The sequence below is a fragment of the Olea europaea genome, chromosome 6 (assembly GCF_002742605.1).
Source record: "Olea europaea var. sylvestris chromosome 6, O_europaea_v1, whole genome shotgun sequence".
NCBI lineage: Eukaryota > Viridiplantae > Streptophyta > Magnoliopsida > Lamiales > Oleaceae > Olea > Olea europaea.
The window spans coordinates 29181394-29253292 of NC_036242.1; the positions used below are offsets into that span (position 1 = coordinate 29181394).

Here is a 71899-nt window from a genome sequence, read left to right on the forward strand (position 1 = left end):
CCAATTGACTATTAAAAACCCTAATTTCACAAATTCAACGAATCGATGAACAAAATGCCAATTCAATGTTCCTAAATTATCCAATACACTCTCTCGATATATATTGAATCTACTCTTACACACCACCAGCCTATATTTCTATGGATGATGCAATGTACAAGAATGCATGACTTTTTATGAACATTTTCATGAATTGCATAAGGCATAGAGGTAAGTTTCCATCCCCTATCGGACCCTATGTCAATTTATATTCTATCGAATTTATTCCCCTTCTTTCGAATGCAAAGAATAAATCATCTACAATCACATAATAATTGGCCAAATAATTATGGAAGCATTAAAATCATATAAATCAAACATTTGTCCAATCGAAACTAATGTTGAATTTATGAAATAACGGAAATTTAAATCATCAAAAGGTTCATCAAATTCCTAATGAACAAAAACCCTAGCCTATAATCATCATTGCAAAATCAAGAAATTGAAAAACGAAATTAAAAGATAATAAGAATACACCCGTATGGAATTTCTTCAATCTGTGTGTATAATCTTCAATCCCGTCTCGAGCCCGTGTGAAATTGAATCCAAAATAAAGTTTCTTGCCTCCAATTTTGGTCTCTCCCTTCTCCTTGGTCGTTCCTGCCCTTCATATGATGATTTTGGGTATTTATATCGCGTCCAAATTAAGTAGGAAAGGAGTTTCAACCAAAACGAAAAACTACGCCCGAGGTTTCAAAAATGAACTATGCGACCGCATAGAAGGAATCTATGCGGTCGCATAGTTCAAATTATTGTGGCTCCTTGAATCCCTAAAGCCTTCTATGCGACCGCATAGAAGGTTACACTATGCGGTCGCATAGAAGTAACCATCTATGTGGTTTGTTCAATTTAGTCCCTGAACTTCTTTGTTGCTTCTCTTGACTTCTTTCTTCGATTTCTTCATCTTTTCAACAAATTTTATCTTCCAATTGATGATTGAAACCATCAATTCTCATGCCCCTCATTCGGCACATCTTTTGAGTATTTGCGCTTTAGTCCTCCAACTTTCAATTGTCTTCATTTCAGTCCCTCTTCAATACTTTCTTCTTCCATTTGTTTTGCTTTGTCATTGAGCTCATACTTTTCAATATTTGCACCTTTGGTCCTCGAACTATCAAATTGTTGCGTTTTGGTCCTTCTTCGGCTCTTTTCTCCTGAATTCCACAATTTCACTCGAATTACCTACAATGCATGAATTTAACTGGATTAAGTCACAATTCAACCATTTTATCCATGTTTAAGTCATGTTTGTGAACCAAATAAGTGTGTAAAAACACACTTATCAGCAACCATTCCAGCTATTGATTCTTTTTCAGCCGATACGTACACTTTCATTGGCCGTCCTTGGATTGGTGGCACCAACACTGGTGGACTTGATAAATATGTCTTTAGGCTTTCGAAAGCCTTTTGATGTTCTTCTTTCTAGACGAATTCGTCCTGATTTTTCAATTTTAAGAGCGGCGAAAAGACTTTAGTTCGCCCTGCACAGTTAGAAATAAAGCGTCTTAAAAAGTTTACTTGGCCTAGAAACCTTTGTAATTCTTTTTTGTTGCTAGGTGGTTTGGCCTCTAAAATGACTTTCGCTTTATTTTTATCAAATTCAATCCCTCTTTTGTGTACCAAAAAATCAAGAAAGTTCCCTGCATTAACGCCAAATGCACATTTCAAGGGATTCAACTTTAACTTATATTGCTTCATTCGCTCAAACGAACATCTTAACTGTTCGAAATGGTCCTCTTCTTTAATGGACTTGACTACTATGTCATCTACATACACTTCAACAAACTTGCCTATCATATCATGAAAGATTAAATTCATTGCACTTTGATAAGTTGCCCCTGCATTTTTTAGGCTGAAAGGCATAACCACCCATTCAAAACATCATAGAGACCCAGGGCATCTAAAGGCAGTTTTGTGTATGTCTTCGTCAGCTATATAAATTTGATTGTATCCTGAATACCCATCCATGAAAGAATACATGACATGTCCGGCAGTTGAGTCTACTAAAGAATCCACCGTGGGCATTGGATACTCATCTTTGGGTGTAGCTATGTTTAAATTCCTAAAGTCTATACACACCCTTAGTTTACCATTCTTTTTTAGTACTGGCACGATATTGGACAACCATTCGACATATCTGGCTATTCTAATAAAACCTGCTTTCAATAATCGCTCAATCTCTTTCTTGATTTCAGGGAGTACATTAGGAGCAAAACGTCTAGGAGGCTGCCTATGAGGTTTAATATTAGGCTTACTTGGTAACATATGTTCCACCAAGTCTCTATCTAAACCAGGCATTTGTTCATATTCCCAAGCAAAACAATCTTTATACTCCTTTAGCAAAGCGATTAATTTATTACTAACCTCTTGATCTAGCATCTGGCTGATGAATGTTGGATGATCTTCTCCTTTATTGCTAATGTTTACTTTGATCAGAGGGTCTTGTGCTTGAGCATATCTAGGTTTGACGATCCGCATTACTTCTTCGTCCAATTTCCTTGTAAGTACTTCTTCTTCTAAACAGTCCACCTTATTGACTTCTTGGCCAATGCTTTGTTCTAATTCGAATACTGCCAACTTGTCATTCAGCGCTTTTAGGGCTGTCTCTTCTTTCGCCTTGTTATTGCATTCCTTATTGAAAGTCATCAGTCTGGCTTTGAATGCCTGAATGTCGGCCATTTGCTTTTGTAACTTAGAATCCATTCAAGACTTCTTGATTATTCTTTTGCCAATTACTGGCTCTTCTAGGCCACTATATTTGGCCTTATTGGTTTGAACATTTCAGTGAGTGCGTCCACTGAGAATAGTTCTTCGCTTTGCGCGACAACTTGAGTTTCTTTCCCATCTTGTACTACCCTGACAGGTCCATAGTTTCCTTCGTACATGAACTTTTCCACCGAGTTTGCTTCTGCGACAAAAGGCCTATGATCGGCCTGTACCACCTCTGCTTCGCTTTTGTTATTCCAAAAGGTCAGGCATTGATGGAGCGATTAGGGTATACAGCGACTTCCATGTATTCAATCTCTTTCTAGTAGCACATTGTAACTAGTAGGACCATCTATTACAAAGAAGACAATGGTCTTAGTAGTTGTCCCTATAGTTATGTCCAATGGCATAACTCTCTTAGCTGAAGTTGCTCCTCCATTGAAGCTCGTGAGGATGACTTCTGTAGGAATCATGTCACCCTCTGTCTTTGCGAACTTCCTCATCATCCTAGATGGAATGGTGTTTATAGCTGCTCCATTGTCGACAAGCACTTTTGCCACTGGGATGCCGTTAACTAGAGCTTTAACGTACAATGGCCTCAAGTGTTTAGTCAATTTCATGGCCGGCCGTTTAAAAATAACCTTTTCAGCAGCCTCTATTTCTACTTCCTGCTTGTTTTCTATCGAATTATCCCCCTGTGATAAGTCGACGTGCAGTATATCGCGCTGATCCTCTGTCTCCTAAACTCCCTTCTTACTTTTTTCTAATGCTTCCTCATCAGTTACCCAACCTGTGGGAGGGGGCATTATTCTTGGAGGTGACCCATACTTTTCAGAGCGAGGCACTCTCTTCTTCCTTTTGGGTGTCCCGTACAGTACGTAGAAATCGAAAGGACGCCCAGATGGTTCTCCCAACAAGTCTACTTCGCGAACTCCCTCTCGATATAGTTGCTTCAATAGAGTATTGCGCGATACTCCTCTCTTTCTTCCTTCTGCTTCTAGGTCGATTTCTTCTTCAATGTCGTCATCCCGTCATCCTCTTCATTGTTGTAGGCCTCTCTAGAAGTCTGGCCTTCTTCACATTCCAGCACGCAAGCTTCTCATTCGTTGTCCTCCCTCTCTTCTCCTTTTTCTTTATTCTTGAATTCATTGGCCAATAAGTAATTATTGGCCACAACAGGAGGCAACGTACCGAATTGGATAGTAAGGGGCTGATCTGGATCTTCTCCATCCCTTCTGTCTCGCTCAAACTTTGATCTCCCAGAAGAAGTTTTTGGCAGTTCCTTCATTGATTCATCTGTATCGGTCTCTTCACTATCTTTGAGGACATTTTGATTGGCTACCTTGAGTAGTTTAGGCGCTTTAGGATGTGGCACTCCCTATTGCTGCCTCATCATCCGTCCATAGTTTCGTTGGAAACGCCTTTGTTGGGTTCTAGTCATCTCATCGAAGGGTATTGCCCTTCCTGCATTATACTAGAATGAATGCCATACATTTGGCCAGCGAGGTTGCGACCTGAATGTTCTTCTATTATCTGCTGGCCTGAACTGCCTCTCAAAAGGCGGTCCTCTATAGAATGATGTACCTCGCCCTCTATCAGGCTGAGTGTTTGGGAAGAAGGTAGGGCGATGGGGATGTTGCCATATCCCTGATTTCTCCGTATTACCATTCATTTCTCTTTTACATCTTGCACACAGGACGTCTTCGTCCTTTTTTGGTTCTTTCCCCTTGATTCGTTCAAAGATACTGGGATGTGGTCTAGGATCCTCTTCTCCATCATCTACGACCAACTTGAATTTTGGCAACTTGTTTTTGAATCCAGACGTCCCCATGTTCACTCTAAGTGGCTGTGGAAAAGGATTTTCATCCACTGCCATCTTCTTCTTATCGTCGAACGTAATTCGTCCTGATTCAATAGCATCCTGCAATACATGGCGAAAAACCAAGCAATTGTTAGTCAAATGTGACCATGCATTATGCCACTTACAATATTTTTTACCCTTAATTTGTTCAGGGTTTGGCAATTTGTACTTATCGCTCAACTTTATCTGCTTATCCCTATATAATTTATCAAATATAAGGCCAGCTTTCGTTACATCGAACGAGAACGTTCTAGCCTTTATGTTTCCATCTTTTATGAGCTCATCTTTGCCCGATGGTCTAGGCTTGGCCATTATGGGACAAGTATACGTATCTCCTTTGACCAATTCGGCCAATCACATTTCGGCCTGATCGTATGACTCGTCACTGATGGTATGAACATCAAAACTTGGGTCTTTGTAATAAGTCCCTTTACTAGAATTTTTCATCTGTTCTTCCTCTCTTATCAGTCGTTCATACCTAATCACATTCGCACTCAACTGGAAAAGGTCAGGAAATTCCTTGTCCTGGAATTTCTTTTTTAAATCAAAGCTCAAGCAGCCCTGAGCGATTTTGACAAATTCTTTTTCGGGTAGAGGTACAAAACACTTGCTTCTTGCTGTCTTGAACCTTTGGAGAAAACTTTCTGCCCATTCGTTTGGCATTTGACGTAGATTCGCCAAATCAGCCAAAGTAACTTCAGACTCAGTTTTATAAAACAGAACATGAAATAACTGTTCCAATTGTTGCCATGTTTGAACAGAGTTCGCTGGCAAGTTGATGAACCAGGAGAAAGCTACTCCTGTTAACGAACTAGGGAAAAGCCTCATTTTATGGTAATCGGTTACACCACCACTTTGCAATGTGAATCGCCCTATGTGTTCTAATGTAGACACTTCTCCTAAACCGGTAAACAGTGAGAATTCTGGCACTTTGTACCCTCTAGGCCATGGATGTGCTTGGTCTACCCAATCAGGATATGGCTTCGTGTACGTCGGCCTAATGACGGGACGCATCCCAAAAGCCATCTGATCGTGTACGATTTCCATAATTTGATTCCTCAACACGACGTTGGAATCATATGAAATTCCTACAGGTTGGTTAACCGGTTGATTTGCATGAGGCCTGATGTTTGGTCCTTGATTGGCAACAAAGTTACCATGATTAGGGCCATTACCATTAGCTTGAACATCTATTCCCTCATTAACACGTGGGGTATTCTGTCCGTTGTTTAGGACATTATCTCTTATGTTTGGATTACCCCCCACGTTAGGCGTACCACTACCATTGTTCTGATTTGGCACTGCAGTACCCCCTTGATTTGAAGTAGAGGGACCAGAAAGTGGTTCTACCCTTTGATTCGGATTTAGGACTGAGGGATTATGTTCCACAATTGTCCTAGTTTGAAAGTGATTTGCAAGAGGTATAACCGGTTGACATATTTGGCCTACTAACTTATTCATTGTTTCGTTCAAAGTGTTTAGTTGTTTGGCCATGTTGTCATAGTGTGCATTCCCATTTTGGGTAAATCTTTCCATATTATGAATACTTCGAAGATTAACCTGTTCAACAACGTCTTGTGTGAGTTCTCCAAGTAATGCACGCATGGTTCGAGGACTCAACTCCGTCATTGGTTTGTAACGACTGTTACTGCTCTGATTCTGTCCATCTGTTCGTGGAGAGGCATGCTGCTCCTCATATCCCTCGATCACAGACTGGATTCCTCCCTGACTTGCTGCTTCCTTATCGGATCTCTGAGACATATTGTTTCACCTTTTGTACTTTCAACACCAAACACCACTGTCCCACCGGGCGTGCCAAATTGTTTCGCGCAGGTTCGTCGCTAACAATTAAAAGGGATAAGACGATTGTGTAAGAGACAAACCTCTTGAGACAAAGTCCTAAAAAGGGGTGTTCTTTTATTGGCGATGACTTTACAATTGGAAATTAAAAACAAAATGCCTCTAATGGGCGCAAGCACACGAATTACTGAAAAAAGTGTTTAAGTCTAAGCTAAGGAAATTAAAATTACATGTTCTCTATTTGAGAGTTTTTGATTCGGTCCTTTGCTCTATGTCTTTTCTCCCTTTTATACTCCATGGATGATCTTTTTTGTGATCAACTGCTTAAAAACTGCTTGATCGTTCTGCAACTGCCCACTTTCCTCATAATGGCCAGCTTGTCATGAAAACTGCTTCTTTTTAACTACTGCCATTACTATTCGTCGTTCAACTGTTTTCGATTGAATTCCTTGAATCGTGGAACGCGATAGGGCTGCTTTAATAACTACTTTGATAACTGCACTTCTTGATAACCACAACGCTTTATGTTTGTTAAGACCTTGAGCGACTTGAAGGTTTGGGCGAGGATAGAGTAACAGCTCTGGGCGACTGCATGGCACTCCATTCGCTTAGATTCTGGGCGACTTGCAAACTTGGACGATGGCGTTACCGCGTTCTTGGGCCTTCCTATTTGGGCCTTCATCTTGAATTGTTTGATTAGGCTTTGTTCTTTGGGCTATCTGATTTGGGGATCCTTCAATTGGGCTTCATTTCTTGGGTCGTTCGATTTGGGCTGAATTTTTATGTGTCAACACTAATACAGTAATTCATGCCAGCAATGGAGTACATCAGCTCAAAACTGGTTGCATGTGCAAGTTTATTTCTCCATCTCAACTGTAATTGTGTAACTCCGTCCATGTATGATACACCATATCACTGGAGGTCGACGACTGCGTTAATTTTCTATTAACTTTACTAAATAAACTGTTATCAATCATAAAGCAGTGGGACTAAAATGAACTTATGCAAATATATACATAAATTTTGTCACACTTAAACTAGAAAATGAGAACAAAATCCTAAGGTAGGTGCAAGGGCGGAGTTAGGAAAAGACATTGAGGTAGGTTGAAATTTAAAAAAAAATAATAAAAATCAATAAACTCACACCATAAGAGATGCTCCATGCTACGTCAAATATAGTTTACAAAGCTAAGCTTATTGTACTGATGACAAATTGAGTCAGATACTCAAATAGATTTAAATATATCAATCCTTTAGATGTCTTACTAAATCTTCGTAGTCTTTCTTGCCACAAAAAATCTTGACACCTCCCTAGAAAATGTAAAATGTGCGAAAGCATGATAGATATGAACGAATGATGTATACCTACCAACAAAAATTTAAGAAAAATCTACTTGCACTAATACATGACTCAAGGTCTAAATAGAACAAGTCACTCCAGTTATTAAAAGTTTTCAGTTAAAATACACTGTTTTGAAAATATTATCTAATATGGGCATTAATCTTCTATATCAACACGTTTTAATTTAACCTAAAGTGGAAAAACTGAACAAGAATATCAAGAGTTCAAAGAAATTAGATTTATTTCTTTTTCACGTTTGTCTGACTTCAATAATATAATTTTAATAATGTTAATTTATAAAGAAATAAAATTTCAAGAAAATTATTTCTACTGAAGAGCAAGTTACTTATTTGATAATAACATCTATTTCATGGTCAACAAGTATTTTTTAACTTATAAGTATAATTAATAAATGAAATATATAAAAAATTAAAATTTAAATACTTTTAAGATTTGCAATATATATATAACATGGATATGCTTTTTGATGTGAAGAAGTTAAAACATCAATTAATCCAATTCTATCTCTCGTTTGGATTTTATTTCTTTGGACTACTGCAATAAAAATAAGATTGTTCTTTGCCTTTCACTTTTCCATGTTAAATTTTGAAAGAAGTTATATTATTTTGAGCAAGAGAATTTGAAAGTGGGCTAATTTTAAAATTTGGTCCATTTAAGAAATTAGGTTGGAAGTGGGCAAATATTCGAGAAAGTGGATAGTGAGCTAATTTTAAAAAAGAAAAAAGATACAAAGCATAGTAAGATCTGGGCCTCAGCCAGTACAGCCTCCTTCCATATCTGCCCTTGGGTAGGCGACTTCGTTGGAGTTTTGGAGGGTATTGGGTCCAATTAGATTTGGGCCAAAGCTAAAACTGCCAGCCCGAACTTTCCTGGCATGAACTGAGTTGGGTCGAGCCAATTTCTCTCACAAAACGAGTTGGGCCAATTTTAGATTGGGCCGAAACTTACAAAGTCGGGTAAGTTGGGTATATAACCAGCTCAGCCTTAATGGGAGACTATTTGAAATTTTAGATCATGTCACTTGTCAGGGAAAATTAAAGTCAACTTAATAATTCATGTCGAATTATTTTTTCCCAAATTTTACTTTCAACTGCATATTCTTTTAATAACATAACTAGTTTTTTACCCATACAATGCACGAATTATATTATTTTTAAAATAACGTTAGCTTGTAGAAATATTGCATTATTTGTGTCATTTTGATACTTTAGGGTCCACAAAAAATTGTAAGCATTTCAAACACGAAAAGAAGGTTAAGAATCTTAAGATGGTTAGGGCAGGGCACAATTTTGTCCACATTGAACGTCAATTTTCTACTCTTCTCCTTCTTTTTCCTCTCTTTCTGTTTTTGTTATCTGAATATTCCATAAAAAACTTCTGCTCTCATATAAAATGGGAGAGGAACAAAATCGAGTTTTAATTATGTAGCAGAGCAATCATCATGTTCATTTGTAAGCACATCAATGCCGGAATTAAATCCCGATTGCTGCGTCTCTCGGAAAATGATTGAACACAACAGGTAAGAATTATTACTTGCATATCTAAATGGTACGTGATATAGTAATGAATGTAAATTATATCGTAGTGCAAGCTGTCTTTTTAATCAAGCTTCTGAAGCTGAAAATATGGAAAGAGAACTATTAGCAGCTGACACTTAGATGTTAAAAATAGGGATAATTGTAGCAAAATGCCCAAACCTTTACAAAATTAGCATACTTTTTCAAAATCTTTGATTTGGTGCAACCGTCATCCCTAATTTTTTCAAACGTTGCAGGTAAAGCCCTTTTTGACGATTTTCATCCACTATTCCGTTAGTTGACAAAAAATTTAATTTTGACCACATTATAATCAATTTTAATGAGGGTAAAATTGTACTTTTATATTTATCACATTAAATAACAAAACAAAACAAAATGGAAAAACTGTAGCTTCATCTTTCCAAATCCACCCAACCCACCACACTCGTAAAATCAATAAATGAAATTCCTTATTTCATTGTTGTAATTTAAATTAGCCATGTATTGCTTTTTGCTGGAAGCTGAAGCTCTGGCCAACGAACCCAAAGATTTGAACATCATTTCATTAATGGCGAAATAGGGCTGCAAGACATTTTTCGATCTATTACAAGCTCCGGCGTCGCCAACACTTTTTTCACAAGGTGTTGGTGATGGGTTTGACAATTTTTTGCCCAACAGATGAATCTATAAACAATTTCTTGCTAAAATACAAAAAATTGACTTCTAATGGGAAAGTTTCATCGCTTTTGTATCATGGGGTTCTTGTATATCAATCTTTGGGTATGTTGAGATCCAGCAACAGATTGATGAACACTCTAGCCATGGCTTTATTGTTACCCTTTGTTCAAAACTGAAAATTCAGAGAATCAAATTATAACTGAAACAATACTTTTGGAGAGAATGGGTTCAAAAAGGAAAACACGGAACTTGTTGTCGTATCTGGTGGTGGCGGTGGACGGATGAGGAAGACGTAGTGGTGGGTAGGGTTTGGTGATTGGTGTATTGTGCGTGCTTCGGGAAGAAGAGGGTGATGGTGGAAAGAGGAAGTGGTGGGTAGGGCTTGGTGACTGCTGTATTTGGGAAGAAGATTGTATAGTTTTTCCATTATTTTTTTTTTTTTTGTGTTTTGTTTTGTTATTTAATGTGGTAAATATAAAAGTACCATTTTACCCTCATTAAAATTGATTATAATGTGGTCAAAGTTAAATTTGTACTCAACTAATGGAATAGTGGATGAAAATCGTCAAAAATGGCTTTACCTGTAACGTTTGAAAAGGTTAGGGGTGACGGCCGTAACAAATCAAATGTGTGAGGAAAGTCTGCTAGTATTGTAAAGGTTTGAAACTTTTGTTGCAATTATCCCTTAAAAATATACATGGACCTTTCAAACTAAAGTTCGTGATCCCATTAAATTTTTTTGCTAGAGAAATATAAGAACCCCTGAGCTGGGAAATAGAAGAGTTAAGAAAGAAAAGACCAAGAAATTTAAAAAATGCAGATACCTTATCTCGTGAGAAAAGAGGAAATCGACTCCACTGGCTTTGATCTGTTTTTCAATGAAGTCACGTATAATGTAAAAGGCTCTATTGGACCTCAACCAATCCTACCAACAGTAAATGATCCTGCAAATAAGTAGGTTTAAGAATTATCTGCAATAAAACTCATTGTGCAGTAAATTTTTTTTTATTTTTTTTTTCTTACAGATAAATAGTGGTAGTTTTATTTAAAAACTCCAATCGAAGAAAACTAAAAATATTGAAATCACTATATCAATATTTATGTTAATATAATAACTTGATTCTATGGGAAAAGTTCTGGAAGCAAGTTCAACTTAGGCTCTGTTTGATTGCAACATTTTCCATGAAAAATGTCACGTCTAAGGAAAATAATTTCCACTTTAACTGTTTGATTCGCATGTGGAAATGGAATTCGAATTCTTATGTACAAATATTTAAAGCACGTTTTTGGCAAATTCCATGAAAAACGAATTCTTATGGGTATGATGGTTTTTTGTTTTCCAACTTAGGTGGAATTCCTTTTCCTTTTCCTCCTTCGTAATCAAACGGGGCCTTAGTGTTGCTTCCTTCAGTTGAGAATATATTTTCTTAGCAATAGAAAGTTTTGCGGCAATGGTGGCCTCTTAATCCACATCTTGCAAGGATAAAGGGAAAACATGATGCAATTTATGATCAGAATAAGTAGTCGTGATTGTTCCACTTCACAGAATTTCAAATAAGAAAGAGACATGAAGGTCACGTCGGAATTCATGCAGATTAAATTCACATCCCATGACCAACACAAAAATTCGAAAAATAGAATTTTGCTTTCGACGGCAATTTATAATGTGAGGTATGATTGACCAACCATTTCAAAACAAGCCAGCAAACAACCTAAATTAAACATCGTGAACAGGTAGCTAGTAACTCTTCATAAGTATATGTAGAGCCCTCGGTTGACACACTAATATAATAGCTTCTTCAAGTATGTTATAGGTAGCAATTATTTCATGTGAAATTCAAGTTGTAGTTGCATAAAATGGAAGAGAGATGTTATGCATTATATTGGTGGTGCTACGTTGTTGAGTTAAGTAGTAACAGTGATAATTACGAAGGATAGTGTATATTGCAAGAAATTTCATGTTGAAGACATTTTCTTTATCACATCTCTTTAGGCATCATCAACATTATAAATCATGTTAATTCAAAGGTAATGAACAGCTTGCCATCGAGCTAAATCTGACAAGAAATATCTCCTAAAAGTCTACTTATTGCCATTGAACATAAGTAATGAAAATCCCACTGGTAAATAAATTACCAACCTGAAATCCAAATTTCTTAATAAAAAATGAAAGGATCACTGTAGAAGATGAACAACAACTAAGCATGAGATAATTTCCAGAATCATCTCGCTCTTGTTTTCCATTCTGTACAAAAAACTAAAGAAGAAATGAAATCCTCAAGTTAGTAAACAAGTTAAAACCTGGCTAATTATAGAAGAATACAAAATTATATTAACTTTTGAGTTATCATGACTAAATAATGAATAAATATACTAAATAATGAAAATTCTTTTACAACCATGCAAAATTACCACAAATATTATGGATTTATAAGCATACAATGTTATTGACTCTGAGCATTATCCGGGAGGCTAAAAATCTACCACAGTAGAAACTGGAATTACTTCTTCTGGGTTTCCTTAGCATTGTCCAATTCGTCCATTGTCTGTAAGCAAACTTAGAATCATTTGAGTCTTACACTGGGAAATAGGTACAGTAAAAAGGAAACATAAACATGTTTTGTTGTGCATGTGGCTCATATAGAGTGGAACACAGATCGTGGATCAAATGAGCCGATGCCGGTGTGGAGCGGAGTGGAGTGAGAAGAGCGGAACGGAGCGACGACATTGGCCTTGTGCGGGGTTAATTCACTGTGTGGTTGTTAGGGACGCTGAATGGGTTGAGGGTGTTGCCCCCCGCGGTACGGTACAGGGATATTTTCTGTACGGGCCTTACAGTCTTATATGGGCCCAGGCCAAGGTTAGTATAAATAATATGTTGTAACCATATTTTTCACTACTGAATAAAGAAATCTCCGCTTCACTCTCGTGGACGTAGGCACACTACCGAACCACGTAAAATTCTTGCGTTGATTTTCGTTTTCATCTCTTTAATATTGCGCATAAAATCCAACAACTGGTATTAGAGCCACGTTCAGACGGCGAGTTCTTCGATTGCAAAATTTGATGTGATGAAGTTTGACGGATCTGGGAACTTCGGATTATGGTAGCGAAAGGTGAAGGATTTGTTGGCGCAGCAAGGGATGGTGAAGGCACTATCTAGGAAGAAACTAGAGGGTACGTCAGATGCCGATTGGGAAGAGCTCGAGGAGCGATCAGTTGGTACAATTCGGCTTTCTTTGGCGGACGAAATCATGTATCACGTCATGGACGTTAAGTCTCCGGCGGAGGTTTGGGAGAAATTGGAGAGTCGTTATATGTCAAAGTCTCTCACGAACAAGCTGCATCTGAAGCAGCGGCTGTACGGGCTGAAGATGTTGGAGGGTTTGGATTTGATTCAACACACCAATGTGTTCAATCGAATCATTAGCGATCTATTGCGACTTGAAATCAAGTTTGATGATGAAGACAAGGTAATGATTTTGTTGTGCTCACTTCCTCCTTCATACGATCATTTGGTGACCACGTTGACGTGGGATAAAGAGACTCTTGAATTGGAGGAAGTCATATCAGCTCTATTAGTCTACAACCAGCGAAAACTGCATGCTGGTGAAACTTCATATGGTGAAAGGTTGATCGTAAAGGGCTACCAGGATCGTGGGAGAAGGAAGGACATGGGTGTTTATTTTAGAGGGAACACAAGATCAAAATCTAGGAATCAAAATAAGAAAAACATCAAGTACTACAAATGCTACAGATGGGCCACTTTAAGAGAGACTGTCCCAATAAGAAGCAGAGTGATGAGAGGAAAGGTGATAGGTCCTCAAACTCAGCTAGTGTTGTAGAAGGAGATTCGAATTCTAGAGATGGAGACATGTTATCAGTCTCTGCAGGTAATTCTGTAAAATTAAATGACTGTTGGGTACTTGATTCAGCCTGTTCATATCACATGTATCCTCATCGGGATTGGTTTCATTTATATCGTTCTAGTAATTTTGGATCTGTTCTGATGGGTAATGATGCATCTTATAAGGTCATTGGAATGGGGTCCATAAAATTTAAAATATTCGATGGTGTGGTGAGGACCTTGAAAAATGTTAGGCATATACCTGAGTTGAAAAAGAATATAATTTCTTTAGGCACTTTAGACACAAATGATTACTCTTATAAGTCAGAGCGTCGGGCTCTAACAGTGAAGAAAGGGGCTATGATTGTGATGAAAGGTCAGAAATTAGTTGGAAATATCTACAAACTACTCAAGGGATACAGCTGTAGGTGGAGTTGCTACAGCAGAATCTGAGTCAGATGACACTCTTTTATGGCATATGCGACTGGGGCATATAGGAGAACGTGGCATGGTTGAGCTTCACAAGAGAAATTTGTTGAATGGGGTAAAATCATGCAAGTTAAATTTCTGTAAATTCTGTGTACTTGGAAAACAGTCTAGAGTACAGTTTAAGATGGGAAAGCATAAGACAGAGGGCATTCTTGATTACGTGCACTCAGATGTTTGGGGACCAGTGAGGAAGTTGTCCAAATGTGGATCTCAGTATTTTATTACTTTTATTGATGACTTCTCTAGGAAGGTTTGGGTATATTTCATGAAGCACAAGTCTAAAGCCTTTGCCAAGTTTAAATTACGGAAAGCAGAAGTAGAAAACGAGATGGGCAGAAAAATTAAGTATCTGAGGACAGATAACGATACAGAGTATACAGATTCACAGTTTCTGAAATTTTGTGAGGAGCATGGTGTTCAGCGGCACTATACAGCTCGCAAGACACCGCAACAGAATGATGTAGCGGAAAGGATGAAACAGAATAATTGCAAAATGGGCAAGATGTTTGAGATTGAATGCAGGGCTCTCAAAGAGTTTTTGGGCAGAAGCAGTGAACATGGCATGTTATGTCGTAAACAGATCACCACAAGCAGCACTAGATGGTAAAGTTGTAGAGGAAGTTTGGACAGACAATGAAGTTGATTATTCTGAATTGAAAGTATTTGGTTGTCCGGCTTATGTGCATGTATCTAGTGATCAGCGATCTAAACTTGATCCGAAATCAAGAAAATGCATTTTTCTGGGCTATGTAAAAGGTGTAAAGGGATACAAGTTTTGAGATCCAGAGGTAAGGAAGATGGTGATAAGTAGGGATGCAGTATTTGATAAAGCATTCATGCTTAAAACTTCTACAGATAAAGTGACGATCAATTCAGACGAGGGCAGAGGTAAGAGCCAAGTGGTGCAAGTAGAGCTAGACAATGTTAACACAGAAATTAATGCTCATAGAGCAGATAGTTTTGGGTTAGAGGTGGAGTAGTATCATAGTGTTGCCTTAAATAGACCACGTCGCACTATTAAGCCACCAGCGAAGTATGGATTCGAGGATTCGGTTTCTTATGCACTCATTACTAGCAATAGCGATCCTATGACTTTTCAGGATGCCATTAGTAGTCAGGAGAAAGTTAAATGGATAGAGGCTACGGCGGAGGAAATTGAGTCACTACATAAAAATGATACTTGGGATTTTGTAGAGCTTCCAGAGGGGAAGAAACAGATAGGTTGTAAGTGGGTGTATAGAAAGAAAGAAGCAATGTCAGAAAAGGAAGAAGAAAGATACAAGGCTCGATAAGCAGCAAAGGGATACTCACAGAGGAAGGGAGTAGATTATGATGAAATTTTCTCCCCAGTCGTCAGACACGCCTCCATCAGGATGGTTTTGGCAATGGTGGCAAATTTTGATTTGGAGTTGGAGCAGCTGGATGTGAAGACTGCTTTTCTTCATGGTGATTTGGAGCAACAGATTTTCATGGAGTAGCCAGAAGGGTTCTTTGAACCAGGAACAGAGAATCTTGTGTGTAAACTGAAAAAGTCTTTATACGAGCTTAAGCAGTCTCCACGGCAATGGTACAAGAAGTTCGACTCTCATATGATTCCGATTAGTTACAGTCATTGTGAGTATGATTGTTGCGTTTACTATAGAGTTCTTGAGGATAACTCATATAATTTCTTGATGTTGTATGTGGACGACATGCTAATTGCTGCTAAGAACATGGATGAGGCAGACAAATTGAAATCTTTGTTGAGCAGTAAGTTTGATATGAAAGATTTGGGACCTGCTAAGAAAATTCTTGGCATGTAGATCAATAGAGATAGGAAAGCCAGAAAATTATGGGTGTCTCATAAAAATTATTTGAAGAAAGTGTTAGAGATGTTTAGCATGTCAGATGCAAAATCAGTTGCTATACCACTAACAAATCACTTCAGATTGTCTAATAATCAGTGCCCAAAGAGCGAAAAAGAAGTTACAGAGATGTCAAATGTATTTTATGCAAGCGTAGTTGGATGTTTGATGTATGCAATGGTGTGTACCAGACCAGATTTAGCACATGCAGCCAGTGTGGTTAGTAAGTATATGGCTAATCTTGGTAGAGAGTATTGGAGAGCTGTAAAGTGGATTTTCAGGTATTTGAAATGTACAATGAAGTGCGAATCATGTTTGAGAGACAACATGGTGATATTTCAGTTCAAGGATATGTAGATGCAGATTATGCAGGGGACTTGGATGACAAAAGGTCCCATACAGGTTATATTTTCACACTCGCAGGTGGGCCCATAAGTTGGAGATCAATGGTGCAATCACTTGTTACATTATCTACAACTGAAGTAGAGTACATGGCGGCAACTGAGGCAGCCAAGGAATTATTGTGGTTGAAAGGGCTTGTCAGGGAACTTGGGATCAAGCAAGATGGAATGAAACTGTACTGTGATAGTCAGAGCGCCATCTTCCTAACTAAGAATCGGATTTATCATGCAAGAACCAAGCACATTGATGTGAGATTTCATAAGATAAGAGAGTTGATTATTTCAGGAGAGCTATTGTTAGAGAAGGTGCATACCTCAGAGAATGCAGCAGACATGATGACAAAGCCAATCACAATGGATAGGTTCAAGCACTGCTTGAATTTGATTAACATCTTTAGGTGTTAGAGAGAATGTGTCCCAACCCATTGGTCCTAGATGGTGTGATTTTTTTCCAAGTTATGTTTTTTTCTCCTAAGGGGTGAATATTCGTCAAGGTGGAGATTGTTGTGCATGTGGTTCATATAGAGTGAAACACAGGTCGTGGATCAAATGGGTCGATGCCGACGCGGAGCGGAGTGGAGTGAGAGAAGCGGAGCGACGACATCGGCCTTGCGCGAGTTTAATTCACTGTGTGGTTGTTAGGGACGCTGAATGGGTTGAGGGTGCGGGAACAACGGCCCCGTGGTATGGTACATGGGTATTTTCTGTACGGGCCTTAAAGTCTTATATGGGTCCAGGCTAGGGTTAGTATAAATAATATATTATAATCCTATTTTTTACTACTGAATAAAGAAATCTCTGCTTTGCTCTCGTTGACGTAGGCACACCGCTAAATCACGTAAAATTCTTGTGTTGATTTTCGTTTTCATCTCTTTAATATTGTGCATAAAATCCAACATGTTTTTTTCCACATATGTGCAAGTAAAAGTGCTCACGACTACAATGAGACTTTCTTTGAACCACCCATAAAAGAGGCTTATTTCAAACAAGTCCTAAATGTTTAGGAAACGAGATTTTCTTTGCAATCAAATCAAGTTATCAATAAAGGAATGATTATTATTCGAGATTAATGGTACTTGAAGACAGACTAAGGAAGAGAGTCTATCATAAAAAACTTTAAAATTTTCATCTTTACTAATTGTAATCTTTGGAATCTTTTTGACTGTATGTTCAGCCAAACCATTTTCCACACTCGAATAAAAAATGTTCTGGACCTCTTCAAATGTTGTTGTTTCCATAACTCCCATCTGATTCAAGAATAAGGAAATTGTTTAGAAACTCGAAAATAATTTCTGTTTATTTCCTATATTTTGTCAATCAAATAGAATAATACTTAAATTTGAGTAGCACTAAGCATAGCCGGGCCAATGAATTCATGGACAAGTCTACCACTTATAAGGCTTGCAATCACATGAATCTACACAATTTCATAATATTAATCATGTGTATAAAAAGTTTCAATTAAGAATTTCAATAAATAATTAGACCATACAACTAATCTAAAATGGGATGATATTTCAGATAAAGAATGTTGGTCACCAAATACAGTATATATCCAATGCCAGATTCATGTGATTGCCATAAAAGCATTAAAGACTCAAAACACCTCGATTGAGAAAATAGCACCAGAGATGGTACTGCGATCTCTTGCCCGATTAGAACTCCGGGCATTGCTCCTAATAAAATACACACTGCAGTGGAGGAAGTTAACAAAATTCCTTCTTTAGTTTCAATATGAATATAAGAGAAATAGACAAAAGACCCTCCTTGAAAATGAGAATCCCTTTACATAAGTCATTTAAACAGAATCGCGCTAATCGTGCTTGCTCTTGGTAGGAATAATCCGAAATAGAACAACTAAACATTCAAAATCTAACAATCCCGGCTCAACTAAAAATATAAATTTTTCAATTTCTTATTACTTCTAAAAACTGAGGGAAAAGTCCCCAATTCAGGATATCACATTGGCAAATAAATGAATCAGGAATCACAACCATTTTATTTATCAGATGCAATATCGATAAACAATTAAAATGTCTAGAGTTCATTTATTTAGAAAAATTAATGAAAATATCAAAACACAAGCTCATATATGGCAAAGAAAACACAACTAAAGATGCTTTCAAGAAATGATTCCTCATAAGAAAATTTTAAAAAACAAAATTCGAGGCCTATGTTATTAATCAATTTTTCTACAAAATTGAATTGAAAAAAAGAAGAAGAATCGAGAAAAAAAAATTCAGAAAATAGACAACTCTAGCCACCTAGGAACGCAACTTTGACTCTCCACCCTCAGCCGCACCATTGCCTCTGCCATCTCGACCACCATTTCCATGAATCCCAACAAAATCACCTCCGTCTAAAGCAAACGAGGCAGCTGAACTGCAAATGCACAGCAATTAGGACTTGCATAGATCCACACATAAAGGGAGAGGCCAAATTCAATATACAAGTAACAAAGAGAACTTACGAATAACCACGCCAGCTCAGCTTGATATCTCCCTTCACCAAATTATAATGTTCTCTAGTTCATTTCCCATAAAGGAGCGGCAATTTCTTGGACATTTTTAAAGGGTTTGTGCCAAGCACGCAAAATTGAAAAAGGCTTGATTTTGAAGAGTCCACGAACCATCAAAATTAGACAACTGCTTCCATGTCAAAGCTTACCTACTTCAGCAATTGTTAAAAGTGACCATACGTTTCCTCTTTTGGAAGGGAAGTGACCACATATGTTTCTAGCTTTCCTTTAATCCTAAGAGTATTTTCTCTCTCTAGATAAAAATAAAATAAAAATATAATCTCCCGCAAATTCACACACTTTAGTGGTTAAATCCTTTAGTAGTTGATTCAATTTCTTGCACGGTGCAAGAATTAGACATTTGTTTTATATTACATTTAAAATTTCACCCATTGGTGTTGACAGAATCTGTAATAGGCTATAATATATACTCTATCTGTTTAAATGGAAGAACTCTTTTTCACCATGTGTGTATCCCATAGTATAATACATGTAATTATTGTTTATAGAACAGAAAATAGATGAACATATATTTGTCATGAAATTCTTAAGCAAAGATTACAAGAGTAAAATAATTAAATTCTGCAGTTCTAGAAAATCCAATGAGTTAGAACATGCCTTGGTGTCTCTTTAATTAAAATATGGATCAAACTCATGGATTACACTCTTGTACTTAGAATTAATAATTAATAAACAAACAAGTCATTACTACAAATCCAGATTCTAGGGAAAAAAAATAAAAATAAAAATTTAAACCTCTAAAGAACAACATATAACTTTCAAAATTTAAAAAGGTACGGTGCTACAATTTATGTTCCAAGAGAAGTAAAAAAGGTACAAAAACTTTAGAACATGAACAAGATAACAATTTTCACAGAAGATCTAAATAAACATTATGGAAGAAATTTAGATTTATAGGATTCATGTTATAAACAAAAAGAGAAAAGAACAGCTTACCTTTTAACCACACCCGTAAACTTCACAACACGAAACCGAAGAAAATCAACAAAAACTGATCGGAGATAGAGTGAGGAATAAAAAACACAAATCACGAACAACTTACCTAAGGTAAAATGCAACACTGTAGTCATCGATTTAATCGACCAGAGAACACATTGGACACTATACACATAAGAAGAAACGAAAATTTCAGTTCAAAGTTAGGATAATATTAATGGATGCAATTGCTGAAAAAGAACATATTTACAGTTTACATTGGCATCAATGATAACTGAGGAGGCAAGATGTGAAAAAAAATTGGGAAAGGTAAAAGTCTTAGGAAATGGAGAGCAAACTAAGATATCAAAGAATTGGGAGAGACTCAAAAGCAAAAGTCTAGCGTGTGTGAGATGAAATTCAACAGTGAGTGTGGAAAGGAGACTTTCTAGAATGAAAAATGCATAACCAGTTTGAATCATTTGTAGTGTGAACACGAGGCCACACGAATATTTCAAAAAAGGAAAAAGTTAAAAATGAAGCAAGAAATAACACTAAACTGAAGCAAATACTAAATCCACACACCTCAGGTCGCCAGTTTCCTATTTCGGTGCGAATTTTCTGGTTTTTGGGAGATTCCACCAACTAAAAAATAGAATTGTACACACAGGAAGAAGGAAAAGAATATTTAGTTGAAAATATCCAAGAATTGAAACCAAAATAATGAGAAATCGACAGGTACTACAATTATTTTGAGAGAAGAAAAAACCCTAAACTGAAGCAAATCTGGAATTGACGTACCTCTCTATTTTAGGGTGTACAAATTGCAGCAAGATGAAGAAACACGGCGAATCGCAAGAAGATGTAGACTCGGCTTTGTAGTCACCGATAGAAGAGGAAGACTCGGTGCTGTAGTCATCGATTGGATTCTCTCTTTTCTACAATTGACAGAGAAACTGAGGGTTAGCACAGTGTATTTGATAGAGATATTTTTCATATGCAAAGACCATTAAGCCCTCAATTTGTGAATTAGTGTAAAATAGAATTGAAGGGTAAAATGGGAAATCGAAAATGCTTCAAAAATGAACAGAGAATGGCACGTTCACTCTTTTAAGAGTAGAGGGATTTTACAAGTGAACCTATAGAGATTGATAGAAAAGCAAGGATATGGGCTGAGAAACAAAAAAATATATCCAAAGGCAGCACCTTCCATCAAAAATGAAAAATTGGCTATAGAGATTCTGCGCGATCCAATCCAATAAAGGACTTTTATCTTCGAAACCCATTGAAAGGGGTAGTGCAAGAGAAATCATAGAGAAATGATAAACAGATTAATCATTCCACTCCAATCGATTAAAAAATGTGAGAACGAACTAATGGAACAGCAATCTAAGGTCGCATACCTAGATGGAAACTAAGATTCCACTCATGACCCATGTAACGAGCTACACTAAGTAAGAAGTGTATTACTTTTAAAACACATTTAAAAAAAAAAAAAATCATAAAATATATAGTAAAAAATCTACATCAAAAAGTTCTAAACCTTTGTTTGGTGCTCGTTATTTTAAAAGAAAAAGAGTTTTGTACAGTATTTCTAGTAGAATATGTGGTTAAAAAATATATAAAAAAAATTGGATTTACATTAAGGATATTTTATTCTATGAATATATGATTGAAAATGATTTTATAGAATTAGTTTTTTTTTATTTAACAATGGGTACCAAAAAGAGGCTAAATTATTGCTTGTGTGGAATTGTTTTTCTCTACTCATTTTTACCTCCTGTTTGATTTCCATTAATTTTCATTTCATTACATTTCAATTTTCTCTCTCCTATTTTCAACTACATAATATTTCATAAAAATAATATTATAGTAAATAAAAATATTTTTCTTCTTTTTCATCCACTCATTTTTCAAAAAAAAAAAATACTATTTCACACATTTTTATTTCCACAAAATGGGTTCTAAACGGGGGCTTAATTACACATTTTTCAGAAATTATCATTTTTTTAAAATTTTTTCATAATATATATATTTTATTTTATTTTATTCTATATATTCCTAAAAAAAGAGTTGCATAGGTTATTATTTGATGCTATCCCTTGTTATAACGTATGGCGATTGTTGTAGTTAGCAATTGTGAATAACATTATTTAAATAAGTCCATGTTTGAACCACATTTTAAGGAAAAATGTATTATTAATGTCAAATCAATGAAAAATATGTGGTTAAAAAATAATGAAAAATTTTAAGTTTGCATATAATATTATTTTATTGAAAAATGTGTGATTGAAATAATGTCAAATTACTGTTAAATAATATATTTTTTTGAAAATAATGTGACTCAAACAAACTCTAAATAATAGATATTAGTATCAAATAATTATCTATCATATATATGCTACATACGATGATTGTCGTAGCGAACGAATGCGAATAGCTTTATTTTATTTAAATAAATAATTGATAACTCAACTTAAGTCTGAATAGTCTTCAATCAATTTATAAACGTGGTCCCCATTGTCACAATCACACGGTGGACGCCCCCCACGGCCACGTAAACCCTTCCCTTCGAGACCCTCCTCCATTTTTCTCTTACTTAAAGGCGCCATTTGCCAATTCTCTCTTTTCAAAATCTCCCGTAAACCCTTTTCTGTGCCCTAACAGCTTAAAGATACACACTCAATTCTAATTGTACGTAATGAATCCTCACTCGTATATGCAGACGAAGTCGACGGAGCTGGCGGAGACGATCGCTGCCGCTGCGACAGCAGTGCAGATCTCAGCCGCCTGCTCCGCAGTGGAATCCTTCCTCCGTAAGCACGCCCCGGACCAGCAGCGGTGGTTCTTTTCCATCACTTTCCCAACCCTAATTTGTAGAATCTTCGGCTTTGATGAATCCGCTTCTTCTTCAGGAACAAAGCGTACGTCTCTCAGCGGATGGATTGATATCGCGGCGTCAACAGATGATTCTGAGCTCGATGGTAGGGTTTTCTGACTTAATTAAGTCAGTTAGTTGTTCGAATTTTTATTCTCATATTTTATCTTCCCAGAGTGCTAGAATTCCGTTGTTCCCCAACTATCTTTGATTAGTTTCCCTTGGTTTGGATATATTTCTGTATATTTTTGTAAAGATATTTACGATATTTATTCCTCGAAAGTTAAGATGGTTAAAAACGCAGTTACTCGTCCAACCAATAGTGTTGTTTCACTTTGGTCATTGAACCTTTTCTTCCCCCAAAACTTTCATTTGTTCTAAGATTCTATTTTTATAACCATTTTGAATTCTGTAATACATTTACAACATTATAATTAGCTACTATTAGGTTATTTGATTAATTTTGATGTCTCTGGCGTGAGTTCTTCATCAATTTATTATCCCTGCTTTAATATTCTTCATCTACTATATTTCCCTGGTTCACAGGCAAAATTTTCAGCCTACTTTCACCCAATGGAGTGTTGTTGTCTTCAATTTCAGCAGTTGACAGGCTGTCTCTTGTCAAGTATATATTTCCGGCTGAACGATTACCAGAATGGGTTCGGTGCATGCTTCAAATCAAATCTGATTGTCAGGTGTTGACTGACTTGTGTCCCTTATTCAAAAATAAGGTTATGAAAGTTCTGATTAAGGGATCTTCAAATCAGGTTCAATTGAATGTTTTCGAATATTACATGTTTTGGTTTGCTTATTGCCCTGTTTCTAGAGGGAATAGCGAGGGTTCAGTGACAGTGAAGATCCAGCAGATGAAAAAGTTTAGGTTGGATAAGTGGGCATATTCAATTCCTGGTCTATCAAGTAATAAACGTGGAGAAGAGAAGAAAACTGCGACTAGTTTCTATTTAAGGCTACTCTATTCATATCTTCGTTCATTTGTGCCTGCGTATGATTTGAATGTGCATCAACCTTATCATAGTTCCCTACTTCATTACTCCCCGGATTATGATATTTCTCTTATTGAGAGAGCAGAATTTCTGGTTAATACGTTGATCTATTTTTGGTTGCTTGACAATGATTTTTCGCCCTTTCCTGTGGGTTTGTGCAAGTCATTTGGTCTAAGGTTCTCTTTTAGATCTGTTTTGGGTGAGAGTCCACCTAATTCAGGACTGGGTGCTGTGGTAAATGTTTTTGTGAAGTACCTGAATCTGATTTCTCTGCCAATGAAAGATGAGTTCAATCAAATTGAAAATATTGGGAGTTCTAGCTTGGGAGTTCCAGGTTCAGTTAATGTCGTTAAGTCAAGGGATGCTGCTTTGAGTGTGCACTCTGTTGGGTCTTGGAACTCATGGGTTCAGAGGCCATTGTACAGATATATTTTGAGAGAATTTCTGTTTTATCCAGTGGAAACTTCCGTTAAGAATGCATCTCAGGTATTTACTCTCTGGGTGAGTTACATGGAACCTTGGATGATTACTTTTGAAGAGTTCACTGATCTAGATAAGCTCATCGGAATGCCAACAATCAGTTCAGCGGAGGTCTTTAAATCATCGCCACATGGATATTCTTCGTCTTGGCGGGGTTTTGTACTGTTAAATTACCTTTTTTACAGCTCTTTGGTAATGCATTTTATTGGATTTGCGCACAAGTTTCTACATACAGATGCAGAAGTAATAGTTCAGATGGTTGCAAAGGTCTATTCCATCCTGATCTTCCTATGCATTTGTTCAAGCTTCATGATTTAACTTTCATTTGCACTGATAGGTTCTCTTTTGATATTCTGCAAGAGAAACATGGACAGGAAGTTTGATACTCAAACTTTAATATTTTACTCTTTCAATACTATGCATTCTCCAATGGTGTTAATGATCAAGATTGTGACGTGTATTCAATGGTTATGTGCTTCAGTTTTGTTGTTTTACTAGTTATAAATGAAACACTTGTCATGTTGAGTCTTTACTAGCTTCTAAGCACCTTAATTAAACCGTTGTTCTACTTGTTTTTGGACCAAAGAAAGAGAAGATAGAAAGACATTTGGCATGTGCCAATAGATATGTCTTCTTTTTCATTGTGTCTCTTTGTTCAGGCATTTTTTCATTATAATAATTTTAAGGATTGTTGGGGGAGATTAATTATTGTTTCATCAAACTAGTATTTTTCGGGTGATATTGGTTACCTAATAGGCTAACACTACTAATTTTTTTCTGGTTCATGATAAAGTGAAATTAGGTCTAAGTTTGCTTTAGGTGCCATTTTAGTTTTCAGGCATTATAGTATTGCCGAAATGCTAGAAGCTCATAAACTAAAGAAACTTTTGAGTGACAAGGTTGGATTCCTTTTTCTTATCATTTGCAACTTTCTACATGGGACGGCAGAGACTTCAAGATGGAATTTGTTAAAGTTGGTTTGTTTTCAAAACAGTTTGTGTCCACAGCATAGATGCACAATGCATGTTAGAAGAGTAAGAATAAAAGTAAAAATAGCTGTTGGAATTTGACATAGCACATCAAAGGTGGCCAAGTAATTGGAGTAGTTGTGAATCTTGGTCAATCATTCTTTAACTGTTCTTTATTTTCTCTTCTATATGAGTACTTCTGGGCCTTCTTTTGCATAAATCAAAAATTTCCACAAGGGCACTAATATGATGGTCTTCTATGTTGGCTACGTGATCAAATATTCAATTTTCCTTTTTCTTCTCTAAATGTTAGTTTTTTAGTTGCCATTTCTGAAATTGTATCTCCTGATTGAAGTATTTGTGGAACAAATATTAAAATATTACACTTGTATCCAAATGTTAGATTGAGGTTCTAGCTGGCCTAAAATATGAATTACAATTTCTTCCTTGGCTATTAAATACATCTGAACACGGGTATATGTCATGTCAGCCCAATTTTCAGTGAAAATTTTTATTAGTTGACTTGAGTCTGGAATGTACGCGAGGAGGATGTTGATGGTGGATGATTTTTTTTTGCTAGGTTTCTAAGTTATTTTGTTTTTAGTCTTTCTCTAGACACTTCACTTCCCAGATTTATTCATGCAGGTTATAAACATATTAACTTCATCAATGGAGCTAAAGGATCTCATAAAGAATGTTGACACTGCTTTTCATTCGAAACAAGTTGAATCATCTAGGTCTCATCTTAATACCTTAAACAGATTTGTTCCGACAATCCGCCAACAATTACAGGTATTTGCATCTCATTTTCATTCCCATGCCTTTCACCATTCCTTCCTTCCTGTATGTCTCTATATCTGTAAATAAATTTATCAATTTACTTTTGTTTTAGACTATTCTATGAATATATGAAAGTCTCCGAAGAACATTTGTCTATTATATGAAGGAGTTTCAGGTTCTGGCTTTAAATTGATATGTTGGTCATGCATGCCGATGTGATTTTTGTATTAATTCCATTGTGGACTTTGAAATCCAACACACTTGGCATATCAATGTTTCACATCTGTGATATGGACAGTCACTTCAATGAGCTGATATTTGCAGTCCAATCATAGTTTCACATGCATCTCTTTTTCTTGAAATTCTTTATTTGGAACAAGCCTGCAGAGAGCTTATCATTTGTGTCTATTAGAGTTGCGAGACTCAGAAACTCTCAGGAAACCATCTGTCATGTGATTTGTACCAAAAGTGTAATATATCAAACACCATTGTTTGATATTAAATATTTTCTGTGTTTGCTTCTAGTAGCTGAATTCTTTCTTCACGTCTCTGCTTCTTAGGTTTATCTCTTCTTAGTATTTTATTTTCCGTCCCTTCCGGAAGAATCTTAATATATGCATATTGATGAGTCTTGTAGATATTGTGAATCCTAGTGGTCCAGGACAGTATTTCGTTATTTAATAATCCTATCCAAATGCTTCAGGACTGGGAGGATGGCCTATGTGAGACTGATGCGGATGGATCCTTCTTGCATGAGAACTGGAACAAAGATCTACGGCTTTTCAGTGATGGAGAAGATGGTGGACAACAATTGCTTCAGGTTTGATCTTGAGCGTTGTTTGGTTGCAATATGTGCCTGTGTTTGGATAAATAGAGTAATTTCGGCTAACTGCTCTTTCTGCAGCTTTTTTTATTGCGAGCGGAATCTGAGCTGCAAGCAATCTCTAGCAATAATTTAGCTCAGAATCTCCAGTGTCTAGACTCCTTGAAAGCCCAAGTGGGCGTCTTGTTTGGTGGTCCTATTACAATCTCTTCTTCATTTGGAACACCACGTGAATCAAAAACTATGCAACATCAGCAATCACATGATGCAAGATTCGAGCCAAGAAGTTGTTTTGAAACCCGTACTGGGGGTGATATAAAGTACAAGGGCGATTGGATGACGCGACCTATCTCCAATGATGAGATTGCATGGCTAGCGAAATTGCTAGTCAATCTCTCAGGATGGCTGAACGAGTGTCTTGGGTTAAATCGGGTGAACTGCACCCAAGAAGGTCCTGATTGGTCTTACGTGCAAATGTCAGGTGGGGTGGAAAATGTGACCATCAAAGTGGTTTTGTGCTGGCTCCTTTCTTGGATAACCTGGTTACGCGAGACTGGAGTGAACTTTATGAAAGAGCACGGTCTTAGGGTGAACCTCAGAATGCTAGCTTCCAAGAAAGTGGTAGTCAGGTTGTTGGTTATTGCTGCTGCATTTAGTTTGTTCAAGAAAGCTTTTGTAGTGTGGTCATAGAGGTGTAAATATATATGTTTCTTTACATGCGAGTAAAAGTAAAAATGAACATATAATGGTATATAAGAAATTTGTCGTGAAATTTTGCTTGTAAAATTGAAGATGGTTTAATGCTTCATGAAGTATTTTGTTGTCAAGGTGGTGGTGTTTTTATACTTTATTATGCAGGCTAGTATGGTACCGAAACCAGACCGAGCTAATTCTGCTTAAGTTGGTATTAAAAGTTCTGGGACCATAAACCAAAATTATTAGTAGATTGTAGCATTTTGTTAAACTCGAGAAATGCAATATGATTTGAATAATCAAAAACCATTTGAGACTGTTGAGAATTTTTAGATTTTATTAAAAATTGATAAAATACGTGATTAAGAAATTGTGGATTTCATGAAATAAAATATGTTTTTAAAAAATGAATTTTTGAAAATAGGGTCAAGTATTTTCTGTTTGTTATTCTTGATAAAGGCTCATTTTCAAGCTCATCAGAGTTTACACTTTTAACTATAGAAGATTCAGTCCTCCATGCAAGGCAGTCTCAATAGGCTCGAATGAGGGCCCAACCGAGTTCCGAAATTTCCATCCCAATCTCACCAACTTGAGTTAATTTCACAAAAGTCACTGAATTATCATTAAAGTGTATTCTTTTCTTTTATCCATTTAGTGACAGCTAAATATAATAATTATGCACTTTGTTAACGGCCTGTCCAGATCAGATGTGCCTCTTTTAAACCATGAAATCCATCAACAGCTGTTGTGCTCATATTGTTAAAGTACAAATCTTAAAATATAGAACTTGATTGAGTCTCTCTCTTTCTTTTCTTTTCTTTTTTTTTTTAAATATATTTTGGAATAATATTTTAATGGAGAATATATGATTAAAGAATAAAGAAAAATTTTAAGTTTACGTGTAATATTAATTATTGAAGAATAAAATAAGAGAGAAAAAAATATATTTTCAAAATAATGAAGAACAAAATGTAATTCTTGAGAGAAAAATCCCATGTTCAATCAAGAATTACCAAACCACTCTCTTTGAGTTTTAACATCCACTGACAAACCGTGAAACGGTCGGAACAAAATTGAAACATGATGCCAGTTGGAAAGAAATTAGACGCGTCAACATTATTTAATTATTTTGGCCCTATATAACTTTATTCTTTAAAATTCATTTTTCTTCAAAATCATTTTTAACAGCAATCTCACAATAAAATAATTTTGCATCTAAACGCAAAATTTTGTCCACTATTTAATCACACATTTTCGATATAATTATTGCTTACAAATTATGGATGTATTCAAAATCAAGAGCGTAGATATTGTCACGTAAAAATAAATGTGAAGGATAAGCCAAACTGTAATTGCCAATTCGGACTTTTCCTTGTTCCAGTCTTAATCTGCCATAAAGAGAATCAGTTTTCCGTATGCTGTATTTTCAATGGAGTAGGAAGCTGTGGACCATCGCAAAACGTTAGATTTCAAAAAGGTAAAAATGTGAATTTGAATATAGTGCGCTCCAACGTTCAAATGCCATTTGGAATTCTCGTGATGCAAGTTAATTTTCATGTGAACTACAAAATTACAAAAAAATTTGTTGTTTCAACGACAAGATTTTCACTGTCCTCCTATAAAAAGGAAGACAGGGTTTTACGAGTTTTGCACGATCTTTTTCATCATTATGCCTTGTTGTCTACGTGAATTCTCACATTACATGATTCCTTTTACTGTATTTTATTTATACTTTGTGTAAAGAAAACTAGTATACTTTATACTAGTTTTCTTCAGTATTCTTTGTCAGACTCACACCTTGATTGGTATTTTTTTTTCCTCGAAAATCTCCCCACTTGGATTCCAAAATGCAGATGTCGATGGGGGTTATAAAGCTTCTACTGATAATTGTGTGCTTTTGTCTTGAAAATTCACAGGCATCACCATCTGCTTGTTCAGAGGTTGATAGATTGGCTCTTGTTGGTTTTAAGGCCAAAATATTAAAGGACACTACTGATATACTGTCTACATGGACAGGCAAAGATTGTTGCAGTGGTGGCTGGGAAGGCATTGAATGTGATCCGGCCACCGGCCGAGTTAACAAGTTGATGCTGCAAAGCCCATCTGCTGATAATATGAGTGTCCTTATGATAGGCATTTTGTCCCCCTCCCTTGGTAATTTACAATTCTTGGAGACTATGGTGATAAGTGGGATGAAAAGGATTGGAGGAACAATCCCTCAAAGTTTCTCGAATCTCAGTCGCCTCACTCAACTCGTCCTAGATGACAATGCCCTGCAAGGGGAAATCCCTTCAAGTTTGGGTCATTTGTCCTTGCTACAGACTTTTTCATTCAATGGCAACCATTTGACAGGACAAATTCCTCCTGCATTAGGGAACTTGAAAAACCTCCTTCAGTTGAGTTTAGCTAGAAACTCCCTCATAGGTCCTATCCCACCAAACCTTAAGAACCTCATGAGCTTACAGTTTCTTGATCTCAGCTTCAATTCATTTTCTGGGTTCATCCCGGATTTTCTAGGGCAGCTTCGATCCTTGCAAAATCTTGTGCTCACCAACAACCGGTTGTCAGGGCAGATACCCAATTCTTTGTGCAACCTAGTCCAACTTTCGGAGCTGTCAATTGATCAAAATCTGCTCACCGGAAGAATTCCAACACAAATTGGCAATTTGAAGTCTCTTTCTGTACTAAGATTGAACGCCAATCAACTTACCGGTCAGATTCCAGAATCTATTGCAAACTTACAGAACTTATGGCTTCTTAATGTGTCTAGAAATGTACTTATGGATCCATTACCTAATATAGCATTTTCTAAGGGACTCCATTCTCTGCTATCCGTAGATCTGTCCTACAACAGTCTTAATTTAGGGACAGTTCCTGAATGGATCAGAAATAGACAACTTTCTGATGTCCATCTAGCAGGCTGCAAGCTTAGAGGAACCCTCCCAAACTTTACGAGGCCCGACTCCTTGACCAGCTTAGACCTGTCCGACAACTATTTCACTGATGGAATTGCAACTTTTTTCACAAAGCTGTCGAGCTTGCAGAGTGCCAAGATTTCTAATAACCTATTGAAGATTGATCTCTCCTCAATCAGATTGCCTGATCAACTTTCCTTCCTTGATCTCCATTCCAACCTACTATTTGGTTCTCTTTCAAGTATATTAAGCAACAAGACGAGCAAATTTTTGGAGGCTATTGATGTCTCAAGAAATCAAATTTCTGGAAGCATTCCTGAATTCAGTGGTGGGTTGAACTTAAAGGTGCTCAACATAGGAAGTAACAGGATTGCAGGTCATATTCCTAGTTCAATTTCTGACCTGGCTAAGCTTGAAAGATTCGACATTTCAAGAAATCAAATAACAGGCACAATCCCAACAAGTTTAGGATTATTAGTGAAGTTGCAATGGCTAGACTTGTCAATCAATGGGCTTACAGGAAAAATTCCAGATAGTATGCTGGGAATTGAAGCATTGAAACATGCAAGCTTCAGGGCAAATAGATTGTGTGGAGAGATACCACAAGGAAGACCATATAACATCTTCAGTGCAGCTGCATATGCTCACAACTTGTGCTTGTGCGGAAAACCTTTGCCTTCTTGCAAGGGAAAATAACTGGAGAAGATGGTCGGGCCAGTGATATGCTGACTCTGTTTACGCTGAAGGCATGGGATCATCCTATATGATCACTGTCCAAAGGGAAGTTCAGATACACATTTTAATATCTATTATGTTGTAATTTTCAAACACGTGTAACTTTCGCAACTCCTCTCTTAAGGATTCCGTTCTATATAAAATAAACATTTGTCTTAGAGGAGAAGTTCATTGCTTTTGCCACAACATATTAATTATATTCTAAGTTCATTGCTATTGACACAACATATTAATTATATTCTCCTTGACGTCTTGATCCACGTTATATTCATTCTATCATGCATGATGTGGTGTTGATGAGAGAAACAACTTCTTGATGTATGCTATGGAATGTGTTTAGAGTTTGCTACTTGTTCCTGCTGCTGAATAGAAAACTTAAGATTCTATCAAGTTTTGTTAAGCATCTTTACGGCTTAATTTTGAAGTTTCTTGTTTAGGCTTTCTGGTGTTATCATTTAACTCTGCATTCAGTAAAGATCTGCAGTAGAACTTCTGTGCCTCGACTAGAAATCACCTGAACATTGCAAACTTATTTTTTTCTGACTTATTTATCTTGAAACTATTATGCTGTTTGAACTTCTATAGAAACCGAATGTTGTAAAATCATTTCAAAGCAAGTTAAAGCAGGGAATTTGCTGCATCTTTGAATCCCCTTTTAAATGTAACATATTGCTTTCTTTAGATCAAGTTAGAGTGCCGTCACCAATTTGATGGAAAACTAATGTACCCCATCTCTACTTGAGTGAGTTTTGTTGAAGACAATATTTGAATGAACCACATGTAGCCCTTTCTAACAACTTAAGATTTTAAACTCAAATCAGAGTAGATTGCCACCAATTTAAAAATTGTACTAGGCTTCGATGAGAAAATGATTCCTGTCACTTGCTGGGTTGTGTTAATGATACGAATGTAGCCCTAACTAACAGGTTAAACTTCTAAGTCAAATAATTTAACATCTTACAGAAAGATATATTCTATAATTAAAATACCATAATAACAATGTGCTCGTTAGTTTTCAACACTTTCTGTTGTTGATTTGATTTTAATTGAAAAATTAAAATAATGTGATTTGAATTAGTGGAAGTGTTCCTCTTTTAACTTCCAGCAATACAATAGTTTTTCTACATTAATTACGAACCTCGACCGGGTTTTACAAATTATAGTCGAGCGACCAATATATTTGAAGTTGTGTTAGCATCAGTTGTGTTTCTTTCTGATGATACAAGAAAGATCATTATTGTGCACAAGTTTATGTTGCACGAAATTTTAGAACCATATTGCTTGCAGTTTAAATATGATTGAGTAATGTTATAGATACAGGGAGATTTTCACGGAATTTTTTTTTATACATTCATAGCCTAACCCATGTTGTCAGCTGGGCGACTCGAAAGTGTTTTATCTGCCTGAAGTCGTGTAAACCAGAAATGAATTAACATATAGGAAGCAAGACCTACTCCCTCCAATCCCAGAAATAATTGAAGAGAGTTATCTCCAATCACCAACATTGGCATAAAAAAAGTAGGACCTCCTACTACAAATAAGAGAGATGCCCTTAGACCAGTATGGAGGGAAGGGAAAGAAATTCATGTAAGCGTCTTCATTGAGATCAAGGGCAGGGAGGGCGATCGAAGTGAAGGTTCGGATTGGCATATCAAGCGCTGTACCAGATTTTCCTTAATCTGAGTAGCTGCACATTCATGGCTTTGACTATTCCCACAGCCCGCCAATTCTTTACAGTATTTCACATGGCACAGATTCATTGACAGATGACAAAAAAAAAAAAAAAACAACTTTTTTGCAAATCAGGTGCTGCTCTGTAGGGATTCTGTGAAAGAATCCTTGTACTTGGGGAATTGTCCAATACAATTTGCTTTATTTGTTTTTTTCCTAAGTCTCTATTCCCTTGTCTTTCTTTCTCAATTCCCACGCATTCACATCCAATTGACTGTCGATTTTGTGCCGTCATGAGCTGCCCACAGATCTCTCCTCTGTCATTTCCTATGCTACTTGGAACATTTTTCATGGGACCATATTTTTTAGCCATGAATTGGAAAACATGAATCACCAACCAGAAACCAGTTTTCTTGTGATTAAGAAAGAAACTTTCTCTTCATTGATCCCTATACTTCAAGTTGCATAAGCACTCGTAATTTCATTGCTCAATTAATTTGAGCACATTGACTCTTAGACAAACTACATCCGACAACTCATCATTGAAAAGTCGTTTTTTAATTGGCAATATGAATATCTTATTGTACAACTTTAATTCCCATATTGTAGTGGGTCAAAGCAATGTACTATGTGCATGAAAACTTCTCTTAATATCTTTGCCATTTATTGGTCTTACATACCAATGTGGAGCATTTAGCATCATATTCTCACTACCTTAACTGACCCTCCTCTTCGGAGTTATTACGCGAATTGGGTCCCATCAAATTGTAACTTATCTAACTTTATATGCCCTTAACTTATTAGAAAATATTGAAGGGAAAGAAATTCATGTAAGCGTCTTCATTGAGACCAAGGCAGTGAGGGCGATCGAAGTGAAGGTTCGGGTTGGCATATCAAGAGCTGCACCGAATTTTCCTTAATCTGAGTAGCTGCACATTCATGGCTTTGACTATTCCCGCAGCCCGCCAATTTTGTACAGTATTTCACATGGCACGATTCATTGGCAGATCACAAAAAAATTTGAAATGAAAATCGGTGAAATAGTATTTTTTTTAAAAATAAGTAATTGAAAAAGAAAGAAAAATTTTCGATTTATATGTAATATTATTTTATGAAAAATTATGTAATTGAAAATATGAGAGGAAAAAATGAGATGAAATTTGATGGGCTCAAACGTGGGCTGAATATAAAGTTGGTTGGATTAATAGATTTAACCCACGTCACCTCCCACTTTCCTAACCTCTCACAATTGACAATTACCAAACGTAAATCTTAGGTGAAAAAAAAAAAAAAAAAAAAAAAAAAAAACAATTTTTTGCAAATCAGGTGGTGCTCTGTAGGGATTCTGTGAAAGAATCCTTGTACTTGGGGAATTTTCCAATACAATTTGCTTTATTTGTTTTTTTCCTAAGTCTGTACTCCCTTTTCTTTCTTTCTCAATTCCCACCCATTCACATCCAATTTGACTGTCGATATTGTGCCGTCATGAGTTGCCCACAGATCTCTCCTCTGGCATTTCCTATGCTATTTGGGACATTTTTCATGAGACCATATTTTTTAGCCAACATCCATAAATTCTCTTTCTCGGGCTCTGTTTTGTTGCAACCTTGCAGACCTGTCCTCCTCGGCTTTTTCTCTATCAAGTATAGTGTCATCGACCACCTTTCCACTTGATCAAATATTTCTATTTTTTTTTGTCCCATGATTTTCCCGTTTGCTTTCTGGTGACTTACGAATATGTGCTAACAGTAAAAATGTTTTGATTATATTATGGTTGGTGATGTTACAAAAAATTGTACCTAATAGACCTCAAATTGAAAGCTTGAATTTCGAGCCAGGGGTACACGAATGATCTTTTGATACTGAAACAAAAGTAACGAGGTGTGTTCTCATCGCCTCTCCAATGCTTAAGTCAGACGAGGAGTTTGGTGTGTAAGGATATAAATTGGAAGTAATGAAAAACGTACCTGAATAATGAGCCTTGACCACGTATTTATAAGTGTTGGTGGTAGAGTTGTAGAACGATTTAACTACTTGTAGTCTTTTTCCTCATTGGGCAAGGTGTTTGAGTTTCATTCAAAGTATTCCATTTGAATTAGAATCATAGAGGGAATGAGTTGGATGGTTAGGAAAAGGATTAAACGGAATTTCAATTGGAATAGGACATTCTTGTGCTAGATGTCGTTGGTTGGACACAGGGCTTGGTACAAGCACTGTGGCCCGATCAAAATATAAGGCTTGACCTTTCAGTGGCTTGACCTCATAGGTGGCGACATGTGAGAGGTTGAGGTTAGGCTGATTAGGTCAAGTTCAGACACCAATTCTTTGAGTAATCATAGGCCCCTGTGCATCGGAATCACATCTTGTAGGGCAATATCAGCCTGCAAATCTAGATGTAGAGTGGTGTAGCCCAAAATTGAACTTCGTACTCGACAATAAACTGAGAAAGGATGCTTGACAAGTGTAAGACAGGCGTTGGATCAACAAAACACGAACTTAGATGAGTGCCACGTATCCCAACCCAAGGGCTAAGATTAAGTGACCGTTGACATGCGAAAGACCCCTATAAATACCCCCCACCATTCATTTTTACTTTTCACGTTTCACTCTCAACTGTCAGTAAATCGAGCTCGAGTTTGGGGGATAGTGAGTTTGTGAGCAATCATCTAAAGAAGTAAGAGTTTGAGTTCCTAATTTATTATCCGAATTAGTATCATGTCAAATAGTAGTGGTAGTAAGGGGTCTAATGAGAGTAGCAGTAGTTCGAACACTAACGGTAGCCACGAGAACGTAGGTACGTCCCTTATCCCCATGGCAATTCCTGTTAGGTCTTACATTAAGGACGAGGCCGTCCTATCTTACCCAAAAGGTCCCACTAAATATAAGGAGCACGTGATTATTAAGACGGCTAGGGAGTTCGGGCTTATGCCCACGGGTGATATAAAGGCCCCGAGCCTACTAAAACAGTATTAGGAGCTCAAGATCGGGAGATGATATTTTTTACAGATGCCTTTAAGGCCTAGCTTAGGTGGCCCCTCCACCCTTTCTTCATTCATTTTTGATCTATTACTACTTTTGTCTGGGCCAGTTAACCCCTAATAGATGGATGCTGCTAATACACCTTTTTCTTTATCTAGTGTAGATGTCTCGAGGTCGAACCTAGACTCGACCTACTAAAAATGGTATTCAATATGAGATTTTCCCTGAAGTACAACTATTTTGTATATTTATCAATGAAGGGGGGGGGGGTTTAGGACGCTAGAAACCTCGAATTTTCTTCGAGGTTGGAAAGAACGGTTTTTTTTTTTGTTAAACCCCAGGATCCTGACCACCCTTTCAGCCCAAAGTGGGAAATCCCTGACAAAGATAGGTTTAATGATGGGCAGGCTTACTTCGATGTTTTAGAGAGGGATAATTTGAGGTTAGTGAGCTATGACCCCTTGGTAGAAAAGATCAGTTATCTACTTGAAGATGACATCCTCGACTTGGAAAACGTGAGAGGCTTTGAGGGTATGATCTTTATTCTTTCATTTTTTATGTAGCATTATCGACCTCTAGATTGAGCTAATGCCTTGTGTTTTTATTGTTGCAGATTTAGAAATGTCTTTTTACCCATCTAAACTGCTCGCCAATGTTCACCATAAGGCCAAGGGGCCAAAGCCCAAGGTCTCCGCCCCCTCCAAAGGGAAAAAGAGGACAAGGAAGGTTTTGCCTATGGCTGTCCCGAGCGTAGTGAGGTAGACCTCGACGTCTAGAAGCCCGACCTCTATACCCATACCAACATTGAAACCCCAAGCTCTGGCATCTATACCTTGGGACGATCCAACGTCGATGCCGACCTCGACCCAATCCCTACTAGCTCACTCGAAGACTATGCTGAGTGCACACTGATAAAAGAGATCGTTGATAAGTATAAGAAGGAGGTTGACCTCTATAAAGGAATCAAAGCCCTCAAGATTCTGACATTGAGGGTGTGTACTTGACCCTTTCTTATTTTTGTTTTTCTGATCTTTTTTGATCGAACTAATGTCAGGTTATCTAATTTATTTTTGCAATCGCTGAGTGTGGCCAGGGGCTAACCTTAAATGGCTTCAACATCTTGAGTGGGTTGGAGGAGCTCGAGGGGGAGAAGAAGTGGGGGGCTCTCAAGCACAAGGCGGCTAGGGTAAACATCAAAAGGGCTCAAGACGAGGCCGTGGTTGCAAAGGAAGAAGCTGAGGAATTGAAGCTCAAGCTTCTTCAGTCCCGAAAAACTTTTGTGGAGGAGGAGATAAAAGCTAAAGCCAGGCGGTCAAGGATTTCAAACAGTCAGATGAGTTTGGGACCTCACTGGGATAGCACAGGTTGGGCTCGTATCACTATGGGCTAAGGCTTGCTCGATCTTATCTCCAGAAGAAGGTCCTTGAAGATTTGAAGCCCGCCGCTGAGCTTTTGAAAACGGTGAACAAGCTCGATCTTTCTGCCTCAGAGGTCGAGGATGAAGATGATGGTGAGGACGACGTCGGGACCCCCGACAGGGAGATGGAGCCAACCCAATGACATAGATTAAGCCTCCCAACCGCGTACTTCACTTTTGTTGCTTTTTTGTTATTCAGTTGTGAAGTATATTGCCCGAACTGGGCTTATCCCTTTTTTTTTTTAAAGCAATTGATAAGTGTTCATGCATAATATTTATTGCGTTTAGATGTTGTCAAGCTTTTTACTTCGAGCTCGTGTATTATCGTTGCGTATGTATAATGATTTAGATCGAGATAGACAATGTATAACACTTCAGCTCGCTTGTGATCGTTACATATTACGTACAGTACTTCAAACTCGTGTGTTACAAGAGTCTCATATGATTCTTTGAGCTAGAGTTTGTACCTTGAATTGTAGTAGTTCAAGCTGTCATAGCTCAAGCACCCGTTTTGCTTGACAAATGGCTTGAGTATTTTAACTTGAGTGTAACATTTTTGTGCGTAATTTGATCCTCGAGAGGCGAAGGTTACTAGAATTGGTCGAGCTACTTGTGAAAAGTATTTCAAATATGAGTTCGTAACTGTTTATTTTTGTTCACCAAGGAGCTTGGGATGTGGTCATTTATGGCTCGCCCAAGCTCAACCTTTTTATTGTGTACTATTTTAATGAATTGAGGTCGGGCATTCTTGGATGACCTCAACTCGATCTCGTGTCTTTGCGCTGCACAAGGTATAGATTCGACTGCATGCTCGCCCAAAGCATGTCGCTAAGGCCAAAGTTAAGAGAGTTGGTTGCATGCTTGAAGCACGTCATTATGCCAAAGTTAGAATTGTGAGAATGATGTAAAAAGTAAAAAAAAAATGAATATTATTATGAGAAAGAGCTCTAGGGTGCCTAGCCCGAGCTGCTGAAACGAAGCGCTCAAAAGTGCCTCAACCCCAGCTACTGGAAAAATAAAACGATGCGGGCGAGCAAGCCCTAAAACTACCTTTGGAGTCTGGGCATGGAAACTCGAAATACCAGAGAAAAATGCTATAGCTACTACCAGCTACTTGTAATATATTTTTAAGTTATCTGCATTCCAAGATCTTGAGAGTGGTCTCCCCGAAGTTTCTCTGAGACTGTATGCTCCATCTTATATCCTCCATATAACTTTAAAAGGCACTTTCCATGCTAGCCCAAGCTTACCTGGGTGGCGGTCTGCTGCTTCGGATCTTCTAAGGACCAAATCCCCATTCTCGAACCTCCATGGCTTGCCTTTGCTGTTAAAGTATTTTGCTATTCTGTCGTGATAACTTGTAGCTTTAAGTGAGGCTTACTCTCTCACTTTCTCAAGTAAGTTAAGATGCTCGGTTGTTTGGCCTTTTCGACTAGGCTCGAGTCTCTTCAATGTGGGAAGGTTGACTTCAACTGGGATCGTGGCTTCCAGATCGAAAGCTAGCTTGAAAAGAGTTTCACCTGTTGCTGTTTTGTGAGAAGTCCTGTATGCCCAAAGTATGGAGCATAACTCGTCAAGCCAATCTCCTCTTGCATCCCCAATTCTCATTCGTAGGTCTTGCAGTATGATCTTGTTAGTTACTTCAACAAGGCCATTGCTTTGAGGGTGTGACGCTGAAGTTAGACGATGGTCAATCCCAAGGTTGGCACAAAAATTTCTGAATTGGGGATTATCAAACTGATTATCATCTTCTGTTCTAAGTACCTTTGGAATTCCGTATCTACAAACAATGGACTTCCATATGAATGATCTAAATTTTGTCTCTGATATTGTTGCTAGGGGTTCGACTTCTATCCACTTTGTAAAATACTCACTACTACCACTGCAACCTTCAACTGTTCTCTGGCCAAGGGAAAAGGTCCAAGGATGTCTACTCCCCACTGTTTGAAGGGTACCGAACAATGGATAGAAGTTAGCTCTTCCGTGGGAATATGTATGGCATTAACAAACGTCTGGCACTTGTTGCACCTCGTAACATAGTCAACTGCATCTTTCCTCATAGTATGCTAGTAATATCCATACCTTCTCAATTTGTAGGCAAGAGCTCTGGCTCTTTGATGATTTCTACATATACTTTCATGAACTTTAGCTAGGGCTTGAAAAGACATGGAGGGTTTAAGGTATCTCAGATAGGAGAGAGTAAAACTTCTGTAAAACAAAAATCTTCTGATGATGTAATACCTTGGTGCTCTGGTCCGAAAGCTCCTTGTAGTGCGGGGGTTAGATAGTAGGTTGTCATTGCTTATGTAATCAACTATTGGATCCATCCAGGAGGGCTCATGGTCAATATCCATGATGCCTAGCTTCGGGTTTATACTAGGCTTTGTCACCATCTTAACGTGTACTATTTCTGTCAAATCTATCTATCTCATGAAAACAAGACTGGATAGTACATTGGCTTTGGACTTATCAGCTCTGGCTACTTTCAAAATTTCATAACTTTTGAACTGCCTCTGCAGATCATGTACCCTTAGTCAATGCAATCTCATCTTTTTGTCTTTTTTTTTTTCAAAGGATCCCTCAATTTGACTGACCACTAACTCTGAGTCACTAAAGACTTTGATATGTTCCAACTTAAGACTTCTGGCAAGCTCAAGAGCTATGACCACAGCTTTATACTCTGCCTCATTATTGGTAACCCTAAACTCAAATCTAAGTGCACACTGTATCAGGTTGATGATGATGATCCCGGCCTCTGAGCCCGAATTGTTTATGCCCTATCCACAAAGATCTCCCAAATTTTTAAGGTCTTACTTGGGCCATTTTCGCTGGGCCCCAAGGGCCTTGGAGCAAGTTCAGCAATGAAGTTGGCCAAAGCTTGCGCATTGATAGCAAGCCATGGCTTGAACTCGATGTCGAACTTTCCAAGCTCAATAGCTCACTTCAACAACCTTCCTAAAACGTCTGGCTTCTAAAGTATGAGCCTGAGGGGTTGATCGATGAGAACAATAATGGGATGAGACTGATAATACTGTCGTAATTTTCTAGTAGCTATTACCAAGGTAAGAGCCAGTTGTTCGGCAAGTGTATACCTGGTTTCTGTATCAAGAAGTACTTAACTGACATAGTAGATAGGTCGCTGAACCTTTCCTCTTTCCTTGACCAGCACCTCACTTACTATGTTATGAAAAACAGCCAAGTATAGTAGCAAGGTGTCACCAGGCTTTGGTTTGGTAAGAACAGAAGGTGTGGCTAATGCTTGCTAGAGCTCCTGAAAGGCTAGATCACATTCTTTGTTCCAATCAGAACTTTGGTTGCCTCTGAGCACTTTGAAAAATGGGAAGTACCTGTTTGCTGCCCGGGATGCGATCATGTTCAGGGTCGCCACACGGCCAGTTAACTTTTGAATGTCCCTTTTGCTCCTAGGGGCTCTATAGATATCAAAGCTTGGATTTTGTCGGGATTGGCCTCTATTCCCCTGTGCGTGATCATGAAACTTAAGAACTTCCCTGACGCTACTCAAAAGGCACATTTCGTAGGGTTGAACTTCATGCTATACTTCCGCAATGTGGCAAATACTTCATCTAGATCAGAGATATGACCATTCATTTCCTTGCTCTTAACCACCATATCGTCCACATATACCTCAACAGTTTTCCCAATCAGGTCGATAAAAACCTTATTGATTAACATTAATATGTTGCCCCTGTATTCTTCAGCCCAAAAGCCATGATCCTGTAACAATAGATAGCAAAATCAGCCATGAATGAGGTCTTCTCTTGATCTTCTTCGGCCATGAGTATTTGGAGATATCCTGAAAAAGCATCCAAAAAACTATACAATCAGTGACCCGATTTGCCATCCACAAGGTTGTCAATTCGAGGTAGGGGATAACTATCCTTTGGACACGCTTTGTTCAAATAAGTGAAATCAATGGAAATTCACCACTTTCCACTAGCCTTCTTGACTAGGACCACATCAGCAAGCCAATAAGGATACTATACTTCCCTGATGAACCGTGCATTGACGAGCTTGATAATTTCTTCTCGTATGACCTCCCGTCGTTCCGGTGTAAACTATCTTTTTCTCTGCTTAACAGATCTCACGTCAAGGTTTATGCCGAGCCGGTGCACCGCTACTTCAAGGTCAATCCCAGGCATGTCCTCGACCTTCCAAGTGAACACATACAAGTTGTGGAAAAGGTAGCTTATGAGTTTTACCATGGTAGTTGCATAAAGATCCCGTCCAATAGTGACTTTCCTACCAAGCCCGAGCTTGACTCGACTAGCTCCTTCACTGGGGCAAGTCTCCTCTGATTTTAAGGCTCGAGCTCGAGCTTTGATAGATGCATGATGTCACCCTTATTTTTTTGGACACTAGTCACATAACACTGGCGCTCCAGTGTCTGGCTACCCCGAACCACTCCAACTCCATTGCTCGTAGAGAACTTCATTGCTAAGTGAAAAGTTGAAACAATAGCTCTAATCTATGAAGCAATGACCTCTCCAAGATGGTGTTGTAGGTCATTGGGGTATGGAAAACTTCGAAGGTTGTGATCTTTGTTACTTATCGGCCTTCCAATCCCAACGTTAGGGGTGACCCCACAATACCTTCAAGAATAATGACTCTTCGTCCAAACCCCTGAAGAGGTGTCCTAACTGGATTGAGCTATTCGGTTGAGATAACCATCTAAATAAAGGCCTCATGAGATAGTACATTGGTTGCACTTTCGTTATCTACCAAAATCCTTTTGACCTCAAAGTTGGCGATAATGGCTGATATAACGAGGGCATCATCATGAAGAAAGGATACGCCTTCCAAATCATGTGACCCGAAGGTGATGTCTTCTGTATAATCAAAACCTATAGTTGTAATGCTAGGAGACTGCCTTGCATATTTCTTGCGTCCACTGTTGGAGTCTCTTCCAGAAGCTGTTCTTCCAACAATGATGTTGATAATCCCTGCCTCTGACTGCTTATTTCTTGGTCCTTCCTGGCAGTTGTTCTTATCTTGATTGTTCCTCGGGCACTTATCATAGCTGATGCAAGAGCCTGAAAATCCCCTTTTGATGAGAGTTTCAAGCTTCAAAGCCAAGTAATCCTCAGTGGTATGTCTGTGGTACCGAAGAAAATCGCAATACTTGTTCCTGTCTCTGTTATCGGGTAGGGATCGCAACCTGGGCGGCCATTTGAGCTCCTTCAGGTCCTTGAGCTCTATTAGGATGTTGGACCTGTTGGGAATCTACTTATACATGCACAGTAGAATTTAAAATAATTTTTAATTCTCACCAAGAATCGCCTTTGTATTTAGATAGAAATTGTGATAAGATTGTACATTTTCCAGATCTGCAAACTTCTTTGCTATTCTTTTCGTTCCAGCAATCCTGATTTGCCATCCACAGCTGTCCAATTGTCCAGCCTCCAACGGTAATCCACACAGAGAACAAGATTGCAGCTACCAGGGTTTTCTCTCTTGTGCCAGCAAGAATAATGAAAACCATATGGACCTCAAACCCTAGCCATGTATTTATATAAACTCAAACGGGCTCTGTCCGATCTGATCCAATATTTAATTAATCCAATTAATTAAGCCCACCTCGTGAATTAATTAATCCAATTAATTAATTCGGGAATATAAATAACAAATCCAATTAATTAATTTATCCAACGATTGTTAAATTAACCAATTGGCAATTTGCAATCTTCCAATTCTCTTTTGTGTGCGACCCATTAGGTTCCCGACCACGATACCTAACGACGTGAAATATTATTTTGATCTAATCAAAATTGATAAATTAAAACACCCTTTTAATTTATCGTCAATTCACACTCGCCGTCCCTGATTGACATCTGACAATGTGTCAGGACAATACATGTGACGGGAAATGTCACGTGGTATGACAAAACCAAATTCGTTCGTTTACCGTGAAACTATAATCCCTTCGTCAATATGATCCGATCAATTATGAGATATGGAATTGTGTCAATCTCGATCATCGATCATATCTTTCATTCCACTATTAAATCAATATAAGTCGAAAACTCTTTTTTCGACTTATGAGTACACCTTGGCCAAGGATTTCATCATCGACTTAATTGAATGAAACGCAGATCATAATTTCCTACTATCTAAGAGTGACGAATCCTTTATTGATCAATCACAACCTTCATACGATTTTTGACGTACCCGAACGATGTCGTATTAGCGGCCCTCTTCAGAACAACATCCAACATCGCCAAAGTATAACTGTCCTCATATAAGGTACCATGACGACCTCAAGTCAAATGACCAATTCTACTATCGAACGTTAGAGATTAACCACTGACACTCAGATAGTTATCCATGTGGAATCTCTCGACGGGTCTCCAATGTTTTGTTCTATAACAAAACATCCACGTGTTCATTTAAGTGTTACCACACTTTAACTTGTGAGATTAGTTACTTACTTCACAAGTAAGAAATGCCACACATGATGGTCTATCCGTAATGACGATATCCTTATCTCGTTATTACTTATGACCACAGATGATTTAAGATTCAATCAGATGTAATTTGTATCTCACAATCACAACTCCTTGTGATTAACAAATTACAAATATTTGAATCTACGAACTCTATTATTTATTTAATTGTCTATTAATTAAATAATAGATCTATCATTTAATTGTATTAATTATATATAAAAATATTTATGTCCAAAGTTGATTGGACCTAGGACATAATACTTACAAACTCCCACTTGCACTAGATCCAATCACTTATGTATCAAATATCATAAGTCTATATGACGATCATGTTTATACTACGACAACTCTTTGTCCGTGGATTTGCAATATTATTAAATATGGAAATTTGCTCTTCTCTTTACATCATTTCTATGTATTATCTCTTTGATGAGATTATACCGCCTTAATACATGTTTGGATCATTGATGAGACCTTAATTCCTTTGCTTTCGCAATGGCTCTATTGTTATCACAATACTATTGTATGTGATCAACAATATCAGGAACTACTCCAAGTTCATTTATGAACATCATGATCCATATTGCAACTCTTTGCTACTTCTGAAGTATCCATGTATTAGGTTTCTACTATTGAATCAACGGTTGCTTCACGTTTGGAACCTTTCCAACATACCGCTTAAGAGTAAACCAGTTTCTCCATATGAAATCTTCTCAAGATTTCATCTATGTAAATTGGGATGAGTTAAGCAATCTTCTAGATCTGCCTCTATAAATCAAGTTGCTTATCCCATTTCGTTTATGAATAAATCCTTTAACAACCATTATTTCAACGATTGAAATATAGGGATGTCGTTTTCTATAATATTAGGAACACGACAATGCTCCCACTATCTTCTTGTAAATACATAATTCGTCTTCAAATTTGATAAAATCAAACACTTTGACTTTTTCCATCAAATCGAAGATTTCAACTCCATAGAGATTTATCTTAACCTTTAGTTACGATATACAACTGTTGCAAATAAAATCCGAATGGACTTTAGCAAGGTCACGGGAGAAAAGTTTCACCAAGGTCAACACTTAACCTTTGCTTCTAGCCTTACTTTGTATATATGGATATCCACTTCCATATCAACATTTCCCTTGTAAACTATTTACAAAACCTTATGGGTTTTATTCCATCAGGAGGCTTAATCAAGGTCCAAACCTTGTTCACATACGTCGAGTTCATCTCGAGTATCATGGCCTTATGCTGTCTCTTTTAAGTCAATACTTGACTTTATTTTGTTGCAACTAGCAGATTCATTATCCTGGATCACTAATACCTGATTAATGATCATGGATTCGCACTTTCTTGAAGGTCGAATGATCCTACTAAATTTACATAGAGCTGTCATGTCCTCATGAGTTTTTACTTCCTGATCCAAAGTATGTCCATTATCAGATATGGGATCAAACTCGAATGTATCTACTTGGTTAACTATATCTGTGGACTTTTAAACTCTTTCAAATTCTATTTTACTTTCACTGTCTTCTCCAAGAGTAAACATTTTCTCTAAGAAGACGATATGTCATGAGGCGAAGACTTTCTTCATGACAATAGAATTTATATTCAAATGTCTCATTTGAATATCTCACAAATATGTATTTATCGGATTCGGTCTCAAACTTATCCGATTTAAGGCGCTTCAAATAAGCGTCATGACCCCAAACTTTCATACAAGATAAATTGGGACTATTGTCTTTCCATAACTCGTATGGAGTTCTGTTAACCAATTTAGATAGGACATGGTTTAGTGTGTCGCACACTGCAATCAATGCGTGACCTCAAAACAATTTTGAGAAATTTGCATGGCTTGTTATTAATTGCATTATATGTAATAATTAACGATTCCTCCTTTTAAATACACCACCTTGCTGCAGTGTATATGAAGGAGTCCACTGCACGAGAATCTCATTCTCTCTTAGATTATCTAAATTTTATCTTTAAGATACTCTCACTTGATCGAATCTTAATGTGTGGGTATCTTTACCTATTTGTTTATCTAATTCTAGTGTGAATCCCTTAAACTTTTCAAGAATTTCATGTTTGAGTTTTCATCAAGTATACATGATCATTGATGAAATAAGAGAAACATTACCTGGCATCTTTTGACATGAGTCCATATGCATCACTATGCATTAGACCGGTAATTATGCTGACCTTTCTTCTTTTCAAATAAAAGAAGATTTGGTCATTGTATTAGACATGCATAAATTGTACTTGTCAAAATCAGTTAATCTCAAGTATATATCTCTATGTAACTTTGGAATTACTTTTTATCTATATGACAAAGTCTGTCATGCCAGATCTCGGTAATAATTAGATTATCGCATTTATACCTTATAATTTCTATACTCATTATAGAATTCTTAGTATTTAGAATGCAAATGTTATTTTGTAACTTACCACAACTATTAAGATATTAATCAAGATATGCAGAAACAACAATTGTCCTTAACATTAAAATGCTTCATGTCTGAACATGAAATTCATTTTAATGTTCTAGCTATGGTGGGTACAAAGCAACATTTCTCTAATTCCATTACTAAGTCAAAGGGCAACGGCAAGAAGTATGCTCCTACAGGCAATGCAGCAATATTTGCTCATCTTCATCATGTAGGTTAACTTTTTCCTTTCGCAGTAGTATACTTCTATTTAGTTTCTCCATATTTGTATAAATATGGGATTTACATCTGGTATCAGATACCTAAAAAACTTGTGAAGTAGACGTAAGTCAGACAATATTCCTTCTAATGACCTTTCATTCTATAATAAAACCAAGGGTCATTATATTTGGTATTGTCCTTTGCTTACACTGTCTTGACCATATTGGACGCTTTCACAAAGCCCCTTCCTCTTAATATTTTTAGAGGAATCAATGACTTGCCCACTACTAACTTCGATGTTGGGCTTAACAGTCTTAAGCATATTAAGCAACTCAATAATTGTGCATTCAAGCTTATTCACGTTAAATTCATAATTAGTTATGAATAGCTTTCTCTGACAGAGATTGCAGAACCAAGTCACTACTTAGTTCATGGTTTGTATTGAACTCAATTGAGACATTTCTCAACGTCAATCATCTTCAGTGTCTAAGTATCGATTGAAGATTACTCTGTCATTTTGCACCCGTATAGTTGTTCAAAAGTCTCATATCCTTCCACACACGATTATTATCATACAACCCTTTGTAATGAAGGATTATGTGTCAACATCTATACTCTCAAGTCGCTTTTGTAACTTAGTGACATAGTTACAAGTATCACATATGTTACAGTACTATTATCATCACTGCGTTTACTATAGTAGCCACCTCTTCTTTAATCGATTCATCACCAGGTGTCTCTGGAAAGGGCTACTCAAAGACATGACCAATTTTCTCATGCATAAGAACAATTCTCAAATTGCAGTGTCAATTAAGAAAATATAGTTTGGTTGTTAGCATCTAGTATGCCATTCAAAACATATGGTTATTCAGATTCAATAAATATAAATGACAAAAAGGAAAGAATAATATATAAAATGCATCAATTAATTTAATATAGTCTTTTATTAAATTAATTATGCTCCCACTGTTTAAATAAAATTTATGACCGTCTCACATAAATTTATGGAGTCCATGCTTGACTCCCAGTGGGCTGGGATCCCATCTATTATATTAAGACCTTGAGTGTACTCAACAAGCCCTAATATAATATTTGGGCAGATACTATTATCAATTGTATTTCCATACAACTTTCAGATCATTAAGCTGACAACTACACATCTTATGTGTTAGCTTAACATGCCTCGAAAATTTATCTCCTTGAGTGTACTCAACAAAAGATAAATTTTAGTTAAGTCAAACCTATCATTCAGAAATATCAAATATTTCATAGTGTCAAACATATCCCTAATGGACCAGCCTTGAATGTACTCAACAAGTTGAGATGATTTAGGACTCTGATTTTTCACTATAATGATGGAACGCGATTACAAATGTGACTTAATATTTTATGGAGGGATTTTGCATTCATGAGTCTCATTAACAACAATACAATCATATACATATATTATTATTATTATTATTATTATATGCATATATATATATAATAGTGTGGACGATAATGAAATTTTACTATCTAGGCTTCCCGAGCCATAAGGAAGACTAGTTGGTCAATTCCTAGGGGGTATGGCATTGAACAGTGTCAATGCACCATCTCCATGGTCTCCACCTCTTCTTATCTCATCAATTAGTCAAATTTCAACATGTATCATATACTAATTGACACGCAGGCCTAAATGAAATTGGACTCGCAGGCCCATAGTAACAATAATAATAATGGACTCGCAGCTCCAAAATAATAACAATAATAACGAGCTCGCAGGCCCAAAACAATTAAGAGTTCGCAGGCCCATAAAATGACAAAAATAAAAATTAACCAATCAACACATCCATATGATCGAGTCCATAATCATCCACTAATAATACATTCATCACATAAATGTATACCTATATAATATCTAATATTATATGCAAATAAGTTTCAAGTTTCTAGCAATTAAATCGTCTAAACTCTTTTAGACAAATGGATCGGAATAATTAAATAATTAATTAATCATATTAATCGATTATTTAATTAGTGGGAATATTTAATTAAAATCAAATTTTAATTAAATAACAAATTAGAGTCCAACTCTAATTCAACAATTATATGGTGGGATTATTTAATTAAAATCAAATCTTAATTAAACATCAAATTAGAGTCAAACTCTAATTTCAAAATGTAAGGCGGTTGAATTTAATTAAAATCAAATTTTAATTAAATGACAAAACTAGAGTCTAACTCTAATTCCAATATTTAAGGGCGAATGAATTTAATTAAAATCAAATTTTAATTAAATGGTAAAGATAGAGTCTAAACTCTAAATCTAAGATTTTAGGGCGAACATGTTTAATCAAAATCAAATTTTAATTAAACATCAAATTAGAGTCTAATTCTAATTGGAACAAATTATAGGGTGAATTGATTTAATTAAAATCTAATTTTAATTAAATAGCAAATTAGAGTCAAATTCTAATTCCAAGAAGAAATTTAGGGCGTGACAATTTAATTAAGATCAAATTTTAATTAAATGTAAAATTAGAATCCAATTCTAATTTCGAAAATATATTCGGGTGAATAACCAGTTAAAATCAAATTTTAATTAAGTGTTAAATTAAAGTCAAACTTTAATTTAAATTGAATTAATATTTTAATATAAGATGAAACTCCTAAATAAAATAAAATTCAATTTAGGGTCAAATTTAATATTTAAGTTAAAATCATATTTTAACGAAAATATAAAAAATCGTCAATTTAAATTAAAATTTTAAACGGGTCCAATTTGAAATTTTAGGTCAAACGCATTTAAAAACAAATTTAAAACCATTTTAAAATTAAATTCAAAATTACCTTTTCAAAATTGCAAATTGACCATAGTTTAAAATTTCCAACAGAGTCCCTTAATTTCATAAATATCAAATTTTCATAAATTGCCAGAAACAAGAAATTACAAAATCAACTTTTGATTTCACCAACATTTAAATCAATTCCTAACAAACACAAAGAAGTCTCTGATATCACTGTTGGGAATCTACTTATACATGCACAGCGAAATTTAAAATAATTTTCGATTTCCACCAAGAATCGCCTTTGTGTTTAGATAGAAATTGTGATAAGATTGTACCTTTTCCAGATCTGCAAACTTCTTTGCTATTCTTTTCGTTCCCGCAATCTTGATTCGCCATCCACAGCTGTCCAATTGTCCAGCCTCCAAAGGTAATCCACACAGAGAACAAGATTGCAGCTACCAGGGTTTTCTCTCTTGTGCCAGCAAGAATAATGAAAACCATATGGACCTCAAACCCTAGCCATGTATTTATATAAACCCAAATGGGCTCGGTTCGGTCCGGTCCAATATTTAATTAATCCAATTAATTAAACCCGGCCCATGAATTAATTAATCCAATTAATTAATTCGGGAAAATAAATAACAAATCCAATTAATTAATTTATCCAACGATTGTTAAATTAACCAATTGGCAATTTGCAATCTTCCAATTCTCTTTTGTGTGCGACCCATTAGGTTCCTACCACGATGCCTAACAACATGAAATATTATTTTGATCTAATCAAAATTGATAAATTAAAACACCATTTTAATTTATCGTCAATTCACACTCGCGGTCCCTGATTGACATCTGTCAATGTGTCAGGGCAATACATGTGACGGAAAATGTCACGTGGTATGACAAAATCAAATTCGTTCGTTTACCGTGAAATTATAATCCCTTCGTCAATATGATCCGATCAATTACGAGATATGGAATTGTGTCAATCTCGATCATCGATCCTATCTTTCACTCCACTATTAAGTCAATATAAGTCGAAAACTCTTTTTTGACTTATGAGTACACCTTGGCTAAGAATTTCATCATCGACTTAATTGAATGAAATGCAGATCATAATCTCCTACTATCTAAGAGTAACGAATCCTTTATTGATCAATCACAACCTTCATACGATTCTTGACGTACCCGAACGATGTCGTATTAGCGGCCCTTTTCAGAGCAACATCCAACATCGTCAAAGTATGACTGTCCTCATATAAGGTACCATGACGACCTCAAGTCAAAGAACCAATTCCAGTATCGAACGTTAGAAATTAACCACTGATACTCAGATAGTTATCCATGTGGAATCTCTCGACGGGTCTCCAATGTTTTGTTCTATAACAAAACATCCACGTGTTCATTTAAGTGTTACCACACTTTAACTTGTGAGATCAGCTACTTACTTCACAAGTAAGAAATGCCACACGTGATGGTCTATCCGTAATGACGATATCCGTATCTCGTTATTACTTACGACCACGGATGATTTAAGATTCAATCAGATGTAATTTGTATCTCACAATCACAACTCCTTGTGTTTAACAAATTACAAATATTTGAATCTACGAACTCTATTATTTATTTAATTGTCTATTAATTAAATAATAGATCTGCCATTTAATTGCATTAATTATATATAAAAATATGTATGTCCAAAGTTGATTGGACCTAGAGCATAATACTTACAGGACCTTGATGTGTTCAGGAGAGTAAAGGTTGCAACATGGGGTCTTACCTCGGCTTGCCTCGAGGGATGTCATGATGTTGGTTAAGCTCATGCGGTCTTTTATTATTAAGCATAGCTGAAGATGATGCATCCCTCTTCAGGACCAAAGTTTCTTCCATCTTGATGTGTTTCTCAGAGAAGATCGATTACTGGCTCTGGGAAACTTTTTGAGAGATTTAAATGCTTCATACCTTATGGCATATGTCAGAACAAACACTGCAGCCGTGATATGTAGATCTGGAATCTGAAGCCTTTCTTTGTTGAACTTGGTCATGCAATTGTGGAGCGTTTCATTAGGCCCTTGGCGTATCTGCATGAGCGATGTGGCCGTCTTCCTGATTCGCTTGCTGCTTGTAAAGAAAGTGTAATATAGTTGGGCTCCAATGACGAGAACTAATCTCTACCCACATTAGTGAGGGTCTAAGGGAAGGCTTTGCACATCAGTGCATCTGGTGCTACCTATAAGTTCATGATATTCGTGTATACATTGAGGTGGTTAACGGGGTCGATTGTCCCATCATATTCCTTTATCCGAGGATACCTTAACCTGTCCGGAAGGGGATATGAGAGAACTTCTGGGGTGAATGGCGTATTAAGGGTGAATCCTGTTGTTGCCTGGGTGTTTTGTTGCATACCCGTTGCTATTTCCTATTGAATAATCCTATGGAGTTTAGTAGAATCCATTATGACAGACCTCGAGTTTGAGGCCATCGGAGGCGCACCTGAGGTTCCAACCCCACCGTCTTCATGAATTACGTGTGGAGCTCGAACTTGGGTATCTGTCATAAAATCACTTTCAGGAGTTGAGATATGTGACGGGTGCGAATCCTCTGGCCTAACAATTGGGTCAGTGCGGCTACTTTTTGGCGGAGCTCCTCAAAAGCTCCAATGGTGACAACGGCTGGTTGAGATGTTGGCATCTCTGATGATTCTTCTTAAGGGACAGGGCGTTCCTCAGGAGGGAGAGGATTGTTTGGAACGGATGAGCTTGCTGAAGGAAGACTTGAACTTGTGTTAACCATGACTTTTGGTAGTGATTCCCACAGATGGCGCCAATGATACTACCAAAAATCATACCTGATAGACTTCGAACTGAAAGCTTGAATTCCGAGACAAGGGAACACGAATGATCTTTTGATACTTGAAACAAAGACAACAAGGTGTGTTCTCGTCATCCCTTCGATACTTAAATCAGATGGGGAGTTCAGTGCGTAAGGATATGATTTAGAAGCAATGAAAAACGTACCTAAATATTGAGTCTTGGCCACGTATTTATAGGTGTTGGTGGTAGAGTTATAGAACAATTTTACTACCTGTAGTCTTTTTCTTCATTGGGCAAGGTGTTTGAGTTTTATTCAAGGTGTTCCATTTGAGTTTGAATCACAAAGGGAATGAGTTGGATGGTTAGGATAAGGATCCTAAGGAATTTCGGTTGGAATAGGACATTCCTTTCCCAGATGTCGCGTGGCTAGACTCAGGGCCCGGTACAACTAGTATGGACCGATCAAAATATAAGGCCCGACCTTTAAGTAGCCCGACCTCATAGGTGGGCGACATGTGAGAGGTTGAGATCCGGCTGATTAGGTCGAGTTCGAGCACTAACTCTATGACTCATCAGTTGGAATGTTGGATGTGAAATAAAATTTTAATAGAAAAATTATGCTGATGACACCAACAACTTCTTTGTTGATGATCGACGATCGAAGCACATCGTGAATAGTTCTGTTTTATATACATATAATTTTGTGATTACAATTGATAATGGAAGAATGTAAATAAGTTAAGCTATCTACAAGCTAAACATCTAATATTGTGTCAAAGGAGATTAATGAGAAGGTGCCATCTCTGGCCAGGATGCTAGCATGTTGTTCAATTCCCCTTGTACACTTAACTCGTGTTTGCTAATTATTTTTTGTCAGCATCAAAGTTTACCTTTATTTCGTTATGCTCTTTAGATGCTTTATGACTGTACTTTCTTGATAATATTATATGTAAATTTACCTGATTGTATTGAGTTTAATTTGTTGATCTAATCTAATGTACATCAATTCTTAACGCTAGATACACTAATATTATTTTAAAAAATAACACAATTTGCACGGGCATAAGATTAGGAAAAGGACAAGAAAATAACAAAACAGAAAGAAAAAAGAGAAAATTGAAGGGGGAGTTCCAACCTTTTTAGAAGTCCAAATAAGTCCTGCTTGAAAGGTACAAAAAAATTTAGAGAGAACGAAAAAAATTTCATTGTCCCCAGCTAATCTCATTCAATCCACTCACTGCAACCACCGCCAATCCAAAAGCGCCACAGCAAATGCACCTCAACCCAAAAGAACAAGGTGAAAAATTGGGTAATGGAGGTTTTGGGACACTGAATTTGGCAATACCCTGAACAAATGCTCTTCAAATGCCTCTTTTGACAGATTTTCTGCAAGGAATTATGCAAAGGGGTTAAGAATGTCAGTAGAGGGGATGAAGCTCGGAAATTGTCGAGTTTCTATCCTGAAATTGGTCCACGTCGCGTGTTTTCGACAAAGACACCAGAAGCTTTGCTCACAGGTATTGCTGTTTTTTTCCCCTACCCCCCTTTTTTGTGTATATTCTGTTTTTATTGGTTTAAATGTAAAATTAGTTTTTGAATTTTGTTTCTCTGAGATTGCAAATTTTATTTTGTTTTGATGTAATTTTAGGGGTGACAGATACTCCACCTATCCTATATTTGAGAAGCCTGCTTCGCCTAGAAGTTTGTTTGAAGTAGTTGCAGAAGACCTTCTAAACACTGAACAAAAATCTACATTCAGTAAGGTTCTTGACAAGTTTTTAAATTTAATTAAATGCTCTGAAAACATTGTACAGTACTTGAGCATCTAATGGCAAGAATCTGATAGGGTTTCGAAATTAAGAACAAGAACAGGCTTATAAGGTGTTTGGTGATTACTCTCAAGTGCGAACGATAAATATCCAGCATATAATAATTTGCTTGTTTGAGAAAATTCCAATACCAGTGGTGTGATACTACTCTTATCTTGGTTTTTGCTCATGATTTGTTTGGGTTTTAGGATATATTGTTTTTGTTGTTACTAATACTAAAGATCTTTTTTCTTCATCCCCTTTATTCATAAAACAGATTGAAGGTGTTGAACCCATGAGTATCAGATGGCCAAGGCATCTAACACCTACTTATCTCTCACAGCTGATACGAAACCAGAAGAACCCTCTAAAGGCTTTGGAGATCTTCGGTGAAGCAAAAAACAGATACCCAAACTACCACCATAATGGTCCAGTATATGGTGCCATGATTGACATCCTAGGAAGGTCAGGACGAGTGGCTGAGATGAAAGAGGTAATTTATAGAATGAAAGAGGATTCCTGTGCGTGTCGAGATTCAGTATTTGCAGGTGCAATTAAAACTTATGCAAGAGCAGGTTTGTTAGATGAAGCAATTGCTCTATTCAGAAGTCTTCCACAATTCAATTGTGTGGACTGGACAGAATCTTTCAGTACTCTTTTGAGGATGCTAGTGAAAGAAGACAAACTAGAAACCACTTATCACCTTTTTTTAGAGAATTCCTGCCGATGGGAAGTCAAGTCTCTGACTCATGCCCTGAATTTGCTCATGTATAGTCTTTGTCGTATACATCGTTCTGATCTTGCATTGTGCATTTTCCAAGAAATGGATAATCTATGTTGCTATCCGGTCAGGGAAACATATTTGACTTTGATGAGGGGTTTGTGTGAAGATGGAAGACTCACTGAGGCCACCCATTTGTTATATTCTATGTTGTGGAGGATTTCTCAGAAGGGCAGTGGTGCTGATGTTGCAATATATAGAACTCTGTTGGATGCTATGTGTGACAATGGAGAGGTCCACGAGGCTGTGGCAATACTTGGTAAAGTCTTGAAAAAAGGGCTCAAGGCTCCAAAGCGATGCCAAAAACAGCTTGATCTAAGCCAAGGAAATCATGAATGTGAAGCAAGTACCCATAATGCAAAGGCATTTATCACCAAGGCTTTGATCAAAGGCACAGTTCCAAGTTGGGATGCATACAGGTCATTGGCGGTTGATCTTTACTCTGAAGGAAAGATTGATAAGGGTGATGAAGTGCTCAAAGAAATGTACGACAGAGGATTAAGACCATCTTCATTAATTTACGAAGCTAAGGTCGCATCATTATTTACATCAGGAACGATTGATGAAGTGGTGGACGTGATTGATATTGAGATGGTGGAGAATAGCTGTGTTCCAACTGTTAGGTTTTATAATACTTTAATAAGAGGTCTTTGTAACAAAGGAAAATCCGATTTGGCTTTAGGGTATTTTGACAAGATGTCTAGGCAGGTTGCCTGTGTTCCTAACCAGGAAACATACGAGATTCTTGTTGATGGACTATGTAACGATGGTAAATACTCAGACGCTAGTCAGATGTTGGAGCAGATGCTAATTCACTCTTACTGGCCCGGAGGTGAAACATACACTAAACTTATACAGGGACTTTGCCTAATTGGAAGGCCGTATAAAGCCGTTATGTTGTTGGAGGAGATGATTAGCCAAGCTAAGATACCACAAATTTCTGTATGGGGTTCACTGGTATCTTCTGTTTGTTCTGAGAGCCTTGAAATCGAAAGGTTTCTTCTATAACACTTGAGAGATTAGAAGTCTTTGATAGTTACCTATTTGAATAATTTGCACAAATTAATGTTCTTACAGGTACTAAAACTTGCTCATTTTTTGACATTTAAATTTGGATGTAATAAAGCCAGTTATTCACAAGCTTCTTATAGAGAGGTACAAATCTCCACCTCGCTCCGTCTGTGTCACTAACATGAGTGTGCCTCATTGAATATGACAATATACAAACATTCCACAACCTCTTCCATAACAACATTAAAATTTCCAGCCGCCACACAATATAACTTGGTTTCTGAGGGAAATACCAAGTTCAGGAAAGGGAAATACTTTCTGATCCCTCCCACGTTTCAACACAAGAAGCTCATTGTGTTTAACGATCTGCCAAGTAGAGTTCATCTCTTTTCCAACATTCCATTCCTTTTATTGTTCACCTGCCCCTTCTCACCAGAGTATTTTAGCATTAGCGGAAGCAGGAGTCCAAGCTACAGTCGTAGCCCACCCAGCAATGGCTACAACAGGTACTGTTGCTCTTCTCCCGATTATTCTTCGTACCCTAGACGTAGCCCGAGGCCCGCTGAAACCCTACAGTTCGACAGAAGAAATAGGAATAGGTATGATGACTGAAAGAAACCGTTTCTCAATCGCGATTATAAAAATGGCCGTCATGGGGAGTCTGAGTCGGATGAAGAATTGAAAAGCTTTGGATTTGAAGAGTACAGGAGGCTTAATTGCCAGAAATTGAGAAAATTACTCAGGAACTGAAAATTCTACTCCTAGCCCTCCTAGGGAATCAAACCAATACTCGGATTTGGAACCTGAGGATGAAATTACAAGGAAAACTGAAGAAGAAAAAGAGAACAGAGAGGATGATAAATTGAAGTCTAGTTCGAAAAGATTTGAGTAGCGATTCATCAGAGAGTGAATCTGAGTAGGAGCCTGAGCATTTTGAATCTAAATCAGATGACTCGTTGTCAAGGAAGAAGAGGAAGAGTAGAAAGTTGAATTCTAGGCGCAGGAGGAGATCAAAATCTGTATCTGAGATCGAGAGAGGGTCAGAGGAGTCCAGTGAGGATGACGACTCGGAAGAATAAAATAGGAGAAGGCGGAAGAGAAAATCAAAAAGAAAAAGAGCAGTAGGAAAAGTAAGAGGTCTGGGAGGAGGAGGAAGAAGAGCAATACTAGAAGGAGGAGCAATTCAAGTGAAAGCGAGACTGACGAGAGTGAAACTGAGGATTCCGATGCTAGTGATCATGTAAGTCAAAGAAGGGGAAGCTCGCCTCTCAAAAAAGCAAGAAGAAAAGAATCTGACAACGAGAGTTCCAATGCCGATGAGAGTAGTTCTGATTCTGAAATTGATGGAAAGACTGCTAAGCAGAAGGTAGATGAGGCTGAAGTGCGTGACAAAAGTAAAGCAGAGTTGTTTAAGGAATTGATTGAGTCTAGAAAGAAACTGACTGGAAATGAACAAGATGTTGGGCTAATGCCTTTGCCAACAGCAGAAGGGCACATTAGCTATGGTGGTGCACTTAGGCCCGGTGAAGGTGATGCCATTGCACAGTATGTTCAGCGAAGTAAGCATATTCCACACATAGGCGAAGTTGGCCTTTCGGCTGAGGAGATTCAGAAGTTTGAGACTCTTGGGTATGTGATGAGTGGTAGTAGGCATCAGAGAATGAATGCCATCCGTATCAGAAAAGCAAACCAAGTTTACAGTGCTGAGGACAAACGAGCTCTGGCAATGTTATCTAACTTCTCATTGACCAACTTCAACTATGCTTCTATAAGAGAATTTAAAGATCAGAAGAGCACTTCAACTACTTTTGTTTGAAATTTGAATTCAGGAACTTTGCCGGTGCATTTCGATAACATGATTGTCAGGCTTTTATTTGCTTAACTCATTTATGTTGTGTATTTCCCTAGTAGGTTCATCGATTGATCTGGCCCGGTGAATAATATTGACATAATCCAGATATGTAGTCAGCAAATTGTTTGGATTTTAAAGGAACACTATTAATTTGTTTCTAACCTAGAGGACATCAATAGTTCATTCCCATGCCTGTTATAAACATTTCCTGATGTTGACAAACGTCACTCTGCATCCATCCCATAAAAATAGTCCTATATCTTTTTTCACACGGATTAAGAAAATTTAGTTAGGGTCCGTTTGATTGCAAAGATGGAATTGAAATGAATTGAATTGAAAATGAATTTAAGTGAATTGAATTGCCTAGAAATTATTTTCCTGAAAATTGTAAATCATTGTGTTCGATTGATATAATTTTTCACGTGGAAAATGTTGAAATAAAAGTGTTTTTTATGTTCGTTTGACTTTGTTTTACATGAAAATTGTCAATTAAAGGGATATAATTTACTGGTATTGGGTCTGAAATTTGTTTTCATTGTCAACAAAAAAAATAAAATCAAGAAAATCATCTATATTTTGTTGATCGTTTGTCTTTGTTTTATATAGAAATTGTCAGTTAAAGGAAATATTTTTTTTACAATAATTCTTAGAATTTATTTTCATTACAAAAAAAAAAAAATCCATCAAAGTAGGATGGAAAACCAAGAAAAGAACAATTTTCAGGACAATTTTTAAAAATTTTTTTTAAATTTTTAAAATTTTTTTTATAAAAAAAAAAAAAAAAAAAAAAAAACCATCAAAGTAGGGTGAAAAACCAAGAAAAGAACAACTCCCAAGACAATCAAGAAAATGAATTCCATGGAAAAAGTGTGCTATCAAAAACTACAATTTGGGTGGAATTTTATTTTCCATTGAATGGCCCTATCAAGCACACCCTTAATATAGTTGAAACGGTAGATTATACTATCAATTTTCCTAATATACTCTTACATTAATGTAATCAATATTGAAGGTAATTAAATTATGTCCTTGCTTGAGCCCCATTCTTTAAAAAAATGCATTTTCAACAGTGTTTTGATATTATTTCAATCATGTATTCTTCAATAAAATAATATTACACTGTAAATTTAAAATTTTTTCTTATTTTTTAATCATACATTTTTCATCAATACACTATTTAAAAATGTAATTTTTCCTCCAAAATGAGGCTCAAACAAGGGCATTGTGATAACAAAGCATTTTAAATAATGGCATATTAGGAAACTAACATATTAAATATACTCTCAAATAATAAATAGGACTATAATTTGAAACAAACGAAAAAGGAAAATAGAAGTATCTTTATGCGATGGAGGGAGTATTATTTTTTCACTTAGGAGTACATAGAGATTCTTTATTTCCTCCTATATAGATTCTATTTCAGGGCTTAAGTGAATCCATATCTGAAAGTTCTTGATTTTCTACAATTCTAATATTTCAAAAATTTCAGCTTGTGATTTTGATAATATTAAGGACCAATTTGGCATAGCTTTTGAACAGCTAAATGAGCGTTTGAGACCGAAAAGTTACTTTTGGACCTAGGCTAATTTTATCAAAATATTTTTTATAGTTAAAAAAGCTTTTAGAAATTAGTTTCTAAACAAAAATTAAAGTAATTTTTTTAAAAGCTTTTTTAGAGGAATTAAAGGTAAAATAAAAAATCATGTCAAATATGTCCTATTTCGCAGTTGTTTGTTTATATTATACAACATTATTTTTTCTACAATACTCATTTTTAACCCCAAATTCTTCATTAAATTAATATTACACATAAATTAAAAAATTTTCATTCTTTTTTAACTACATATTTCAACATCAATCACTATTTCATAATACATTCTTCACAAATAATGGGGCACAAACATCCCCTAAGTACTACACATCTAATACGAGGTAAGTGTTATCCTGGGCGGAGAGCGGTCACGGAACAGGGAAAATTTGAACAGCTGCAAATGCTCTATTCAAATTAACACGTGCATTTCAAACTTGAAAAGCAATCTTTCTATACGTCCTCTTGGCGTCAGAAAATTCCCCAAATTGATTTGACAAGTTTTCTAAACAGTTGTCTATAAAAATCAATTTTTTAATCGTTACTTAACATAGTTAGTCATCATTTTTGACATCTTTACTCATAAATAGGACTTACTTTTCAAGCTAACAGTTAAAAATTTGATTCTCATAATCAAAACCAAATATGCCCTAAAATAAAAGTAGATAAGTGAATAATACTTGTGCCTCACAAAACATATAAATAAAAAGTAGCTTCACAAATGCCAAACATACCCCCCATTGCACTAGAGTTGCCTGGAAGTTGAACCAATTGGCTCTATCGAAGGGAGTAATATTTTTATGATGGAAGTTGGATTCCCTTTTGACAGGCCTTGTAATAGGGTGCATATTTGGTGCCCCCTCCAAAGTGGAGCCTGTCACAGCCCCTGTCATAGTAGCGCCCCCGCCCTATTGCCGTTGGGTGTAAATTGATGAAGCATGTTTTCTTGTGGATGTTGCTGGTACATTTCACGACCAATTTAATGTTATGTAACTTTAAAATGACAAATATTTTTAAGGATCGTAATTACATAATAATTTGGCTTCAAAATATGTAAGATAATATGATTAAGTGCATAATTTAGTGATCGATCACTGGTTGTGACTTTAAAATTTAAATACATGGCAAGGCTGCTGAAGGATCACTTTGAGAGCAGGAGATTAATCCATAAAACAGTATGTATACCTGTCTGATAATTAGAGTTACAATGAAAATACATATCTCATCAAATCCTCTATACCAAGGCCCATGAATTTGTGAAGAGGAAAGGAAAATTAATTTAAAAAAAAAAAAAAAAAAAAGGTAAAGTAAGAACCTCTAAGATGACAGTGATGAAATCACAGCTGAATTGAGTTACCTCGAAGTGTTTGCAGCTGCACGCTGTTTAGTGGATCTTCTGATAGACTCGATTCTTTGAAGTCTGATCTGTTCCCTGAATTTTGCAATGAACTCATCGGCCTTCTTGTCCACATCGCGCCCTGGATCATTACCACTATCTTCTCCATTATTGCCTGAACTGCTTCCTTCGAAGTAATCATCTTCAAACTCAGTCTCCGAGGAGTAATCATCATCATCACTAGTTTTCAAATTAATGGGTTCCTTCTTTGATGATGCATTAATAGGAATAACATTTTCATGCATGGATTTGTTAGTATCTCCTTCACTTCTGTCGAGGAAGATCGCTGCTTCGTATTGTTGGGGATTTTCCTCTGTTTGAAATTCACCACGTCTAATTGTTCGAACAGACTTCCCAACGAATGGAACATCATCACTTCCAACTCTAGCAGCCTTGAAATCTGACCCGAAATTGGCTCTTCTTGGTGGTTCGTCTAATTCTATCTCGCTCAATTCTTGCGTTGGAACACTCCTAATGCTCCGCCTCATTTGCTTCTCTGCATCATTCAAAACACTTGAATTCGATTTCATCAATACAGATTTCCGAAGATGAGTTGGAGGTGGAGGAGGTGGTGGTGGAGGTGGAGGTGGAGGTGGAGGTGGAGGCGAAAACTTGTCGGAGTTCTTCCTCCTCATAAAATCTTCACAACTTTTGGCTTGAGATTCTGTTGACGATAAAGAAGAAAGCTTTTTGGAAGAGGTTATGGATGGCGAAGGAGATAAAGTTTTTGGTGTTGAACAAGTAGAATTAGGCCTTGATGACCTTAAAGAAAGTGACTCCAGGCTACTGAATTCAGGATCCTCCATTGAATATGGAGGAGGGTTATCCCCATTTTCCTTCATTTGCATCCTTCCTGATCTTGATCGCCATGGAATCGGCGACCGGAGGACAACATTATCCTCCACTTTTTCCTCCAAATTTACAGGATTTATCTCTCCAAGTTCGTCATGCCTAGAATTTTTTGAACTGCTGCTGGTAAATCTTTTTGACCCTGAATTGGATCTTGATCTATTAATCCGTGAACTGGTTTTTCCATTGGAATCATCTACCTCAACAGTCTCTGGCACACGCTGTTTGAGACTTCTAACAGGCAAAAGCAAAGGCTTTTGGCCAACTCCTGAACTAGTAGCTGTTTGTTCTTTGACGCTGATAGGGCTTTCTTCAGCCACTACCTTGAGTGGTTCCCCCCTATAATACTGAGAATTCCAGGTTTGAACCTTGTTTTCATCAACTAAAGTTTGGTTTTCGGTTTCATCATCAAAAACTGATGAAACCTGAAGCAATTTAGATACATATGTTTGTGCATTATCGAACTTCGAGACATGATCTTTATCAGTTCCTTCATTTTTCTTGCTAAAAAGACCATAAGAGACGGCTATACCCACAAAAATAAGTTGCAGAAGCTCCCAACTTCTAGCATGCAGGGTTTGGTTAATGAATTCAGGAGGTTGGGAAGGGAAAAATGGAAGAAGAAGAAGAAAAATTGTAACAAGAGCAGCTTTGTACAGATAATTATAAGAAAACTTACTTGGATTTGAATCGGGAGATGTATCTTGTCTTTTGGGTTTGGAAGTCTGAGAAAATGTATCAGCCATTGAAAGAACACAGAGAAACTTGGGTTTGTGGATCTGAATTTCTAAATGTGAAAGAAGTTGGGAAGATGGAGAAGAGAAGCCTTAAGGGCTAAGGACTGGATGAGTGTTGAAAAAAGTATAGTAAATTAGAAAAAAGTTTTGGGGAGTAGCGATCCATTTGATGCCATGCTTTTCTTCTCTTTTTGACCTTTCCAAATCATTTGACACTCCTACCCTTACCATTTTTTAATTTAATTTGATTTGTTTCGCAAAAGAATAATGTGGAGCCTTTATTTGATTTAGATAAAAATTAGACTTTTAACTATTTTTTATGAAAATCGATAAATATATGATTGAAAAGTTGAAAAAATTATGGGTCCTTTAAAATGTATTATTAGATATGAGTTTGAGAAAAATGAATTTTTTAAAATGAGGGCTAAGTGTGATCGTCGTCTCATCTTCATTTAATGATATAACGGTAGATTCATTTCTGCATGCATCTTGTGCTTAGAATCTCTAATTTGCAATAATACATACATTTCTTTTGGCAAATCTCAAGTTTTTGATGATTAGTAGGTCATTTATATGTTGTGGTTGGTTGCAAATATTGCATGTTTGGTTCTGATTTTTCATCCCAAAAAATCAATTGTTTGATCGTTATTTTCTTAAATCAGTCGTCATTTTTGACTTCTTCTCTCACATGTGAGACATATTTTTCTCTCTAACAATCAAAAAATCAATTCTCATGATCACTACCGAAAACTTTTTTGATTTTAATAAAACATAAGAAATATTTAGCAACTCATTCTCAAATTTTTTTGTACTTTAATCCGGAATCTTTATATGGTGCTATAAACTATAAATCATTGATCGAAATATATGGTGTTAGTTGTTCCGGTTATCAAAAATCGAATAAGGGCAGTTTTGGAAATGAGATAAATAGAGGTCGCGTGAATGTGGTTAGGATTCCTCTTTTGGAGTGCATACGCTAGCTTTTTGGTTGCATATTTGGAGGGAACGGTATCCCTTTCTTCTCGCACTCACAGCCCCACATTCTTCATTACCTCATTTTTGGAGTTGGTATAAATATAATAATAATATAATATTAATATGCTCTTTTGCAGGTAATTGTCAAGTCACTGTTTGGTATAAGTTCAAATTTAATTTTAATTTAAAATCAAAGTTAATAACTAACTTTTTATATATATATATATATATTTGGTATAAGTTAAAATTTAATTTTAATTTAAAATCAAAGTTAATAACTAACTTTATATATATATATATATATATATATAATAATAATAATAATAATAATATGCTCTTTTGCAGGTAATTGTCAAGTCACTGTTTGGTATAAGTTAAAATTTAATTTTAATTTAAAATCAAAGTTAATAACTAACTTTATATATATATATATATATTTGGTATAAGTTAAAATTTAATTTTAATTTAAAATCAAAGTTAATAACTAACTTTATATATATATATATATATTGGGATCTATAACTTTGCGACAATATATTTTTAAAAACTTATCAAAATTTAGAGCATGTTTGGTAGTATTTTAATCCAATTAACAACAATTTTTTAATCGTTAAATACACTTTAAGAAAATCAAATTGGTCCCACCAATAGATTCTGTCTACCATGAAATTACGAGACATTGCATGAGCTATCGCATCGCTCAATTGGATTGTTAAACCATAATTTATCAATTACTCCGATTGTATTAACTTGGATGACTTTCTTGCTTGTTTAGGTTGTGCCCTCTTTGAATTTGTACAGTTCAAACAAGGGACAACAAAAGTTTCACAAGAATGACCTGAGATGTATGTTTTTCTTCGTTCAGGGCTGATTCTTGAGAAAACATATATCTATTAGAAAGTCATATATTATTCGGAATCGGATGAAGTTGAGGACAATTAAATTTCGATTTGTTTTTAAATTTTATCATTCTGTCATTATTTTTCATCTATTGTCATCCAAATTAATGAAATTGATTAGTTGGTGATCATGTAACGTACGTATATTTAAAGGCTACGATGCGAGTTTGTGTTTTTGTTTTGTTTTTATTATTATTATTTAAAGATGTGTGGTGTGATCAATTAAATAATATTCATCAATTTGGGAGGTGGTTAGTGAAATCGAAGTTTAACAACTTAATTATCGTAGGTGAAATTTGTCCTATTAGAAATTATTTTCTGAACTCTTGTTATGGTTGATATTACAAATAAACCTTTTTTTTTTTTTACAAAGTATATAGTTAAGCTTTTAACACAAAAATGGCATTGTTTGTGTTGCAATTGACAATTGTCATCTTCTGAAAAAGAATATGCTTTGGAATCGCTTTTTGTATCCCCACTAGTCACAATTGTGTCGAAGTTATGCTTTTCCACGTATTCTCTACGTCACAAGAATTTTAAAAAGAAAAATGGTCTTTCTTCCCCATTAGTGGGCTGTGTGAATCGGGTTGGCTTTAGGCATTCCCAATAAAAAGTTTGTAGTCGCTAAAAATTAAAAAGGGATCAGACGATTGTGTAAAAAATAGACCTCCTGAGACAAAGTCCCAAAAAGGAGTTTTTTATTGGCGATGATTTACAATTGGAAATAAACAGAATGCCTCTAAGGGGCGCAAGCACACGAGTACTAAAAAAAATGTTTTAATTTAAGTTGAGAAATCAAAATTACATATTCTCTATTTGAGAGTGTTTGATTCTTTTTCTCTCTATATCTTCTCTTCCTTTTTATATTTCTTTGATGATTTTCTCATGACAAACCGCTTGAAAACTGCTTGATTGCTTTATAACTACTCACTTTTTTTATGGTGGCTAACTTGTCGTGGAACTGCCGTCTCTAACTGCTGCCATTACTCTTTGTCGTTCAACCGCCTTCAATTGGGCTCCTTGAATCGTGGAATGTGCTAAGATCCTGGGCAATTCAAAGGTTTGGACGAGAACGGAGTCATCGCTCTGGGCGACTGTAAGGCACTCCATTCGCTCAGATTCTGGGCGTCTTGCAAGCTTGGGCGATGATGTTACTATGTTCGTGGGCTTCCACTGCATTCATCAATAATCCTGTTTGGACCTTTATCCTGGACTCCCCAATTGGGCTTCACTCTTTGGACTATTTGATTTGGACTGCACTTTTAGTGTGTCAACAATTACCCCCCAATATGGCAGAATTAATACCAATTATTAATCTTTACCATATTCACTTTCTATTTCCCAGCAACATTTGAAAGTTCCAAGAATTTCAATCATTATTTCCTTCTATAGCCTGAAAAGGTGCAACGTTACAAATCCTTATAAACCCAAAATACACGCCATTTCATCGCACCACTAAACCACGTCTCTATATTTCGCGCTTCCTCCTCACTATTTTACAATTCATCTTCTTGCTTCTTTGCTACGTTTCTCAGGTAAATCTTAACAAGACTGTACTTTGGACCCAATGGCGACTTCACAAACTCAATTTGATGATTCTTTTAGTTTCAAAGATTTCCAGAAAATCCTTACTAGGCCGTATGTAAATCCAAACTTTCTTGCACAAGCCAATGCTGACCTCAATGAATTCTATCTGGTTCCATCATTCAATAATACCGAAGCCGTTGGACAAATGGTGGTGGGCCAGCTGTTCCCTTGCACTCAAGACCCTCCGTTCCTGAACTCTCTGTCATTGAGGCCGATTCGCGAAAAAGGTATTCGCACTTGGCCCAAAGTTGATGTTATTTTTCGTAGATGGCATGCACGTCCAGTGAATCATGGTCCTACCAAGGCGATTTTTGATCGTGCTAGGATCTCAGACTTATTAGAAATCGCTCTTCAACCCCCAATTTTTGACCCAGTGCTTTTTTCGATTGCTTTGAATTTTTGGTCTTCTGAATATAATACCTTCGTTTTCCCTCATGGTCCCATGTCTATTACTTTAAGGGATGTTGGAGCCCTAGTAAATCTTCCGCCTTTGGGCGATACCATCTTTCCTGATATCTTGATTTCCACTGTTGGCTCGAAATTTGACAAGAAACTTACTAAGTCCTATTCAAGCATGCAAGGCTTTTATAATCATTCAAGCCCTGAACCTTCCCACACTGAGCGTGTGGCCTTTCTTCAAATTTGGCTCTGTAAATATATTCTCTGCGTGCCAAGTATGAAACCTTCTATGAGCTACTTACCCATAGCGCATGAATTGGCGCATGGTAGGCCTTTGAACTTATGTTCCTTCTTTTTAGCTGCCCTTTATAGAGGCATGACTTCCCTTCAATCTTAACTGAAGAATGGTGTATCTCCCAATGGCAGTGGGCCCCTTTGGTTCACTCAACTGTGGTTGAGAGCATACTTTCCACCACTTGGTGCTCCATCAATTTCCCTTCATTTTGCTAGATGCTATGCGCCAGCCATTGACCCAATGAAACTTGCAAATATGTCCAGTAGGGACATTTTTTTCATTCTTTTATACCTTAAATTCGATTCCTTCCTTCTTTCCTTTTCCTGCTCACTTGACTCCAGATTATGTGCAATCTCCATTCACCCTGGACAGGCGAGCGCCTCTCTGCTTGTTTGGGTTCAGTTTTTGATTGGGAGGGAATTGTTCCACGATATTTTAACTGGAACCAATGCCAAGGCTGGGGTTGAAATATATGCTCCCCAATTTTTTGCTCGCCAACTTGGTTTTGACCAAACTTGGCTTGTTCCTCCTTGCTACTCCAAAAATTTAACAGATTGTTTTCACACTATTAATAAGGCAGAAGCACAAGTTGTAGATACTCGCAACATTCTTTTGACGAACAAATTTTCATTAGCCCCTTTCAATTCTAGCTGTGCCGTCCATCCTCTTTTTGAACAGCTCTGGCCATCAGTAAAACGTAGATTGTTTGCAACTGATGCTAATCGTGCCTTCCATTTACTGGATCAGCCAGACACTTCCTCTACTTCTCCTATTTTGGTCACCCCTGTGTCCATTATGAATCCTTCCTCCCCTGCTCGCGCTAAACATCCTATCCGTCCATCTACTTCTCCACCTGCTAAGGCTACTGCAGCTAAAGGTGCCTTAAGCCGCAAACGGCCAGTTTCAGCATCTCCCATTTTGCGGGATGATAATGATGATGATAATGATGACGACGACGCTCCTCTCATCCTTAGAAGAAAGGTAATTGAATTTGTTTATTCACAAACATACTTTTCTATGTACTAATGGTTTACTTGAATTTCTCAGTAAAGTTCAGCCTCTCCTTTGAAGGCTTTGGTTTTGGCAACTCCTGCTTCATCATCTTCTGCTGAAACTGCTTCGTCCAAATCAGCTGATGAAGGGACTATGCTTAAAGAGAAACCCTTAGTCCCGGAATCTTCATCACAACCAGCAGAAGGGCCACCTTCTTCCCAGGGCGCCGACCCTCCAAATGTCGAACCAGAAGGTAATACATATTTTGATGTTTTACCTTTGTTTGTGCTACTGGTTTCTGATTCGTTGCTTCTTGAATTATCCAGAGGCTCCCATGGGCCCGCTCGTTGTAGCATAATCTTCTTGCCCAGATAAGGGGAAGTCCCCACAAGTGGTGGAGCTAACTGGTGATATGCCTGAACTTCCCAAGATTGTCGATGAGGTAACCTTTTGCTTCACTTTCATTTTCGCTTCGTTTATTGTAGTGAAAGTCCTCAATGTTGACATTTTTCTTTGCAGGGTGCTGATGACATTGTGCGTTCCATTTAGGACTTGTTTACTTTCTAGGGACAAATCAAGACATCTTGCCCTACTTCAACCAGTCATCCTTCTGCTTCATCTTCTGCTTTTTCGGAGGAAAATATGAAGTCTCTCAAGCAGTCGGTACTTGAGTATGTGTCTTTTATGGACATGAATATCGGCCAGGCTAGTGCTACTAAACATAAGGATAAGTTTGAGCTATTGAGTGCGAAATTGGCGCAAGCACTTACACTTCCGTTGCTCAATGTTTCTGCTGACTTTAAAGCGACATTGAAGGTTGTCCACTCTGACATCCTCTCCTTACTAGCTAAAAATGTTGAACTGAAGATCAGGAGTACTCAGTATCTTCGTGCTGCATCTGAAAGAGAGTTTTTGCTTCTAGAGATTAACAAAGCCGAGGATGAATTGAAAGAAATCTCTTCCGACGTTATGATCGAAGGCGCTTTGATGATAAGCTTGGCTGCAGAGATGAAGGAACTTCATGGCTGAGCAGTATAAAAAGCTGGAGGTTGATGACGATTTTGTAACTGAATTAAATGTCGCTTCTTCTCAACAGAGTGAAGATTGGGGAAGACTTAGGGAAAGAATACGTTCGGCTTGGGTTGAATTGTAATTAAGACATCCAATGCCTTAACTTTCTTTTTGTAATTTCGCACTAATTGCCATTACTAATTTTGAATGTAACAGCAGCTATCGTCATTAATGAACGACTATTTTGTCTACTTGCATATTAATTGACGTTGTCCTTAATCATCAACCTCCCAAGCATTTAATTGCTTTATGCTAAGATTCATATATATTCTTTCTTGGTATTTCCATCTCTTTTCCCAAGACTTTGGGCCATTTCATTTCAGTTATTAGGCACGAATGTGGCCATTCATATTCTGTCTTTTCACCTTCACGCCTCTATAAATGCTTGTGTATTTTGCACTTATCATTTTCATTTCCATTATTTTCTTCAAAAACTAATTTGCTGCCATCGTTTGACATCTCAACAATTGATTCAAAATTTTCGTCTTACATAGAAATGGATCATTCGATCCGCCCATTTTGCTATCTGTCTTGATGTCACATTTGGTATGGGAGATATAGGAAATATTCTTTGGCCAGCGAAGGTCTTCCAATCATCTCCATGTTCTTTATAAGGAGTTCAATGATGGAAGACAATTTTGGAGGATGCCTTTCAAGCCACTTCGCTTGCTGAGAGTGCTTCTCAGTCTCCTTGCCCGTTATTACAGCAATGCAATTAGGCAGGCGATTTGAGGGTGCTTTTCTTCCTTTTTGCTTGTTGAGAGTGCTTCTCGGCCTCTCTGCCTGCCCTTGCAGCAGTGCGATCAGGAAGGCGATCAAGGCCGGTTCATCATCTTACCTGGCAATCGACCGAGAAATTAGTTTGCTCTCAATTGTAGCTTATAGTGCATTTAGTATTTTGTATCTCACAATTTGTAATGAATATTTGATAACAAAGGAATTTATTTGAACGTATTTCATTCTTGCCTTATTTATCTACGATCGTTCAACGCAATTATATTGATTACGCTCTTATTTGTTCACTTTCCCATAAGGAAGGAACATACTTTTTTAAATATTTGTCATTAAGGAATCTCATGTGCTTGGTGCCATCTAAATCTTGTAAATGATAGGCTCCATTAGGCAACACACTATTTACTTTATGTGGCCCTTAACAATTGGGTGACCACTTGCCATACTTTGGATCCTTGCTATCCAAAGGGAGTATTGTTTTCCAAACCAATTCGCTCAGGCTAAATGACTTGGCTATAACTTTTTTATTATAAAACTTAGCCATCCTTTGTTTTTGAACTTGCAATCTATCTAGGACGTCCAACTTTAATTTGTCCAACTCCAATAAGTTTTGAACTAGTGATTTGGTATACTCACCATCACTTAACTTATGTTGCAAACACACTCTGATTGATTGCACATTAATTTTCATAGGCAAAACAGCCTCCCGTCCATAAGTAAGTTGGAAAGGAGTAACTTTGGTACTTAACCGAGGCGACGTCCTATAAGTCCATAAGGCATTGTTTAGACATTCGTGCCAATTTCTGATAGTTTCATCTATCATTTTCGTTATGATATTTTTTAGAATCTTATTAGAAGATTCTGCCTGTTCGTTGGATTGAGCGTAATATGGTGTGAACTTCACTGGTTTAACTCCAAACTCGCTCAAGAATTTCTTCACTTGATCTCCATTCAAAGAAGTTCCGTGATCTACCATCAAAGTTTGTGGGATCCCAAATCTATAAATAATATGATCACGGATAAATTCTATGACACTCTTTTGGGTGATCTCTTTTAAAGGTATCGCTTCGACCCACTTAGTGAAAAAGTCAGTTGCAACTATAACAAAGGTATGTTGCTTGGACGATGGGGGATAAATCTTCCCTATCAGGTCTATCGCCCAACCCTTAAACGGCCAGAGTTTGATAATGGGTGTCATATCTCTTGCTGGCGTCCTTTGTATTAGACCATACTTTTGGCACGCTAGACAACTATTCACATATTGAACACATGATTCTCCCATCTTGGGCCAAAAATATCCATTCCTAATAATTAACCATCTCATCTTTTGGCTAGCTTGATGAGCTCCACAGATCCCTTCATGCACTTCAACCATGATTGCTCTGGCTTCTTGCAAACTTACACATTTTAGTAATAGATCATCAGAGCGCTTCTTCAACAACTCTTCATCTATCAATGTATAGTTTAGCAAACGCAACTTCATTTTTCTACTACCTCCTTTATTAGGTTCTTGAAAGAACCTTTTAATCTCCGCCCTCCAATCTATTGCATCTCCATCTTGTGTGCAATGAATTTCAATCCTTTTCGTCCTTTTTTGGACTACGGGCAATATTACTCCATATTCACAAGTAAATTTCCAATTTAAAGCCTTTGAATACCCTGAGGCCATCTGGGCCAACTCATTTGCTATGTCATTATATACCCTATTAACACATTGAAGCTCTACTTGGTCGAATTCTTCCAACAATTCTTGGGCGATTTCATATTGACTTATAATGGAATCACTTTGGCACTTAAAATTACCGATCAATTGGTGAATTACCAAGTGAGAATCGCCTCTAACAATCACATTCTTTATCTCCATATCTATCATTAATTCTAAACCCACGATTAAGGCTTCATATTCGGCTTGATTGTTGGTGCACATTCTATCCAAAGTGAATGCGAACTTGTAACAAATCCCTAAAAGATTTATCAATGCTATTCCTGCTCCCGCATCTTTAGAGGTTTTTGACCCATCGAAATATAAAACCCAAGGTTTTAATTCGAATGAATCGATTTCTAATTCAATTTCTTCAGGCATGTCAAGGCATGGATGATCGGCCAGAAAGTTAGCCAAAGCCTGATTTTTGATTGCCTTTTGGGGTATGTATTGTATTTCGAATTCTGATAATGCTAAAGTCCAAAGGCCTACCCTTTGGTGTAAAATAGGGCGAGAGAACATATACTTAACCAAATTTAATCTAGAAATCAAATAAATGGTTACGGGCCGTAAATAAGCCCTTAATTTCGTACATGTGAAATACAATGCAAGACATAATTTTTCAATGGCAGAGTAATTACATTCACATTTTGTTAACCGTCTACTCAAGTAGTAAATCACCCTTTCTTCACCAAATTGGTCTTCTTGTGCGACCATTCCAACTATTGATTCTTGTTCAGTCGATATATACACTTTCATTGGCTGTCCTTGGATTGGTGACACCAACACTGGTGGACTTGATAAATATGTCTTTAGGCTTTCAAAAGCCTTTTGATGCTCTTCTTTCCAGACGAATTCGTCCTGATTTTTCATCTTTAAAAGCAGCGAAAAAGCTTTAATTCACCCTGCACAGTTAGAAATAAAGCGTCTTAAAAAGTTTACTTGGCCTAGAAACGTTTTCCATTCTTTTTTATTGCGAGGTGGTTTGGCCTCTAAAAGGGCCTTCGCTTTATTTTTATCAAGTTCAATCCCCCTTTTGTGTACTGATGAGTTTTTTTCACTCATGATTTTCGCACAATTTTAGCTTGATTAAATGCTAGATTTTATGAGTATAGAACGTTTTTGATGTGTTTGTTAGTGTTGTTTTGAAGATAAGGAGAAGCGATGTTAAAAGAAGTATTAAAGTGGA

At 36.9% G+C, this 71899-nt stretch overlaps 5 protein-coding genes, 1 long non-coding RNA gene and 1 pseudogene across 10 annotated transcripts; 4 read left to right on the forward strand and 3 right to left on the reverse strand.

Moving 5' to 3' along the window:
• Positions 1-17544: 17544 nt before the first annotated feature.
• Positions 17545-21072, reverse strand: LOC111396377. Of its 2 annotated transcripts, none has more exons than XR_002702992.1 (5): positions 20801-21072; positions 20585-20644; positions 19016-20185; positions 18152-18927; positions 17545-17792 (listed from the first exon to the last, which is right to left on the reverse strand). It is a non-coding gene; the product is annotated as an uncharacterized LOC111396377 (long non-coding RNA). The 2 variants fall into 2 exon arrangements; XR_002702993.1 differs by having other exon boundaries at positions 18810-18927; positions 20801-20994.
• A 1516-nt stretch (positions 21073-22588) lies between these two features.
• Positions 22589-27759, forward strand: LOC111396378. The gene is made up of 5 exons (XM_023022816.1): positions 22589-22983; positions 23424-24628; positions 25975-26121; positions 26813-26929; positions 27014-27759. Exons 1-5 carry the CDS (start codon positions 22701-22703, stop codon positions 27620-27622), a joined length of 2361 nt encoding a protein of 786 aa, XP_022878584.1. The 5' UTR covers positions 22589-22700; the 3' UTR covers positions 27623-27759.
• Positions 27760-29229: 1470 nt separating this feature from the next.
• LOC111396380 (DNA damage-repair/toleration protein DRT100) lies at positions 29230-31500 on the forward strand. Its single transcript, XM_023022817.1, has one exon. The coding sequence runs from the start codon at positions 29473-29475 to the stop codon at positions 31234-31236; it is 1764 nt and encodes a 587-aa protein (XP_022878585.1). The 5' UTR covers positions 29230-29472; the 3' UTR covers positions 31237-31500.
• Positions 31501-42031: 10531 nt separating this feature from the next.
• Positions 42032-51045, reverse strand: LOC111395373. Its single transcript, XM_023021348.1, has 2 exons — positions 50954-51045; positions 42032-42572 (listed from the first exon to the last, which is right to left on the reverse strand). The coding sequence occupies exons 1-2, from the start codon at positions 51043-51045 to the stop codon at positions 42032-42034; spliced, it is 633 nt and encodes a 210-aa protein (XP_022877116.1).
• A 2135-nt stretch (positions 51046-53180) lies between these two features.
• On the forward strand, positions 53181-55764 carry LOC111396381 (pentatricopeptide repeat-containing protein At1g05600). Of its 3 annotated transcripts, none has more exons than XM_023022819.1 (3): positions 53181-53552; positions 53684-53793; positions 54121-55764. In XM_023022819.1, the coding sequence occupies exon 3, from the start codon at positions 54139-54141 to the stop codon at positions 55630-55632; it is 1494 nt and encodes a 497-aa protein (XP_022878587.1). In that variant the 5' UTR covers positions 53181-53552; positions 53684-53793; positions 54121-54138; the 3' UTR covers positions 55633-55764. The 3 variants fall into 3 exon arrangements, with proteins under 3 accessions (XP_022878587.1, XP_022878586.1, XP_022878588.1); XM_023022820.1 differs by having other exon boundaries at positions 53424-53552; positions 53684-53798; XM_023022818.1 differs by lacking the exon at positions 53684-53793 and having other exon boundaries at positions 53185-53552.
• A 72-nt stretch (positions 55765-55836) lies between these two features.
• On the forward strand, positions 55837-57674 carry LOC111395374 (annotated as a pseudogene).
• A 2044-nt stretch (positions 57675-59718) lies between these two features.
• Positions 59719-62191, reverse strand: LOC111396382 (protein BNI1-like). Of its 2 annotated transcripts, XM_023022821.1 has the most exons (2): positions 60433-62191; positions 59719-60033 (listed from the first exon to the last, which is right to left on the reverse strand). In XM_023022821.1, exons 1-2 carry the CDS (start codon positions 62064-62066, stop codon positions 59874-59876), a joined length of 1794 nt encoding a protein of 597 aa, XP_022878589.1. In that variant the 5' UTR covers positions 62067-62191; the 3' UTR covers positions 59719-59873. The 2 variants fall into 2 exon arrangements, with proteins under 2 accessions (XP_022878589.1, XP_022878590.1); XM_023022822.1 differs by lacking the exon at positions 59719-60033 and having other exon boundaries at positions 60171-62190.
• Positions 62192-71899: the final 9708 nt, after the last annotated feature.

Coding starts and splice junctions, on each gene's coding strand:
- LOC111396378 (XM_023022816.1), top strand. CDS start 22,701: ATGAATCCTCACTCGTATATGCAGACGAAGTCGACGGAGCTGGCGGAG. Junction 22,984..23,423: donor AGATGATTCTGAGCTCGATG/GTAGGGTTTTCT, acceptor CCTGGTTCACAG/GCAAAATTTTCAGCCTACTT. Junction 24,629..25,974: donor TAGTTCAGATGGTTGCAAAG/GTCTATTCCATC, acceptor TTATTCATGCAG/GTTATAAACATATTAACTTC.
- LOC111396382 (XM_023022821.1), bottom strand. CDS start 62,066: ATGGCTGATACATTTTCTCAGACTTCCAAACCCAAAAGACAAGATACA. Junction 60,034..60,432: donor GCAGCTGCAAACACTTCGAG/GTAACTCAATTC, acceptor GAAATGTACCAG/CAACATCCACAAGAAAACAT.
- LOC111395373 (XM_023021348.1), bottom strand. CDS start 51,045: ATGAGCTTAACCAACATCATGACATCCCTCGAGGCAAGCCGAGGTAAG. Junction 42,573..50,953: donor CCTGAACACATCAAGGTCCT/GTAAGTATTATG, acceptor GATTCCCAACAG/GTCCAACATCCTAATAGAGC.
- LOC111396381 (XM_023022818.1), top strand. CDS start 53,451: ATGTCAGTAGAGGGGATGAAGCTCGGAAATTGTCGAGTTTCTATCCTG. Junction 53,553..54,120: donor ACCAGAAGCTTTGCTCACAG/GTATTGCTGTTT, acceptor TTCATAAAACAG/ATTGAAGGTGTTGAACCCAT.
- LOC111396380 (XM_023022817.1), top strand. CDS start 29,473: ATGCAGATGTCGATGGGGGTTATAAAGCTTCTACTGATAATTGTGTGC.